Source organism: Coptis chinensis, chromosome 2 (genome assembly GCF_015680905.1).
Source record: "Coptis chinensis isolate HL-2020 chromosome 2, ASM1568090v1, whole genome shotgun sequence".
NCBI classification, from domain to species: domain Eukaryota; kingdom Viridiplantae; phylum Streptophyta; class Magnoliopsida; order Ranunculales; family Ranunculaceae; genus Coptis; species Coptis chinensis.
In genome coordinates, this window is record NC_141457.1 from 7220463 (window position 1) to 7288956 (window position 68494).

Here is a 68494-nt window from a genome sequence, read left to right on the forward strand (position 1 = left end):
TTTTGCCTCTTGACCGGTGTGGCCACACCGTTTGGACTTAGTCCCAAATGGTGTTGTCATGTCGTTTGGGAATTGAACTTGGAAAAAACTTAGTTCTGTTTTTTTGCCTCTTGACCGGTGTGGCCACACCGTTTGGACTTAGTCTCAAACGGTGTGGTCATATCGTTTGGGATTTGAACTTCGAAAAAACTTAGTTATGTTTTTTTGCCTCTTGACCGGTGTGGCCACACCGTTTGTACTAAGTTCCAAATGACATAGCCCCACACCGTTTGGACTAAGTCCCAAACAGTGTGGCCATGTCGTTTGGAACTTAATCCAAACAGTGTGGCCAAGTCGTTTGGGATTTGAACTTGGAAAAACATTGAGTTCTGTTTTTTGGCCTCTTGACTGGTGTGGCCACACTGTTTGGATTAAGTCCCAAACGACTTAACCACATCGGTCAAGAGGCCAAAAAATAGAACTTTATATTTTTTCCAAGTTCAAATTCCAAAACTCCAAACCATCCAAATCAAACAAACATACATCCATACATCAAATTCGACCAAAGAATACCATCAAATTTAAGAAAATTGTATCAAAAACCAAATTATAATTCCAACCACATGAACATTAATTACATAGACTTATTCCTAGTCAACATCTATTATTGGTATTTCAGACCCATCATTAGTGTGCTCGTCTTCCAATACTAAATTGGGAATGTTCAATACCGTAAATTGCGCTTGTCTTGCTTGTAATGCAGTATCCCAACTATCTGCAATTAAGTGTCGAGCTCTATGCCATCTTCGCATCGGTTTTGGAACCGGACAATCACCAACAAGTTCAACATGGACAAAATGACATCTCTGTACGTAAGCGGTACCCAACACTTTCTTTACTCTCTCATGATTTGCTTGGGTTCTTAGTGGCAAGATAAGATGGCAGTACATACTTCCTAAATGTACGAGGACGACATTAAATATCGAAGCAAATTGATATCCAACAAAGGGTATGGCCATCCACTTATTATAGGGTGCCTAACCACATGCATGAGAAATTGTAGGTTTCACAAAACTAACCTCACTGTGAGTGTACAATGTACAGTATAGGGGGAGGTTGTCATTAAGTTCATGTAACAACTCATTTCTCATCCACGGCCACTCTTCCTGACTTCTTCCCAAAGATAATGCACATTGCTTTCTATACCCAAGAATTACCATCACCCACAGGGTCATCCACTTTAACAATATATTTGTGCAGTTCTTCTGGAATATCCAAACCGTAATGTTTCGGCCCCCTCAGGATGCCAATGTATAACTTTTTAGGTGATTTTTTAGAAGAGTTATTTCGTGGTGTGGTTGTTTTAGGTGGTAAAGATGATTTTTGAGAAGAGTTCTTCCGTGGTGTGGTTTTTTTTTGTTGCAAAGGTGGTTTCGGAGAAGACTTCTCTGCAGGTGGGTTTGGAGTAGCGTATTTTGATGGTGTGGGTGTTTTATGAGAAGGCTTGGAATTTGGCGTACATTCCGATTGTTGCGACAAGACCCACTCTTCATGCTCACATTGGGAATGTTCAAAACCAGATTACCACAACCACATTACATTGTTTTCCCCGAGCAGTTGCCCAACCAATTACGTCATTACGTGTATGAAATACCTAAAGATATGAAAGAAAACAACAATCAATAAACTAATATAATTTCATTTAGAAAATAAAAACAAGTGAAAACAATGATTACTATGTACCTCTTCCGTAGTAAATATTTCTGTTGTATCCATTGAAAGCGGTTGAACATCATCCACGTCATTCGAGTTTCCAGAGTTCTCGAAACACACCGAAGGATCCTAAATGAAGAACAGTTGTTAATTGATGTTTGGCTTAAGTACCAAATCCACAAACACACCGTTTACCACTGTTTGTGTTTTTCTATGTTTAAATCATAAAACATAACTTCATATCCTAAACGACATGGCCACACCGTTTGGACTGAGTCCTAAACGGTGTGGCCATATCGTTTGGGACTTAGTCCAAATGGTGTGGCCACACCGGTCAAGAGGCCAAAAAACAGAACTTCATATTTTTTCAAAGTTCAAATCCTAAACGACATGACCACACCGTTTGGACTAATTCCTAAATGGTGTGGCCATGTTGTTTGGGACTTAGTCCAAACGGTGTGGCCACACCGGTCAAGAAGCCAAAAAACAGCACTTCATATTTTTTCAAAGTTCAAATCCTAAACGACATGGCCATACCGTTTGGACTGAGTCCTAAACGGTATGGCCATGTCGTTTGGGACTTAGTCCAAACGGTGTGGCCACACCGGTCAAGAGGCCAAAAAACAGATCTTCATATTTTTCAAAGTTCAAATCCCAAACGACATGACCACACCGTTTGGACTGAGTCCCAAACGGTGTGGCCAAGTCGTTTGGGACTTAGTCCAAACGGTGTGGCCACACCGGTAAGTTTTTTTTTTCAAAGTCCAATCCCAAACGACATGGCCACATCGTTTGGGACTTAGTCCAAACGGTGTGGCCACACCGTTTTGTTTGGTAATACAAACGAACCTAGCGGGTCGTTTTAAGCCAATTTTTTTTCTATACATCACTGTACACATGAATAATTACTACATGTATAATTACTACATGCATACTTACGTTTAATTTAGATTTATCTTATTCTTATTAAATGCATCATCATCCATTCCTCTATTTTCTTCACTTTGAACTTGTTCTACATTTTCTTCTTGAATGGGGTCACTTGGAACTTGTTATACATTTTCTTCTTGAATGAGGTCATGATGCATTACATTTTCTTCTTCATCTTCATGTTCTAAAATAGGGTTGGGCTCTTCCATTAGTGTTCAGTGTTAGTGTTAATTTTCTTTAAGGTTTAAGGGTTTAAGGTTTTTGATGGTGGAAGAGAAGAGAATATAAGAGAATGGCTGAAAAGGTTGCAACAAGTCAAATTCACTTTGGTTTGGGAGGTGCCCAACACAAAACAACTTTTGGGGCCAATGACACATTTGTAATAATTGTTATTTTTTGGGGTCTGCCCAACACAATATGAGGTCCGGCAGTAACAAACACCTTACTTTTTTTTGTGTCGGGTAGTATTTATTTTTTTGATTTTGTTTTGGGTGTAGGGATAAATTTGTAATTATCACATAATTATAAGGGCAAAATAGTTGCAAAAAAATATATAAGGGCAAAACAGTCACAAAAAAAAGTGACCAAGAGTCATACATTTTTTAATATTAAATCACTATTGTAGCATTGTAAGTGGGGGCAGGATTTTTAAAATAGTAAAAGATAGTTAGTGGTGACTGGTGAAGACATTGGCAACCGTTAGTCAAATTTTATATTTTATTTTAATAAAATAATAATAATAATAATAATAATAATAATAATAATAATAATAATTTCTCATGATGAAATGCCGAATATGCCCTCAATGACCATCAAATACATTAATTAAAATTTTAAACATAGTTGAGTGCGTTCATCGGTTCATGCTTATTAAATAGTGTAATATAAATACTTTATTTTAAATAGCAAATTATATACGAAATAGAAATCACTAAGAGCATCTTCGACATTTTATCATAAGAGTTTTAGATTATTATTATTATTATTATATTATTGGAAGAAAATAGAAAACATATACTAACGGTCAATGGAAGTCAAATCTAGTTGACCAGTTAAAGTGGGACATGTCTAAAGAAAATTAGAGTGGGTTATGTCTAGGGGGGCCAATGGGTACCCGATTATTTGGAACCGAAACTGAATGTTCCGGTTCTAGGTCTTAAAAAGTTAGATCTATTTAAAACGGGACATTAAGAACTGAATCGATAAATAACCAAAATCGTAGAACTGAATAGTAAAAAACCCATGGGTACCCGAATCGAAACCGGAACCAATTATTATGATTTTGATATATAAAATATAGTATTATATTACATTTAAGATAATCAAACTCATACATTATAATATAAAATATGTTTTTTACGTGTAAAAGTTTATTAAATATATATCTAACATAATAGTGAATGTGTGTTGTTAAATGTATATTTTATAACAATGCGTTAAACAAGTGTATCATAAATGTTAATAATAATGCTAACATGTATATTATGAATTAACTAATACATTTTATATTTATTAACTTATGCACGTGTATATTTAAATATGATACACATGCTTAATATATTGTGATACACACATTTATTATAAACCAATATGTAGTGTTCATGCCGATCAAAAAAATATGTAGTGTTCATATGTTAAAAATTAGTGATGATCGATGTAATTGTAAGATGCATGAACTTGCATGTTCGATTAAAAATGTGAGTTAATACACTGTACAAATATATGTGTATGCACGTAAAATATACTAAGGTAACAAATATATGTGATTACACATTTACATGTGTATACGATCGAGTTAATACAAATAAACAAATATATGTGTATGCAAGTAAAAAAAAATCAAATTTGTGGGGATAGATATTTGATTGTTTTAATTTCTATATCAAAGCTCGAAATTATCATATGAATGGTAAATGTTTTAACGTGTATGATTGATATATGTTCATAGATTGGTGTAAATATGATTGTTGATACATCACTAATTATACATAAAATATTATCATGTAAGAAATTAAAGAAAAAAAGAAAAATCAAAACAAGTTTTAGTGTTTAAATGATTGAAATTGTTTAATAATCATAATAAATAATAAAGACCCGAATTAGAACCGAAACCGATAAAAAAACCGTGGGTTTTGATGGTTTTAGGTTGGATTATGTAAGTCTGATACTAAAACCATTGAGAACCAAAACCGATAGAACTTCAAATAGTAAAACCCAAACCAAAACCGCTAAAATCCGACCCAAAACCAAACCGTTGGCACCCGCTAGTTATGTACTTTTGTCTAATTCCAAATTTAGGTAATAAATAAATACCAAATCTACAATGCGCAGGGCTTCAAATGCAACTCAATGCGCAGTGATTTGGAGCGTAGATTGTCCATCTGTCGAAAGAAAATGAAAAAATGGGTAAAGGCTAAAACCGAAATAAACCCGACATAAATATTTTTATTGTATTCTGACCTTTCTCTATACGGCTCAACTCCTCCTCAAATAAACATCTTCCCAAATTTTCAATAACAAAACCAACATCCCTTCTCAATTAAAAATCTAACTTCCGATAAATCCTTATTATTTAATACTCTTATTTGCTGAATCTAGATTAAGTCAAGGGATTACTGCCTTGCAAAGGTGTCACAGCCCGAATTTCTAAACAATAACAAAGTGAATATTTAAAATATAAATATCTCAAACATCACTATGTTCACTTGTTTAAAAACCCAGACTTATGACGAGGTTGATACAACACATACAAAACCCTAACACCCATATCATAAAAGAATCAACTAAAACTGCACAATCCCCATAATTTTTCCACCATCACTTTATTAAACTATCTTCCATCCAAATAAAACATCAAACAAACTCTCTGAATAAAATTCCTCACTACAATGTTCTCATGTCATGCTAAAAAGTAAACTACATTATTACATCTTTTTAATAAGAATCAGACCTAATAAAAGAACTAACGGACTGCTCCAAGCAAGAATCCAAATCACACGCCGCGGTTCCACTGCCTTCCACCTATGTTCCCAAGAACACACCCACGTTGCCAAAACAAAGCAAACATGGGTCAGCAAAATGGAATTTGCTGGTATGAGTAGACTAACCACATATAAACATTATCAATCTTTACTTATCCAACTAACACTTTAAATATATCATAATATAATCATTCTCAGCTTGAAAGACAGGTAGTTCCGTCATTTCAACTAGCATAGTTTCTTCCCAAGCAAGACTCCCATTTTATTAACTCGTTATAATAACTTGTTTTAATAACTAAGTAATTGAACTAAAACTTACCGATATCCACTGCTGTATTAGGGTAGGACCGCGTCCCTGCACAAAATATTATTAAGTCCTACCCTCCTGCAAAAGAAAGTTAGAAATTTTATATAACATATGTAGATATTCTATAGGTATTCAAATGTAAGCCCAATCACACTTGCATAATCAAATCAATTTCGCTTATCAATTAATCAATTACTTTTCTTATACACCCACCCTTTAGTATCTACTCCACGATTTGCACTCCACACATTTGCCAAATCACACATTTCTGTGTGCCTCTCTCCCACCGAATACCACAATAGCATAGCCATCTCTGGGTTTTCATACACATATTTCACAACCTCTTCGGGCACAAAAACTCAGGTCATTCACATTCAATGAATACCTTAGGTCATTCCCGCCACATTCAAGGAATACCTATCATATCACTAACAGGCCATTCATGGCACATTCAATGAATGCCCTGGGTCATTTTCGCCACATTCAAGAAATACCCAACCTTACATTCCCGTACACTCAAGGAATACAACTAACCCTCAAGGCAAATACCTTAGTTCCTCTCTTGGGCAGTCCAAACAATCGGGTCATTCATGGCACATTCAATAAATACCCATTTATAACGCTAACGGGCCATTTATGGCACATTCAATAAATGCCCACCTAACATATGACATCATCAGTCATAAAACTTATTTCCAAAACTTGAGGCATGGAGAGTTCTAAAAGGGTGCAGTAAATTTGTTTACACATTTTTTAATTTTATTGTATATATTATTTCAGAGAACGAAGGAGTATCTTGTTTCTTGTATTTTTGGTTTACGCATTATTAATTACAAGGATGTCTAAGTGTCATAGCGTCGTATATAAAACTGAAATATCATATAGTAGCTAATACACGTACACACGTATTGACGTATATATAAAGGTCTTAGCCAAGCATGCTAATAACCCTAGACCTATCCTAATAGACCGAATCATAATCCAAGTTAAAAGTCAAACTGTGTCAACTGGTCAAAGTCAACCCTAGTCAATGATAACCCGTAAAAACAGTAAAATACTAAATATTAATGTTAACAACACTAATACGAAATCCTACCATTCTTACGTTTAAATCAATTCTTCTTACTCTCAAAACATAATCATGCAATATAATGAGTAAGGATTCGTTCCACTCTTAACTCTCAAGACTTAAACAAATTCAATTAATCAAACCCAAAAGAACAATGGTGAGAGTAATGATTTGATGTGAAATTTCTATACTACCATTCCCAACACAAGAACAATAATAAGAACATGTCATTATAGAATAAGTAATTAACTTTATAAATCTAATAGAACAATAAGAACAATGATTCAATACTCAAGAAATAAACTAATTAATTAATGTAAAACTAAATAATGTAAAACTAGATCTGGATCTAAAAACTAATCTCTAATGGCTACTTTCTTATCCTAACCTAATTTATTTTCTAACCTAACTATCTACCATTAACAAAGAGCTAAGCTTTTGTTTTTATATGCTTCAGATCCAAAAATCATGCATGGGCTTGGAGCCATGTTTTGGGCCAGAGAATCAGGCCCAAAACCCAATTCTTTCAGTCCAAAAAGGACTCTTCAGCTGTAGTTGGCTTCGACAGACTTTTCGTCCACTTTTGCTCCTTCGATTGGGCCAAGGCTTAGACCATTGGAAAGCTCTTTCCGAGCCGGTAGTTTTGACATAAGGTAGACCCAATTCCGAGGTCTGAGTCCAAAGATACGGCCTTCGGAAGTTCTACTGACTTGTGCACTGTTTCTGCCCGTGTTAACTTTTTAGCTTTTGACCGGGCTTTACAAAGGCTTTGTCTCCTTGAATCTTGGCCTTTATTCACAGAACTCCTTAGCAACCGACCTTTGCTCCTTTATCTCGCTAAAGTGGCATATTTCTGCACATAATGGACTTTGAAGCCTGAAATACATAAAAACACGTAATCAGTATTAACTCTTAATTATTACTCACATAATTGGTCTAAAAGTATGATGGTTAAGGGGTTAAAACTACAATTTTGGGCTCTTATCAAACCACCCCCAAACAGCATTTTGTTTGTCCTCAAGCAAATATGAGAAATTAGAATAAGTGACCAAAATGGAGTTCTATCTACTCGTTTATTTGAGCGATTGCATTGACCATATGCAACAAGGCCTTAAACCACTAGGAATTCCCTAGTGGACGAGTTATAGCCTCGTGAGAGTTTTCCAGTGAAGGTACTCATAAACTTCATCTATACTACAACGACTAAGAAATAAAACTATTGTTTCTTTATTTATGTCTCAATTATCTATACATCTCACTAGCAATGAATATAGAATAATCATGCTCTAAAACCTAAGCTAATATATGCATAATAATCAATCATCTACTTAATAAACATATATACAATGAGTAATGCTATGAAATGCAAGAATGAGGTTCGTTTTCTCAAACTTTGGAATAAGCGTCCTTAAGTAGGTTCTCACATAAAAGTCAAGACAAAAATCACTCGATTTTTCCACTCAAGTTTTGCTACTCCGATTAATGCGGTGTGGGCATACTTTACCTTACAATCTCAATGACACACAAGGAAGCCAAAGTTAATCAAACACATCTGCCACTTACTATCCCACTAACCTATTCCTAATTGAGCTAGAGGTCTTTATTAGGTGTTGCGGGGATTAGGAGATGGTTTAAGAATGAAGGAAACGGATATTCAAAAAGACAAGTCTGTGATAATAGGGTCTTCATATTACGTAACTAGAGAAAACCTTGTTCTTTTGCTTCTACACTTTGTTTCCATCCTTAGCCTTTTTCTTTTGGCTTTTCGACTCCTTTTATTCTATTTTTGGAGTTTTTATTTTATTTCTATTTTTCTTTTTCTTTTCTTTGGATGGAAACTTCATTTCTTTTTCCTTTCTGAAGCAACTAACTAATTTCTGTTTACACATGTTTTTCTCTTCTCTTTTCTTCACTCATCCGATTCTCAAACTTATTCTAAAATGGGTAGGTTGATTTTTTTTATTTTTTTTAATATTTTGTTTTGTTGTTGTAACAGGGTAAAGGAATTGTGGTTTATGGAAGGGCTAATGAAAGGCTCAGTGGGGCGACTAGCAGAAAATATACTTAGGTCAGAATTTCTAGCTATATCGATCCAAAAAGGGCCTAAATTCTCTCTTAGGACATGGTATAGTGGTCAAGCAAGTGGACGTGTGATTTCTCTATTCGGAATATTACTTCTCCCTTGTGTCATTTCTCAAATGTTTCACTCATATAAGGCTTTAGGCTATATTCTCACAGGATTTGTAGAATAAGTACTCTAGCCTAGATTTAAACTTCTTGCCAAACAATCATAGATACTTATGTAATATATTTATAGATAGATGCAAAGATTATTACCTACATATTAACCTAAGTTTCTAAAACTATTCTAATGTAAAAGCTACACGGAGACTTCTAGATTATTAAGAGCATAGAGAAAGAAACAATACCAATATTCCTAAGTGTATAGCATAAACTTTTTATTTTTATTTTTATTATTTTTAAGACAAATAATACGTAATATACAACCTAATATGTGCTTAACATTTACATCGTGTTTCTATATCACCCCCAAACAATTTGGGAGAAGGGGGTTCATGAAACAATTCAATAGCACAATTAAATTATGTAACTAACTAATTTTTATAATTTTTAACATTTTATAAATAAAAGTGCGTAATTTACATCCTAAAAGTGTCTAATTTTTGTAATGTTTCTATCCCACCCCCAAACAATCGAACGCTTTGTCCTCAAAGTGTAAAGAGATAAGGAAAGAATTTACCATAGAAACGTGGCAAAAATTGGCAGTACCTGTAACAGAAATATTGTAAAGATGATATGATAATATAAAGCACAATTAAACTGGTACGTACTAACTAACACAAACTCTACTGGAGTAAACATGACAGGCTTAGGGTGGCAACATGATTTGAAATGAATACCAAAATACGCCACCCTCAAACAAAATTGGAAAACTCTTTTTAAGTTTGAAAATTTTGTTTGGTCTAAACTCCAGAAAGTTGGTATTATACAAAAACTTAGGTATTTTAAAGTCAGATTTCCTAGACTTTATCTAATATATATGTATTAAAATGCAGTTTACCATATATCAACAATCGAAAAAGTTGTGGGTCTTTCCACAAATAATTAACATGGAATGCACCATCAAACAGAATTAAGCACCAAGATTTCCTATGACGTAGCTTAATGGAATGAGAGCAAAGCCTTATAGATCTAAAAACCTAATCGAAAGCATACAGTTTCTTCTTGTCCTCCTACGAAGGGATGCCAAGTAAATGAACGCGGAGAAAATTGATGGTTGTGGAAGATCGTAGGATGTGGATAATTTTGAGAAAGAAAAAATGGAAAAAATGAAAAAGTGTCAGGTGGCTTGTCCTTGGGTGTTACTTCTTCACCAGTTGGTTTTAGATAGTTATGAAGCATAGGAGAAACGCCAAGGTCAAGTACAAACTCAATGGTTCTTTGAAAAGGTAGAAGGCGAGGAACATTCGTGATAGAAGGTGAATGAGTGATATGAGGATGTGAGGTGGGTGAATGGTGTTCAACTAGTGTTCTTAGTTCTATATCATCAGAGGCCTTGAGATATGCAAGACATTCCTTAATAGGTGGGTAAGAAGAATCACTGGGTTAGAGGGCGAAAAATTCTTCTTCCGGCCATGGCGTCAAGAGATGAATGGATGTCAATAGGAGAGAACTCGCGAGGCGGCAAAGAAGGGTTGCAAAAGAGTCGAAGGTAATCCTCCTTGATGTTATCTATGTCTAGGGAGTAGAAATTGTGATCCTTGTCTTCTTCTATAAGAGGGGTATCTACTAGTGTGGGGACTAAAGTGTCACCGCGACTAATGTGAGGTACAAAACTCAATGGATGGACTTCACTTCCCTTCTACAGGCAAACCTAGTTGTCCCTGTTTTTGTCTAAACATATTAACTTCTACAGAAAGATTTCCAAAAGAAAGAGTCATTGAGCCATCCCGACAATTGATTTGGGCATTGGTGGTTGCCAAGAAAGGATGCCCTAAGATGATGGGAATGGAATCATGAGCAACTTCGTGTCAAGAATAACAAAGCCTATTTGGATAGTAAAAATCCCGAACTTTAACGAGAATATTTTCAACTACACCCTTGGGATACTTAATAGAACGATCGGCTAACCGCAAAGTCATATTGGTTGGTTGAAGTTTTGTTAGACCTAGTTGTTTATATAAATAAAAGGGAGTAAGTTAACACTTCGCCCCGTGTCTAATAAAGCAGTTGTTATGAAGGTATCACCTAAGGTGCATTGTATAGTAGGACGACCAGGGTCCTTGTACTTAACAATTCCGTTATGTTTAGATAAAGAGGGATATTGTTCAGTTAAGAATGCTTCGTGGGGTATGTTGGTTTTCCTCTTCTTGGTGCACAACTCTTTTAGAAACTTAGCGTGTCCAGGTAGACTTTTTATAGCTTCTAGAAAAGGTATTTTTAGCAGAAGGGATAAAAGTATTATTAGTCTTTGCTTTATCTCTATCCGTTTTCCATCTAGGTGTCCATATTGGAACCTCTATAGGTGTAGGGTCTTCACTTTCTATTATTGGGTCTTGTAATGTTTTCCCTTTTGGTTGTGGTTTAACTGGTACTTCTACAGTTGTAGGGTCTTCAGTTTCTATATTTGGTATGGTATCATTTTTAGTTTGCGGGTAATCTTTAGGCATAGTCACTTGGTTATCAACTACTCGCCCTGAACGAAAGGTAGTGATTGCCTGTAGGTCCCCTTGGTTTATATTACCATTACAGTAAATACTGTTTATTTCAAAGGCGGTGTTTGTTGACTTAGGATTAGGCACTGCTTGACTTGGAAACACGCCGGTTTGGTTATTATTTTGGTTAGAAGACATGTCAATAACCTTTTGGCACAAAGACTGCATCATTTGCATCGTTTGTTTCATCATATTAGAGTTTTGATCATACTGATCTTTCATCAAGTTGGAGTTTTGTTGCATAATTTGATTTTGTTTCTCCAACAAGGTCACTACTACTTTGTCTGTAGATGGTTGTATTGGAATTAAAGCTTGTTGAGCTTTCATGTCTTGATGTTGATAGTTCTAGGTTATGGGTACTAAACCTCTATTCTGGTCACCTAAGTTCCATTGTCCTTGATGTTGAGTTAACTGGGTGAAGTGTGATGGTTGTGGTGGTGTTTGTGCATAGACAAGAGGACAATAGAAGTCGGAATGCTCAAGACTACAAAAGACATTACAACGAAAGTAGAGTTAATGTTCATTTGGAGTGGGTTGTTGTTGAGCAGAGATGGCATCTACCTTTTTAGTGAGGGCATCGATAAGAGTTTTAAGCTTCGGGATCATATTTAACCTCAAGAGAAGAAGGAGAGGGCGGGAGGAATCGTTACCTCCCCAATTGTTGTTCTTCTTAGATTGATCTTCTAAGAATTTATAAGCCTCCAAGGCTCCTTTACTAAGAAAACTACCCCGGTCATGATATCTAGAACCTCCTTATGATAATGTGAAAGCCCTTGAAGAAAGCACGAACAAAGCGTGTCTTTCGCAAGATTATGATCGCGGGCATTCAATGAGAAGATCGGTGAAACGATTCCGGGCCTCGAAAAGGATTCATGAGGATTCGGGTGAAGAAATGAATCTTGTGAAGCATTTCATCCATGTCTTGATGGTGGGTAAAACCGTTTACATGAACAATTGAACAAGTTGAGCCCATGAGTCCACATAGTTTGGCGTTTGGGCAGTTAACCAAGACGCCGCCTTATCGGCTAAGGTGAAAGGGAATACCCTCAGTTTAATTTGTTCCGCACCAACCGTGGGATGGTGGAATGTTGTTAGGACTTGTTCAATCCTACGCATGTGTTGATAAGGTTTTTCATGGTCTAAACCATGAAAAACGGGTAACAAATTAAAAATATTTGGGGGGATTTGGAAATCCCCCACTGGGTCTGCTAGAACGATGCAAGATTTGGGGCTATCGCTCAAGGCATTGTAGAAGTCAGAAAGAGGAGTCTCTCTTTCTTCAGCCATTATATCAGGTGGTGTGTGTGGAATAGTAGCTAGATGTGTAATAGGTGGTATACTAGATAGACGTGTTTGTCGACGTTGCCGTGTAATTACGTTAGTTGTTTTTCTTCGACCATACCTTAATCTCATGCAAGACTAAGTCGAACTTAACTAAACATGCAACACTCAAAACAATTCTGATATACTAGTAGAAACCTCTAACTGGAGATGCGAGGTGTGGAAGAAAGGAATACCTGATTGCGTCCTTGCTCCGCTTATGAATAGCGTCTTGTTTACGCGTGTTCAGTGTATATAACAAGTTAGAACACTGAAAAACTTGAAAAATCGAAGTTCGAAACAAAAATATGGAAATCCGACAAAAATTAGCTTAGGGCGGTGCGCGCTTCACTTGAAAGAAAAGCTCAAAGGTCAAATTCGAATGTCGGTGTTTGAGCGTGGTCGCGCTTCGGTTTTAGGCGCAGGTCGCGCTTCAGGGTTTTCAAGTTTTAGACCTTTTATCGTACTTCAAAAAATTTGAAATTTTTATAGTAATTTTCTAAGACGTCTATCAAGTAGCCTGTAAAATTTCAGATCAATCGGAGCTATGAAAGTCTCTCTACTGCCCTGCAAAGTTTGCAAAACAGTTTTCGGACACAATACAAACAACCGAATGGTTAACCCATCAAAACAAAGCCAAAAATTTCCAAATTTTTACTGAAGACTCCTGACAGATCCTACTCATTCCTGTAAAACTTTTAGAGCAATTGGAGTTCTACAACCTCTCCTTATTGGCTGGTGTTCCAGATATTAAGTGTTTGCAACAATGCATAAACACACTGGAAACACTCTACTATTTAGGAGGTCAAAACAAATAACAAACTCGTCAAATTTTTACTACAACCTCCTGACTTAGGATAGATACTCCCGTAAAAATTATAGAATTTTTAGAACTCCCTAAGTAACCTTACTCGTTTGTTTTTCAAGAACATACGGTGTGAAAACTGAAATGCAGCACTATAAAGATTGTATTTTTTTCACAAGGTAAACCAACTTTGAAAAATCTGAAAATATTCCAGTAAATCAACAACACATTAAATATTATGTATGAAAATTTTCAGAATTTTCGAAAATTTAGAAATACCTTCACCGCAGTGTTTTTCTCTGTGAATCCGCAGCCCCTATGCCTGAAATAATGAACAGTTCCGAAAATTCAAGAAATAAGAATGAAAAATTAAAATGGTGGGTAGGTAGAGAATGGGGATTGCCCATTGGATTCAAGCAATTGAAATCTTGTCTTGAACGAGATTAAGATGGCAGCGGCGCCATTTGATAACCGTAAAAATAGCAGAATCCTAAATATTAATGTTAACAACACTAATATGTAATCCTACCGTTCTTACGTTTAAATCAATTCTTCTTACTCTCAAAACATAATCATGCAATATAATGAGTAAGGATTCGTTCCACTCTTAACTCTCAAGACTTAAACAAATTCAATTAATCAAACCCAAAAGAACAATAGTGAGAGTAATGATTTGATGTGAAATTTCTATACTACCATTCCCAACACAATAACAATAATACGAACATGTCATTATGGAATAAGTAATTAACTTTATAAATCTAATAGAACAATAAGAACAATGATTCAATACTCAAGAAATAAACTAATTAATTAATGTAAAACTAGATCTGGATCTAAAAACTAATCTCTAATGGCTACTTTCTTATCCTAACCTAATTTATTTTCTAACCTAACTATCTACCATTAACAAAGAGCTAAGCTTTTGTTTTTATATTCTTCAGATCCAAAAATCGTGCATGGGCTTGGAGCCATGTTTTGGGCCAGAGAATCAGGCCCAAAACCCAATTCTTTCAGTCCAAAAAGGACTCTTCAGCTGCAGTTGGCTTCGACAGACTTTTTGTCCACTTTTGCTCCTCTGATTGGGCCAAGGCTTAGACCATTGGAAAGCTCTTTCCGAGACGGTCATTTTGACATAAGGTAGACCCAATTCCGAGGTCTGAGTCCAAAGATACGGCCTTCGAAAGTTCTGCTGACTTGTGTACTGTTTCTGCCCGTGTTGATTTTTCAGCTTTTGACCGGGCTTTACAAAGGCTTTGTCTCCTTGAATCTTGGCCTTTATTCACAGAACTCCTTAGCAACCGACCTTTACTCCTTTATCTCGCTAAAGTGACACATTTCTGCACATAATAGACTTTGAAGCCTGAAATGCATAAAAACACGTAATCAGTATTAACTCTTAATTATTACTCACATAATTGGTCTAAAAGTATGATGGTTAAGGGGTTAAAACTACAATTTTGGGCTCTTATCAGTCAACAGCCAAAGTCAACCTGCCCATGGTCAACAACATTCAACCATAAACTCCTTTAACCCAAAAGCCCAAAGCCTAAGGCCCAAAGTCTAAACTTAAGTCCAAAATGAAAATCTAAAATTTAAAAAAAACACATTAGCCCACCCACGATTTGGCGCAAGCCCAAATCGAAATTCACTGTTCACCTTCTTCTTCCTCCAACACCTCTCCTCCACCTCCAGCCACCACCGGCCATTCAACAAGATGAGGTGGCTCTACCCAAACCACAATAGGAATGGTTCGGCCCAAGCCCAACATAAAAAGAAATCGCTGGTCATCTTCTTCCCCTCACAGCGCCTCCACCACCAGAGCCACCACCGGCCATCACTCGCCACCCATATTGAACCCAATGGTTCGGTTCCTTGAGAAAACCCCTAAACATCTATACCAACAATTCGTGATTCCATTATACTGTGAAAAACTCGAATGGATGCCATTAATGCTTCTGTAAAAGCTTCCCCCCACATTCTCCAGCACCCAATCAAACCAAACACCACTTCAAAACCCAACACTTCACCACACAACCAAACATCACCAATTATGACCACAACAGTTCAACATCACCACAAATCAAATAAAACATAATTCAAACATAACAAATAATAGGATGGTTTGGTGCTGATGGCGACGCCATTAACAACCGGTGTTAAGACTTCGACAGTTCAATGCTCACATTCATCATAGTTTTATTTACTGTAGTAGTTCAAAATGGTATCTAACAGTCGGCACCATAAACATAGTTTACAAGAAAATAAAAAAAATGAAACCAGTATTACGGATATGATTAGCAGAAAACAAATATTTTAAAACATCGTCCGACTACTCCTTTGTTTACAAAGTGAATAAAGACTTCGAAAGCGAAAAACCCGAAGTCCGGCGCCGTCGTCGTGAAAAAGACTATCTTCCTCGTTCAACCTTTCTAGTAAAACTCCATTTTTTTTCTAAAACTCTCGCTGTGTTTTTCCCTCAAAAACTCTACGTGAGAAAATTCCTTTTTTTTATTAGTTTAAAAAAAAACTCACCGAAAAACAAGGACAACACTTATCTATTACTTACGAGACTTTTATCCCTAAGCTGATAGTTATCATATATTATTTCTATCTATTATTATTATTATTATTATTATTATTATTATAGGAAAAACAAATAAAAAAGACGGGGTGTTATAAAAGGAGTTCGCAATTATAGTAATACGACTTTTGGTAGGGTTCTTTGGATTCATCAAATGGGGAAGTTCCATTCTGGCATTTCTGGACAATTGGAAGAAGATGGATAGAACAGTGGAACCACATACCGTGGTGCAATAGCTACTGCCAAAGACACTATGTGAAATAGCCTCGTATGCACATTCTCAACGTTGGCCACTTGTAACGCCTATATTTAAAATACGTATTTATTTATTAATTAATTAATTAATTTATTTATTTAAAATTTGTTGGACTGGATTTGGGATATGTAGGCCTGATTTATGGGCCCGAGTCTGTGTTAGGCTTAGGTTTCAAACCCAAATATATATTCATATTTTTCTAGAGAATAGGGTTTTTGGGATTAAAATAAAATAAAATGGAGACGGCTCGATTGCTAGAGAGTTGGAGCACAACGATTCAGACTATAAGGGATTGTGTGAACTAGCTTGGGATTGGTTATCGCGTAGTTTTCTTCTATATTTCTTTTTCGCGATACAGGTGAGTAGTTACATTTTTTGTTTTCATAAAAAAAAAAGGAAGTTATATATGTTTTTGATCTGTTTTCTTCCGTTCAGTTTTTGTACTGTTTTTCTAGGCTGTTTTTCTCTCATCCCGTTAAATGGTTAACTCGTTAAACGTTAGGTGTTGTTTTGTTTAATTACTAAAACTTTGGGAGTATGATTCGTTGGAACTGTTGGACTGCTCGAACTCCGGAGGTCGTTAATGGTGGCTAAAACTAAAATAAAGAAGTCGTCCTGCATGTTTTGTTTGAACTCTTATTTGTATGGTTTGTATTGTTGGTTGTTAGTCGATTGAATGGGGCTATGAAAGCTTGAAGGAGCGTTAATGGGGGCACGAGTGTGATACTGTGATATTGTGGTGGTGTCGATACGTAGTTTGAAGTTGTTATTTTGTGTTATGTGTTGGTTAATTTAGGTTTGGTGGTAGTAGGGTGATGGCGTGTTGGAGATTGGGCGGATTGAAGCTTTGAATCCGGCGTTAATGGCGGCACGAATTCGAGATCTAGTTTTGATGAAGAATATATATTGAATGATTTGTGGATTTTGCTTTTATTAAAGTTGTTTGGTTTTTTATGAGGAGGGAAACCGCTGGGTTGAGATAGGAGGACGAGTGGTGGCTGGTGTGGTGGAGGGGATGACTGCGACTTGGATCCAGTGCTCCCCAGCTCACCAGTGCAAGTCTATTTCGATTGGGCCTTGGGCCAAAATCTGTTTGGTTTGGGCCGGTTTTAGTTTTTGGGCTTTGGGCCAAAGTCTTTAGTTTTGTTGGTTGGGCCAGGTTCTATTTATTGTTGTTGGGCCAGCTCACATTAGTTTTCTTTGGACCGGTTTTTTCTATTTTTGTTTTGGGCTTGGTCCATATGTTTTAAAGTGGGTCAGGTTGTTCACTAAGCCAGTTTAGACTTTGGGGCCGGGTTCTAAGGTTTAAGCTTGGCTAGTTGGGTCCGAACCATTTCCTTAGTCATGAGCCCATGAGCCATGCACCTTGACCTTAGCCATGAACCATGCTTATGACTCTGAACCTGTTGAATATGGAAATGACAGGTTGACTTTGACATTGACCGTTGACTGTGGAATGTTGACTTTTTTTAGATTTTCACATATTTAATTTTATGGACCAATGTAATAATAAAATGTTGTCGAAAATGGTATAACCTTGTTTGTCATTATCTAACTAAGATTTGACGTGAGTGGTTTGTAAAGCATATAAATATTGGCACGTAACAAGAGGAGAATTCTTATAAGATTTAGATATATACGTTTTTACGATAATTAAACTACATACGGACTTAGATTCATGGACTTTAGTTTTGGGCTTTTGACAGTTGATCAGTTTGATTTGACTTGTGATTTGGATTCGAATAATTATGCATGATATTTGGACTTGAGTTGTTATTTCTTTTTAAAGTCGTTTCATTTTGACATTGGTAGAATGAACATATAATTTGATTATTTATTTACTATTTATATTGTGCACAAATAGAAATAATGCGTGCCTTTGATGGGGAATTGAGTTCACATAAATATATCGAATGAATACGTTATATAATTGATTACTATTATGAGTTGCTACTTAAATGAATTATAGTATTTATGAAGACTTGAGATATTCCATATGGTGTAGTGCAATATATGATTGGCACGTGAAATAATAAGTTTTGAGAGTTGATATAGAGATGCTTGGATATCATGCAATGAATAGTATTGGCATGTGATAATGTGGATTTTTATTATAACGATAAACGTTGAGCTTCAGTACAATTAAGTATACTGGCATGAGATAGAACAAGAATTCTTATTGAGATTTTCCAAATATGGTGGTTTAATGCAATAATTTATTTGGCACGTGATAGAGTGAAATGGTTATGAGATACTAAGGTATGACACCTGAATAAATTACGTAATGAAAATCCTAGAACCTAGCTACCACAACGCATATGATTTGGCCCTAGTGATGGGCGTATGTGATATGATTGGCCCTTCTGGTATTTCAGTGAATCTGAATGGCCCTTCTGGCGTAAGTAATTTGATTGGCCCTTCTGGCATTTCAGTGAATCTGAATGGCACTTCTGGCGTAGCCGAATAGTGGTTTGATTATTCCGTTCGCAAAATTAGAACGAGACGCGCGATATTTTATGCCAAATATTGGCAGTACTTACATAATGGATTTCATGTGAGGGTTACCTGGTGTGCGGCATCCCACTCAGGGTAATTGCGCATGGAGTGGTCCGCTATGTGAGGGGAGGCATGTGGATGTACATGTTCGGCGTTGGGTAGCGATTGTGGTAGCCAGGGAAACTAGGTAAGACATAGATACGACGTGATTTTAGGGACACACAAAGAAAGTTTTAAATAATATAATTATGGTAATATGTTGGTTAATAATATGTCTTTAAATATATGATTGTATATGGTTTTGCATAAAGGTGGGTCAAACTAATTACTTGTGCAGAGACGACCCACTCTGTAATTGAGCAGAAAATACGGTAAGTATAAAATATGCTTGGCTGGTTATTAGTTTAGTTAGAACCTAAGGTGCCTCAGTGGAGGAACTAAATGTTTTTTTATTATGCGTATGGTTTGTTGTATGGTTAGTGGGAAGTTAAGGCGTCTCAGTGGAGGAACTAACTGCCTTACATGTTGTATGCACATATCGATATGATTATTTTTATTATTGGAAGCTAAGGCGCCTCAGTGGATGAACTACATGCCTTAATTATGGTACTTAAGGATGTTGTATTATTCGTTGGAGGTTAAGGCGCCTCGGTGGAGGAACTAACTGCCTTATTTACTGTGTAAATATATGTATAAGTATATGTTGTATTTTAGGGCTACTCACACCAGCATTGTTTATAATGCTGACTCGATTTGCATGTTTGCTTATCGGGTGTGTTCATTAAATGAACATAGTTGATAAGTCTTGACAGGTTTAGTGTTGACGAAGGTTGGTTGCTGCTTGTGGTTTGTATTAGCATCGCATTCATGATATGTTTTGTTTTCCCTTAAGGTGGAATAGATTTTAGTTGAGACAAATGTTGTTTTGTATTTTCAGTTGTAATTATAATTAAATAGTTATTGAAATGAGATTTTTAACCTAATCTTATTTGTGAATTTTTGTAATGAAGAGGACTTTTGTTTAATTTGAAATTTTTATTGCTTTTTAATTATCCGCATATTTTAACTGTTTATGGGTTTTTGGAAGTTGAGAGTGCATTACACCTCGAAAATCGAAGAGTTGGGAACAAATATTGTTTTTCCGAATTCTGTCGAAATTTGGGGTGTGACACCACTAATATGAACACACTGTAGTTACCATAAATTATGACTTGGGTATCACTACCTGGCTCAATTCAATGGTAATATTGGTAAGTTATTTTGGACACTTTATAAATCTGAGCTTCGACTTTGTTATGTGTATAATGATTAATGGTGTTCATGGCCATTCATTATGTATTTTATTTCTTAGTAGTTAGTACTAAATGTCATTCTATGATTATACAAAGTCTTAGTCAAATATGGTTTTACTTGTACCTTGTAGGTGAGTGCGCACTTTCGATAGCATTTGTTTTTTCAGCAGATGGATTCCTTCGGTAATGTCTGGTCATCCTATGAAAAAAAATGGAATATTGAAAATTTCTTGCGAAGTAATTTTTTTTAGCAATATACATAGATGAGATCTTATTGGAAGTAATTAGAGGCAATTCAAGATAGGTGCACTAATGGAAATCTACATAATAGTTTGTCATATACAGAGTATGTTAGAAGCTATTATGGGCATTTATTAGCATTTTTTAGTAAATATATTATTTTCATTAAGATACAGCTCTTCAATTTAGTGTTTGTATCGATAGCATGTTGTTTGTCTCTGATATGCTAACACTTACTGCCTTGTATATACTCGTTTTTCATATAAAAACAGGTAGTCGAAATATTGATGATGCACTGATATGCTAACATACTGCTTTGAACATCTATAACTCGTAATATGGTCGTCTTTTATATAAAAACAAGTACTCAAAATTTTGATGCATCTTTTGCGTAAGCTATGTGGTGATGATGATGATGATGCATTAGTGCATTAAATCTTTAACGTGAAATGATCTCCAAGTTTTGTACACTTCATCCATTCTCTGAATTGTGAGGGATCTTACATGTGATCCCAAGGGTTATTAGAAATAGCCTATGATACATCCCCTTGGTTTCCCTGATATAGCTTGGTAAAATATTTCTCTATAATATTATTATTCTATTAATTCCATTGTTTTGTTTCGGCATACTTTTGAGTTGAGCTGGTTCTTGTTGGTTACTGGTGTAGCTTGTATAACAGTTGACGTTAAGGTTTACCTAGAGAGCATAGAGGGGGCCACGGATTCACTTATTAACCATCAAGCTTCTTGTGTCGTCATGCTTCGATTTTGATAGAATGTCGGATTTGTGCTTATTAGCATTCAGTTCGAAGATATCAGTTTGTCGGATAAAAGAAATAATGAAGGTTACTACACCTTTTTATCATAAAAGTTTATGTTAGATTAGCATATAGTCGTGGGAATTTCCATTATTAGAGGATTGGTTCCAATTATACTCTTAGGAAGAATTGTAAACTAGAGAATAATTTTGATGAAAGTATTACAAAGTCAATTCATTACTTTTTGTTATTGATCACCCTCCATCGAAAGCTTTGATCTTGCTCTGTGTATTATACTATTATGTACTGCGTGCCACTGGATGACCTTGTCTATTATCTGGTGTAGTGTGTTTTTCTTAGACTTCACTTCAACCTCACTGCTTTGTTCCTTGATTAGAGTACTTCCATACGTGGTGCATATGCTACAGTATTCCTTACACCTGCTTGTTAGTTCTTCTTCCTTAACCGTCAACCACCAACAGATAAACCTGGAAATTAGGAAAATTGAAGAACAGACCTCTCTCATAGCAATTTCAGATTGCTCAGTGGATTTGTGAGGCTACATTTGGCCTGTGGTGTCTACTACAACACGAGATGCTCATCTTGATTTGGGTGTATCTTAGTATGTAGTTTGAATTACTTATAAGAAGATCTGGAGTGTTTCTGTTGGTTTGCCACTGGAGCTATATAAGATTTCTAAATAAGTTGCTATTTGAATAGGCTTTAAAAGAAATGGATAGTATAGTAGATTGAAGTGGGTGTATTACTTGTATTACTTAGAGTTGAATGCTAGTTGGGAAAACAGGTAACATCACCCATGCATCTTCTAACTGGTACAGAGTGCAATGCCTAACTAACATCTTATTTTTGTTAGAGGGATTCCTTTGAGCCCAGAAGTATGGAACATGACTACAGAGCGCTACATGGGATGGGATGTGGTGTTGGGATAGGATGTGGTGTCCATAAATCTTTTGCTTAATCCTGTTCTACAATTTGGAACGGATGCAGTATGTGATAAAGTTGTGTTGGGACCCTTTACAACAGTTTCAAATAAAAATTGGGGAACACATTAAATCTATTCCAAATGAAAAATTCAGAACGCTCCACATCTGTTCCAAATCAGTTACTAGAATGAAAAAAAAATATTGATGCTCTTTCAATTGCACCCTAAAAAGTGAAAACTTGTGTTTCCAAATCTATAAGCATAAGACATTGACCACTTACAAGACCCACATCAACGCATAAAACCCAACCATATTGAATTGATTTTATTCCAAGTATATAACAAGTTAACAACATAAAATCTGGTACCAAAATCAAAATGATTCAATATTGTGAGTAATATGCAACACGTCAACAATACAAAATGCCTGCCATTCACTTTTTAGCTTTCAATTCCCATACGCATTTGGCTACAAGGATTACACTGATGTGGTATGACCTGATCACACTCCTTCAAATTGGTTTCCCTTTCAATGATACCTGCACCCTATCGAGGGTTGTAGATGCCTCAACAGCTCAATGTTCTAAGCTCACCTCCTTTCCATAGCCGTCTGCTTATTCAAAGGATAAGACATCAGGCAAATAACAGACTAAAATATTTGAAAAATTATGAAAACAATGGTAGAGATTTGACCATTTTGGTAGCATTGTGTGCTGCACGTTCTTTTTCTGCTCTACGATCTGCAGAACCCAGCTCTTCCCGGAGAGCCTAACAATTTAATGGGGTTTCCAGGGTAAGAACTACCCAGTATAGGTGAAAAATACAAAGAAACCGCTATACTCCAAAAAAGAGATCTTTTTTTAATTTTGACTAAGCTAACCGAGATACCTGCATCATCCAGGTTTTTGTCAATTCCCAATTTCTCAACTTACCACTGAATAGATTGAAATCATTCTCATTAGTTTGTTCACTTCTTGCATCTGCTTCGTTTGAGTGTCCTTCAAAATCTTCAATTTCACTAACGCTATGGTCATCTGATTCATTTTCGTCTTCCAAACTCACATTGGTTGAACCTTCCACAACATTTATTTCAGTGTCTGAAGAGTCACTTTCCTCATACGGACATGCGTCATTACACATATTTGTAGCCCAATCTCCGTCTTCATTAGAGATATCCATCATCACTTGATCACTATAATATAAATATGCATTTATTACTTCTTACACTATAAATGGAAAATAAAATAAACAACAAATAAAGAGCATACACGTGAAACAACATTAATTTGAAGTTAAAATTTCATTTTAAAATAAAAAATAAAATAGACAATAACATTTTAGGTTCACAAATAAACAATTAAAATATTCACCTTTGTGTCATGAAGGGACAAAATGTGAAGGTGAGTAATGCATAACGATAATTTAAGCAACGGAAGCAAGTCAAAAGAAACTAGCAGTAAAATTAAACTCCCCTTATTATGTGACATAAGAAGATAAGCAAGTTCAATATGTGATTAAACTCCCTTTATGGAGCTCAATATTTACATGTCTTGAATCCTAGTATTGAAAATTTGATCAATTTCAATTTTTAAGGAGTAGAATACCTACATAATTGGCAATTCGGCCAGGCCAGGAATCTACTTATAAACTATTAGTACTTTTCTCGTTATTACGTTGTATAGTACTATAGTTCTTTCAAGATGTGATTCCAGAACTAGAAAGGAGGAGGTAATACTGTTCCAACATCATTTTTTTTTTTACATTTATGCCAGAAAAAACTGACAATTCAATTTCTTTGGTCTCAAGGATTGTTTCTGCTCTTGCATGTGTCATGTGTGCCACTAAAATTATAGGATCGACTAACAATGTTAGCAATGATATCAGGATGAAAGTAAATTAGTTTAACTGCTTAACTAGTACACTTTTAGGTGAAGACTGTGTTGTGTACGTGATCTCCATATAACTAGTGCATCTAGTACAATCCCTATGCAAAAACATTATGCTCTTAAAAAGTTTGGCACTTCTGAAGGCAGTTAAGTTGGTTGTTTCAAGAATAAAAGGTAAAAATCTCTTGAGAAAAACAATTTTTGTATTTTCATTCCAATGGACAAAGCTAATGTTACAAAGTAGATTAAATATAACTAACCGTCCTTACAATAGAAGGATTCAATTGCCTCTTATACATATTATCCAAAAAGGACCATTTCGAATCATCAAGTTATGAAACTATCCTTTGTTGATTGCACTATTGCAACACTTCAGCCATGAAAATAAAGTTGTACGTGATTACAGTCTACATTCTCAATTGTTTATACGTGTTTTTAGAGTTTGAATTGAACCTACTTTAGTCTAAGAGTTTGTACTAATATTATAGATGGATGCACAAAACTTGAGAGGGAAAAACTGCTCTTGAAAAACTGAGGAACTAAGATAAGGAGACAGAGAAGCGAGCCTCTGAGCGATCATTGCTCTTAGCCTTAGTAGATAGTACTACTCTCGCCTAGCACATTTAATTGCGGATTCTGATGGCATCGGTGCATTTATATAGAGGAAACCATGATATATGTGTGAAAGTCATAAACAAGCAAGATAAGTAAACCATTGAACCAAAATATACATGTAAAAAACTTGTGTTTGCCATTGAAGACCAAACACCACCATATGTAAATAACATATATTTTGAAACTAGATACTAATTCACTAATCAATCCATAGAAAAATTTCATGAACTAAGCCTAAATTACTAAATATTCATATCCAAACTTGAAGGAGTATTGAAGGAGTATTTGAGAGATGCCTAATCCAGAGTTTGAAATGCAGAAAATTTCTCTTGGAAGATAGTGAGAAAAGAAAACAATGGAGATGAACTCGATAGTTTAGTGGAGATGAACCCGAAAAGAGTATGAGAATTTGGTGCTAACTGTTTTTGTTTTTTTTTCGAACCAGCCCGAAATAAATAGTGAAGTATTTATTTCACTTTTTAATTTCCACGATGGTTATTAGGTTGGATTAGTTTTTGGATAAATTTGGTATTTCATGTATTTGTTTTTTTTCCAAATCAGTTTATCTGGTTAACAAGTTTGTATTGGATCATGGATTTCCCAACAAAAATAGATGTGGGGCTGAGATTAGTGCATATTGGAATGCCTGTGCATGGAAGCAAACCTCATAAATAAATGGGTGTAAAAAGGTAAAATTAAGACTTTTGATCGACATATCGAATAACAAACCGTATATACGAGAGCGAAACTTGAAAACCAAATCCTCTAAAGTGAAGCAAATAAGAGAAGAAAAGAGATGACGACCCGAATAGCACCGGGAGTAGGAGCCAATTTATTAGGTCAACACTCTGCCGAAAGAAACCAAGATGCCACTGCTTACGTTGGTAATCTAGATCCTCAGGTACTAATAACCATACTACTTTCTTTCTTTTAGCCTTTTCTTCAAACACTTAGCTTTCACTTTCTAATTGTTTTCTCAAACAGGTCTCTGAAGAGTTGCTTTGGGAGTTATTTGTTCAAGCCGGCCCCGTTGGTCAGTCCCATTCTATCTCTCTCTCTCTCATTCACTTATGAATTTGACTAGGATAGAAGGCTGGTTTAACTATTGTTTAGTAATAATTGTTTTTCAGTAAATGTATATGTACCTAAAGATAGAGTGACAAATCTCCATCAAGGATATGGATTTGTCGAGTTTCGCAGTGAAGAAGATGCTGACTATGTAAGTTTTAGTTGTTGTTTCCTTGCCGACTTGTTTTTTTTTTTTTGCGTTTGGTTTAGTAATGTAGACGTGTTTTGGACGCAGGCGATTAAGGTTCTTAACATGATTAAACTCTATGGGAAGCCAATACGAGTAAATAAGGTACTGTTCTCCTAACGAGCTTATTGTTCATGTATATTGGGTAGTCTGATGAAATATTGGTTTGTACCTGTTCAAATGCACGTATTTCATATTACGATGTCTCACTTATTACATTTTTAAAACCCTTTTCTCTTGCTGTCCTCTTACTCTTTCATAATATCATCTGGAAATGAAAAATGTCTTCTATAGTTTGTTATTTGATATATACTTATATATATTTATTTTTTAATTGTATTATTTTTTAATTTTCAAATAGATTACAACGCTATAAAGGGTTTTCATTTATAAAGTACCTCTGCTGTTTAGCTGGACACTTGAAAAGAAAGTTTCTATGCTTCCCATCAAGGCTTGAGTCACAAATAATAATCTTCTGAACATGTTTGATCTCTTTTTAGTATTCAGGACCTGTGCTACATTCGATGCCTAACTTTGGATATGTGGAACATCTGATCAACCTCAATATACGATGTGGTGTTTAGAATTAGCTTTGTGATAAGTACAGAAGATACCCAATGTTGGCATTTGTGGAACGTCAATAGCCAACCCTTTTCATATTTAACAACGTCTAATTGGAAATTTGGTTTAGCAATCAGCAACTATGATAACCTTGAGATATGTGTTGGCCTCTTAGCCTCTTAGGCCGAACTTATATGCATACGCTTAACTTAGTAGCATTCCCATTTTTTGATTTGCTGACAAGTTTCTGACTCGCCATCTTGATTTTGTGCCATGATGCAACCAATTTGTTTGAAATTTGTCAAGTCCATGGTGTTTATGGGTATTAGTTTTCCAACTATGGTTATTTCTTCTCGACATTTTGTGACACCACTGCATTTCTAAGTATCGTTTTTCTTTTCTTGCAGGCTTCCCAAGACAAAAAAAGCTTGGATGTTGGAGCCAACCTTTTTGTTGGAAATCTTGATCCTGTAAGATGCTAGTGTATTAATTTCTTTTCCTACAGTTTTTTTACATCTGAAACTTACTTTGTTTTCTATTGCAGGATGTTGATGAAAAGCTTCTGTATGACACTTTCAATGCATTTGGAGTCATTGTCACAAATCCCAAGGTTCTCTTGCTATTACTGTATCTGATCTTATAATAAGTGTAACTAGTAGTTCTTTCTAAGTATCTTTTGGTTAAGGCTCTAGCCAAAACAAAGAGAGGGTTTTATAGGATCATCTCCTAATCTCTTAGTTTAACTTTCTTTTTGTTTCTTGTATTTGTAGGATATCTCATCTTTTGTGTAATAGTTTTTCTTTATTAATATAAATTCTCATTTTACCGATCAAAAGAAAAAAAAAACCCTTAACATTGTTAGCAGCTGAGCTTAAACCCAGTATCTACGTGCTTTACAAGTTTAATAAAGTACTATTTAATAACTTAAAACACACGTTACAGAGATTTGAATTGCAAATGCTACTCCTGCACATGCATATTTTATATTTCTCAATGTAATTGTTGTGGTAAAAGAGATTTGGGCATCATAGCACAACTTCCTTGAGTGTAGGCACTAGGAAATGCCTGTAGTACGGTAGTACCCATGAAGTTAGATCTTGCATTTTTCATTTTTGCCACCGTCGCTTATCAAGTTGCCATCTTATTAATTAGGATTATCCTGTGAGTGTCTGGTTTTAGTCCTGGAGATCTTCTAGGCTGCCAATTAAATGGCGTGTTCACTTTATTTGGCGCTTTTTGCACATATGAGCATCATTCTACTGTTCAACTGTCATTGTTTTTTTGTAATGAATTGATGTTTGAGGAGATCAGGTGTCTCTGCACTCTGTAATATCCTCTTCTTCTTCTTTATATGTTTCTATTTTTGATATCTTTGTTCTCCTTAATTCAGATTATGAGAGATCCTGAGAGTGGCAATTCCCGTGGTTTTGGCTTTATTAGTTATGATTCCTTTGAGACATCTGACGCAGCTATTGAGGTAGATTCCTTGCTTTATAGGTGGCCTTGTAATTTCTGTGTGTATTTCTTTTTTGTGTTTAGGTTCCATGTGACACTGAATTGCATGAGTGGGACTTGAGAGCAAGCTGATAAGCAATTGGGTTTAGATCACCTCTCTTTTTAAAACTATTTCTTTTTCGTTTAAGCTTTTTTTATTTATTTTTTCTCTGAACAAAAAAAGAAGAAACTTTTTGCTAAAGTTTACCCATACCAAGTCTTCTTTGATGTATTGTAACTGGAGACCACGAGACACTTGCTTGACTCAACCATAATCTTGTTGCTTTTGGTGAAAAAGGATTTGCTCACTGACTTCTGAGATATTTCTGTCTCTGCAGGCCATGAATGGTCAATATCTTTGCAACCGTCAAATAACTGTGTCCTATGCATATAAGAAAGATACCAAAGGGGAGCGTCACGGTACTCCAGCAGGTATGTGGATTTTGCTGCAAAAATCTGTGGTTAGCCACAGTCTTTATCTTTTTAGCTGGCAATTTTTTGCTTTTACAAGTGTCTATGGGCAGCCTGGCTTTGGTGACCTCTCTGATTCGGTGAACAACATTTCTCATATATATGATTTATGAATTGCAGAGAGGGTCTTGGCTGCAAGCAATCCTGTACAGAAGAACAGGCCTCACACTTTATTTGCAAGTGGACCACCTACACTTGCTCCTGGTCCTCAGTCCAATGGTACAATTGGTGCACCTATACCTCCACGCCCCTTTTCAACCAGTTCTATTCCACTGGGCCAGATTCCACCCCCTCGTCTACCAGTCCCGCAAAGTGGAGCTTTTCCACCTCCTATGCAGATGGGAGGGCCACCTTCTTGGCCAGGTCATCCGCAGGGTCAAATGAATGCACCACATGGAATGGCACTTCCACCACCTCAGCAATACAGGCCGCCTCCGCCTAATATGCAACCACCTCCACCTCCACAGGTAACAATGAATTACTCAAGGCCCCTGCCACCACCAATGGGGATGGGTGTACCACCACCTACTTGGCGGCCACCCCCACCCCCACAGCAACTGGCTGGAAGGCCCCTCCCTCCACCTCAGATGTCCATGCCACCACCTCCACCCCCCAATTCTATGCCGCCACCACCTCCGTCATCAGCCAGTTGAGAAGGGTGATGTTTTGAAAGCTAAGGCCTATGTTAGGAAAGGCAGAGAGCAGAGATGGGTTGGGTTACTTCTATAGTTCTATAATCTTTTACTGCCCACTCTGTTTCTATAGCTAATAGGAATTCGTCAGTGAAGTGTTTTTAAAGAACCAAGAAATTCTTGTAGAATAGAAACACTGATGATCTTATAATCAAGGAAAGGATCCCTGTAGTTTTACTGGATATGTTAAAGTGACATCTATCGTCAGCCAGAAGTGAAACTCATGCTGGCCCCAGCTGGTCCTTTGGATGATTATTATCACTAAAATGGCGTTAAATTGTTTCGGAGGCATCTGGGCAAAAATTGTCATATTATATCACTGTTATAAGTTTTCCTAATTTCTGATACACTATTACTTTAGGTTGGTGGCGAAGAACACAGTACCATGAAAGAGAAAACCATGTTGTATAATTGTATCACAAATCACAAGCAATTTTGAACTTTAAAAGGTAGTTAGAGATTCTCCCCATTCGATCCTATATTTTGTTTACCGATTTAACTCTAGTCTGGTGCTTATTTTTTTTATCTCGGTGCAAATAACGATTCTCCTATTAAAGTCAGAAACGATTACAAAATGACCAGAATGCAGTCTTTTGCGGCAGTTGAAGATACACAGTATATGTTTTAGCGAGTCAGGTATGTATAAGAAAGGATACCTCTTGGTGGTTCCGTTTGAAGAGTTGAATAATGATTATTCTAGTTACTCGAAACTAGAAGTAGATGGTTTCGAAACGAAGTAGTATTAACATCACTGAAATATCTTAGTGGGTAGAATCATGAAGTTCAACGTTCAAGGGATTCGCAAAGAAAAATAGAATTTTACGATATTTGGACTAAATGCAATCATTTTCAGTTTTCACAAAGCTTTCTTGAGCTAAAAAATGGATTGTGATTCGTAGTTAATTGGAAAGTGGAAACCACAGATTAGTACTCATATTAGGTGTACTGAAATGCACTTGTTTCGGTATGGCATACTTGGTTAACCTTTGATTTAGGAAAAGCTATGTTAGGAGATACCTGCTTTTAGTTGGATATGAGTGATTATGGATATCAATAATTTGATACAGCAAATAAAAATCTCGTCTCTTTTTTAAAAAGTATATGAAAAAAATTCTGGGAAAATCTAACCTTGTTTTTATGTAAACATATTATGTTTCGAGGAAAGTTAATGGAAATTGCAGCTGTATTAGGTTCGGTTTGAAAACAACAGCTGAATTCCTAATACCAGAATGGCTGGACCTCATTTGGTAATATCAGTAAAGACTGCATGTGCATGTCTGTATCAGATCAGTCTCTGAGTTAATTAGAACCTAATAAGACCTTTAACAGTATTATTTCACCAAGTATACTTACAACTATATTGATGAACCAGCAAATCTAGCTTCTCTATAATGCTTACATTGGTTTTGTACAGAGTGCTACAGTGAAAAGATAATTAACACACTGTTGTGATGTTGTCACCTTCCATGGATTGTGTGTACATTCTTCCACCTTCTGAAGATTTAGATCTTGTTTACATGTAAGATCAGCATTTGATAAAACTATCTTAGTATACTAGTGAATAGCTCTGGATATCCGAAACTAAAAGGATGCACTCCCCAAAAGATTGGATACGAATACGTGCATGAGTGCATGACGTACGTGCTTTAAGTATCTACATATCGGTTTCTTTTGAAAATAATTGCAACAACATATCTTAAGCGTATCATTTGGTTACCTCTTTCTGCATTGTCATTATTACAATATACTTTTCAAAATGCAATATGCTCAGATCATTGCAATCCTTGCACCAAGTTATATGTCTCAATGGGCAGCCTCATTGATACTGTTGCCTTTTCCCTGCAAACCTAACTGCTGAATTATGGATTATAACTAGCTGGTGCCTAAGTCTTATTTCCTCTATTTGTGCTTTTGAATCACAGCCTCATCGCCAACCCACATGAAATACATGAAGTATTGGCTATGTACGTGGCACTCGATCAATCTCTCTGTTGTTGAGCTTGGAAGCTTCTCTTCTTGTTGATATGGACTACTCACTGTATATCTCACCATGGAAAAAGCACTTAATTAATCAAGTACGAGTTTGCTGTAAGATGTCGTCCTTGAAGGTCGTAGATATCATTCTCTCCTTTTGTCCTCATCATTTAAAGCAATATCTAAGGGTAGGGGGTTACCTAAATAAGCGATTGCACCCCACCACCCAAAAGTTGCTCAAATAAGAGGGGGAACCGCATAATTATCATACGATTATTTTGATGTGATAGTTTTGGCAACTTAATCTACTTAACACATATTGCCCCTTGTTATATCAATACCTGCATAACGTCTGCGATTTCCATACTCTTAAGGGGAATACAGACACATGCATTTGCATACATAGAAAATTATTTGAGGTGAAGATTCAAACACCGCGAGACAGGAACACCATAACATATCTATAGTTTGCGACATTTACCTTGATCCTATCATTTATAGAATGAGAGACCTAACTTGCCTACTCTAACAGGCTGGGGATGGGAGGCGAGTAAGTTTTCAAATAAATGTGGCAGAATCTTCAGGTATAAGATTTCTAGTAGTCTCTGTACACACCAAGTGAAAGATTTAGATATAAATCTCTTTTCTAGATTCATCCCCTTTTTCTGTTTTTTACTAAGAGGGTCCACTTCCTGTTGGAAAATGTATCAATCATAAAATCTTTCTCTTGATTTACTCTTCAGTCTTCACCTTTGACGAATGCAAACAAGTTCAAACTCTTTAACTTCTACTATATATACATGGTATGAATATAAGGTGAGAGAGAAAACTACTTGTCTAAGCCTAGTTCCTAGCAACAATACTCCTTATTTAATTTTCCTGTTCTTGATACTGTCAGTTGAAATTATACTTGGAAAAGACAGTTTTAGTTGCACTGATACAGAATTTCAGCTTTACTCTTGAACAAGAATAGCTATTTTCGGCTTTTATTACCTCAAATACAAGTTTCAGTTATCTCACTGGAATTCTGGAAACATAATAACCAGCTTGAGTTGCAGTCTTGCAGTGATAGAGGAAAGTCAGACCTATTGCTATTTTTTATCCGTTGGACATTAAATCCAGAGTATCTCTGTTTACTCTTCTTTTCTTTTGCTTTCTCTTAGTACACTTGAAGATAGGAAAAAATACTGTGTCTGGAAAGTTACATTTGAACAGAAAGCCTGTTGTAACTAGCTCACTTGGACGTTCTTTAACTCAACAGAATGAGTGAAGAATTGAAGCGTGTTTGGGTTGCAGGACCACTGATTATAGGTGCTGGACCTTCTGGGCTGGCCGCTGCAGTGTGCCTTCAACAAAAAGGAGTGCCCTCATTAGTCATCGAAAGAGAAAAATGTATAGCATCCCTGTGGAAACTGAGAACATATGACCGTCTCACGCTTCACCTACCTAAGCAATTTTGCGAACTACCTTATATGGAGTTCCCTCAGGAGTTTCCTACATACCCGACAAAGAAACAGTTTTCAAGCTACTTAGAGGAATATGAAAACCACTTCTCCATCAGGCCCATGTTTGAGGAAGAGGTTAGATTGGCCGAGTATGATTCAACCATAGGATTCTGGCTGGTTCGAACAAACAAATCCGAGTTTGTTTGCCGATGGCTCATTGTTGCAACAGGTGAGAATTCAGAGCCTGTGACACCAGAGATAGCTCAAATTTCAAATTTCCAAGGCCGTGTCTTGCATACTAGTATGTACAAAGCTGGATCTGATTTTGAAGGAGAAAAAGTTTTGGTTGTTGGTAATGGTAATTCAGGCATGGAGATTAGCTTGGACCTATGTAATAATGGTGCCCAAGCTTCCGTATCAGTGAGAGATACGGTAATATGTTTTCTTCTTGTCATTCTTAACTTTATGTATAAATGACACAGACGGTTTGTACAATTCTTATTATTTTGTTTCCTAACTCCTTTATGTGAATGTTTGATTGTTTGCAGGTGCATATATTGCCTAGGGAAATGCTTGGTTTATCCACTTTTGGTCTTTCCATACGGTTGCTTAGATGGCTTCCTCTACCATTAGTCGATAGATTTCTCCTCCTCTGCTCATGGTTGATTTTTGGAGATACAAGACAACTGGGGTTCAAAAGACCTAAGATTGGTCCGTTTGAGATGAAGAACACTGCGGGGAAAACTCCAGTCCTAGATGTTGGTACTCTAGCTAAAATAAGGAGTGGGCATATTAAGGTCTTTACAAAAACTCTAACAATTCATTTTTACTCGAATTGTTCTGTATTCATGCTATGTTCCTAACTTAGTTGGTGCTATGTATTCCCACAAAAAATTTCAACTTAATCTACAATCTTTTTCAAAACTGAGTTGCTGCATGGATATATGAGTTTATCCACTAATATATATCCAAATAAATCAAATAGTGCCTTGTTTCCTTTTGTTGAGAACTACGTTTTCGCTAATCCGAGGGTGTGTAAATATATAAGAATATTGAAGGCACTGAAAGTACAGTGTATAGCTTTTCTAGGAAAAATATTTATCCATCATAAATCTGTATCCATAAACTTGTGTACGTCTTTGCTAATTAAGTATCTCTTCTGAATGGTTTCCACAGGTAGTTCCTGGATTAAAAAGATTTACAAATAAAGGTGCAGAGTTTGTTGATGGAAGAGTGGAGGAGTTTGATTCAATAATTCTAGCAACGGGTTACAGAAGCAATGTACCTTCATGGCTCAAGGTAGCAAATATGCTGCAACTCTATATATGAGTCCTGTGTTATAGCTTGCGAAAAATGAGGGAGCTAGCAAGAAGTTGGAATTATAGTTCCTTGTTCCTATACTTGCACTACAGCCTCATATTAGTCAAGTCTGCTCTTTACAGATTTCTCTTTTCTAAAGGATATGGTTCAAAAACATTACACATCAGAAGATCTAAAATATGTGTCTAAAACAGTGGATTTTGATAATTCACAGAAGCATATATGTGCGATTGTGCTTGTTTTCTAATTCCTTTTTGGTTCTTCTCGACAGGAGGAAGAACTCTTCAGCCAAAAAGATGGTTATCCGATAAAACCATTCCCGAACAGTTGGAAAGGAAACAATGGACTCTACAGTGTAGGCTTCACCAAGCGAGGGTTGTTGGGAGCTTCCTTGGATTCACGAAAAGTTGCAGAAGACATTGCTCAGCAGTGGAACGTAGACACAAAGCACTTGGACTCAGCATGCTGATTGATAGTTGTAGACCGGCCAAACCATATTTGTAAGTACTGAAATAGATCACAGAATGACAGCTAAACTCTGTTTTTGGTTTAATTTTCCTCGTTTGAAGCGAGCTAACTTTAGTGGCATTTCTGAAGAAAAAGGTGGATAGACATCTTTGGAGTGTTTAACACATTATGTGGTGAACAACTAATAGGGTTGCGATTCGATACATTTGAATTCATTAATCGATAATTTATTTTTGTAATCACATGTAGTTAATCTTTTAAAAGTACCTAATAAGTTGATGAGATCTGTATGTACAAAGCTCAAAATTTCTACCCTTGTACGAGTCCATATATAGAGGGTGAACTTTGTCCTTGGCATTTGGCATGTCATCAACTTGTGTCCAATGTCAGAATGAACAAACATCAATGTCTGTATGTAATTCCACATTGTAAAACAAAGTTCTTATTCCACTCGACCTCAACCAGGTTATGACAATATGCTTGACTAGTCGACTACCTCATGCTCTATCGTGTAATTGTGTCCACAACTCCACATACACACTTCACGTTAGAGCAGCCAACTAACAGTGATCTCCAATTTACGTTTCTTCATAACTTAATTCAGATTCAGCTATTCTTTTAGTTTATTTTCTTATCTAACTCACTAGTCTATATCGGGATTATTGTCTTTAATGCTGTGGCAACTCCTATATCGTCCAAGAATTGATTTGATACAAGTACAAAAAGTATAACAGACGTGAAAATTAATGAATGTTAAGTGATGAGCTGAGATCCCAGCAACCAGCAGTTTGGGCCCCTTCCACCTTAATAGACAAAGGAAAGTGAAACAAGGAGAATGTACAATATCTTTTGGTGTATTTAAGCTCCAATTAAGTCAATCAGTTGTCCAAGTAATTGCAGGACCCAGCAGTACGTGCGTGCCAGAAAGAAATTGAGGTTCTCTTCTAAATTAAACACCCTTTGTATGTTTTCGATCAGATTAATAAATATTACGATGAGTTGTCTCATATAAATTTTAACCTGTTTATTTTACTGTTGAATCATCAAAGAAAACAAGCAGACTCATTCAACTATAGTAACATCACAAGAGTGAAGAGCTGGAAGTTGCTTTTTCTCAAGGGCTGTTGCTAATTCAACTCCTGTTGTTTATTTGAACTTTTAATTATTTGGCTTAGATAAAGCAATTTTTCCTCAAAAACCAAGACCTGGCTTTTCCTAGTATAGTCATTTGAAAAGAAGTGCTGCGGATAAAATGGTGCCCATAAGAAAGCTACAAGCAAGGAGAGCCATGTAAGCAAGAAAACACCCAACACCTCTCCTTTCCTGGTCCAAACACATAGTCCAACAAAGTAGTCCAAAGATATCGGAGAGAAACTAAGGTGGGAGGCAGGTAGCCTTTTGTGTAAAAAAAGGTCCCTCTCTCTCTCTTTCCCTCTTCCTTTTTCCATGAGGAAACTTTGTCCAAATTTTGATAGAGAAGATGGATTGGAAACTGTTCTTGAAGTACCTATCCCCGACCAAGTTTTTGCTAGCATGGGGACTAATACAGCAAATCAATCCCTAAACATGCACCAATGGATTAAAAATCAGTCAATGGCTAAGTTAACCGCACCAGAAGCAAACGCAGGACGTAATGCGGAGTTACATCTTCTTCTCAATGTTGTAGGATCTCCTCTTATTCCTATCCAAGTACAATTGGATCATCCTGTTAGTTATACTTTCAAAGACTGTTCCATTGTAAGTATACCCTTTCATACGCGTATATCTATTTACCTTGAACATTAAATTCAACCTGGTTATAGCTAGACCACGACGACATTGTGAGACCAATGAATACATGTGTATAATTTTTCGATGATCATTTTGCAATGTAGGAGGCCATATTCGCTGTACTGGATTGTTTCTTCATGCATTGATATTTTATACGTACATGTTGTAACGATGATTGTGGACAGGAAGCTTCCACGGCGAAATATATTGTTCAACAATACATAGCCGCAATTGGAGGCCAACAAGCTTTGAGTGCAGTACACAGCATGTATATCATGGGAGAGGTTAAAATGACTGCATCAGAATTTCGACCAGGTGACGAGAGTGTGAGGTTGAAGGGCAATGGTGAGATTGGAGGATTTGTATTATGGCAAAAGAACCCAAATCTATGGTACCTAGAGCTTGTAGTTTCAGGTTGCAAGGTTAGCGCTGGGAGCGATGGTAAGGTGACATGGAGGCAATTAGCCACGCAACAATCACACGCGACGAAGGGTCCGCCTAGACCCTTACGCCGATTCTTACAGGTACCTCTGTTATAAATGCTTTAACATTATAAGAATGAATCTCTTTCAGCATTGCAGTGTAATTTATGGTGCATTAGACAGATCACTTGTAACATCTTTTCTGGTAATTCAGACACACCAAACTAGCCATTACAGTTGGTAGTACTGTAGAATTACATTTCATTTATGTCCTTCAACACTAAGAATGATTGCTACACTTTGTAGGGCTTAGACCCGAGATCCACAGCCAATTTATTTTCGGACGCTCTATGCATTGGTGAAAAGACTATCAAGAATGAAGACTGCTTCATACTCAAGCTCGAAGTGAGCCCAACAACTCTGAAGGCACGGAGTAGTACTAGTTTTGAGATCATTCACCATACTATATGGGGCTACTTCAGCCAAAGATCGGGTCTCTTGATCCAATTTGAGGACTCACATTTAGTTAGGATGAGTGCTAGAGGAGACGATATTTTCTGGGAAACAAGCATGGAATCCATAATTGAGGATTATAGATATATAGACGGTATTAACGTTGCTCACGGCGGCACGACAATGGTCACTCTATTTAGATATGGTACGGGCTCGGCGTCTAATCATAAAAGAAGGATGGAGGAAACATGGAGAATCGAGGAAGTTGATTTTAACTTATGGGGGTTGTCCATGGACTGCTTTCTACCTCCTTCTGACCTAAAGAGGGAGCATGATCATGGTGAAGACCATGAATAATGATCCGAAGATATAAATGGAAAAGAGGGGGCAATGTATATACTTCATTGTAATTTTAATTGAGAACTGCAGAGAATATTGAAAACCACGAGCATTTTTGAATCTTCGAAGCATGAATTTCTTTTTGTTGAATGATGTAGAAGCTAGTACAGATCATTGTCCGACCAAACTTATATTTATAGGCAGAAATCCATCACATTTTCAATGGGGAAATTCTTTTTTTTCCCACACTAATGGTATCATCACTCAAAGATTTTACCGACTCGTTAACCAATTAACCCTTTTTACCTTCGACTTTCTAAATCAATGTACCATAGAAGCATACAACATACAAGGTGTTGGGCATCCTGCGTCCAAACCAAGCGCGAACGTTATAAAATGGTGAAAAGCAACAATGACTCGATTTGTGTAATAATTTACCGTGCAATGAACAATTTTCTACCAAATGCCCAAACTATTTCCTAATTTTATATACCACGCAATGGTCCTACTGTCATAGTAGGGTTTAAATAATTGCAAGAATGAAAACACTTCCACAGGACGCTAGTCTGTTTTCACAGCCTCTTACAGCTGCGCCAATTAAAAATAAAGATGGGGTAATGGGGATGTATAACCTATATAATGGTGAAAATTTTCAATGCAATCCTAATTATCGAATTTTTAGCTACATTTAACAAATTATCTTTATAACATAATAATTCTCAAAATATTTAATCTTGACAAATATGTAACATTGTTACGTTAAATAGTACTAACGTCAACTTACAAACATGGTTGGGCATTTGGTCTAGTGGTATGATTCTTGCTTTGGGTGCAAGAGGTCCCGAGTTCGATTCTCGGAATGCCCCCATATATCGATTATATTGACGATATTCTCAACAGATATGAAAATATTAGTATTTTGGTACTGATAATTTCATATTATGGAAAGGTCGAGAGGTTGACAAATCAGGGATCTCTTGGAGGCATTGATGCACTACTTGGTTGCCCATTATGCCTTCCTTCCCCTAAGGTTAGTTATGGTACACATCTATTAAGCACTTTTTGAAAAACTTAATTTTTTTGACTCTCATGTGCTAACTCTATACAATTAGGCAAGTGAGTTGGTAACAATATATACTCCTTATAATCACGGAACAGAAGTATGGTTCACAAGATATAGTGTTAAACTGAAGATTGTGTATTGTATGTTATGTTGTGATAAAAAATTATAATCTGTTAAGAAAGAACTGGCAAGAGTAGTGTATTCATGTGGTGTGAAATATCTCAAGTCATTGGATATGTGATGTATTCTAAGAAGTTCTTGGTTTGTGCAAGGTCAGTATTTTGTTGGAACTGTTTGGTCGTCACTAAGTGGGAAGCAGAAACAGTCCATGTGCCTATCTCTTTATTATTCATGTAACTGGATCAGAGAATTGGTTGGTTTTACAACTTAGAAAATTCTTTCATTAAAGAAGTTTGTTTGTTTTTGTTTTCTGTACTTCGCTTATGCATTACTTGCAATTATACCTGTAGCTGAATGCCTTCTGCACACAAGTTACTGGAAGAGTCGATTGCACAAGTCAGACAGCAAGAGATGAAATAATCACTCAGTTATTGAAGCGCTTGAGGAATTTGGTGTGAGTGTTCTAGTACTCAGTCCGTATGACAATAGTGCATTGTAGAATTATATTTTTGTTGTTTTTCCAAGTGAGATTAATGTTGAACTAAACTGAAAGGTAGTGGGGAGTAAGAAATGACTCTGAACCTGGAAGACTTATCCATTGTTCAATGACTTGATTAGGTATTGAAAGGTGGTTAAAATTCCAAGAGGTGCCTCGTTCCTTAGCTTGTTATGAACTTCAGCTATTATTGATATCTGTTGGATGGGGTTTTGCAAACTAAGTCACAAGTCGAGTCAATCAATAAACTTAGAATACGTGGTATCATTCCAGTTGATCTAAAACTCCGTTCTTCGTTTTTCTTTTCTTTCTTTGTTTCATTCCCTACTTTACTTCTTTTTGTTATTTTTGGCGTCAAAAGTTCGTGATTTCTCTGCATGTATTATCGAAGCCAAAATGGTTGGTTTGAGTTGTAGCTGAGTTTACAATTTGGGAATGTCATCTAAAGCTCAATTAGCACACAGAAGTTTCAGATTGCGATCTCTTTTTTTTTTTTGTTTTTCTATGTACTGAAGTGGGAACTTGTCTTATATAGATTTTTGGAGAGCTTACTAAACACCTACCTCAAGATGCATCCTTTATACCTTCCTGAGCTTCGCCTCTTTGTGGAGCAGTCTAAATCTTTTAACTTGAGCAAGCCAAATTTGTCAGGGCACATTGAGAAGAAGAATGAGAAAAGCATTATATCACAAAGCACTTCATCAGACAAAAAGTTGAAACGTAAGAGTTCAAACACATCGGACGATGGGAACCTCAAGCAGCCTACAATATTGGAAGTTCTGAGAAGAGCTGGAGCTGTGAGCCAGGAAGTGCCAAATGAGGGATTTTCAGATCAGTCATGCAAGCGGACCGAATCTCAGCATTCAGATTGTCATGCTGATTCTAATGGTCCACCCTCTGTTGAAATCTCTGCAGTTACCAAGATTTTAGATGGGCAGAGATTCAAATTTAGAGAATTATCAATTGACTGTTTGTCCATTCTAACCTTTTCAAGGGTATGTATATTTGCTCACAACAGTTTACTATTGAGAATAGTTAGTATATATTTGTATTTTGATTTTTAAACCATGTTCTAAGTCTTCTCTTCTTAGTAAATGTTTTCCACCATGGTTGCCTAAATTTATTTTTTTAGATTTACAGAAACTTTTTGGAGTACTTTGAATGATTTGAGCCCACAATTACTGATGCGGTTGAATATATCCTTTTATATTGCAGACTCAAGATAACTGTTGTTCATATCCTGCAGCCGAGGTAATCCTGTTAGCTTTAGGTGGATGTGGATTTTGTGTTTGCAAATATGTAGTAACCAAATTTCTTTGCCTTAACATCTAATTTCTGTACTAGTTACCCCTGCATCTTTACCTTCTGCGTGAGCTTTGCCACAATCTGGACTGTTTGACCCGTCAGACCAAACAAAATTCAGTTGGATGCTTAAGGGTTCCATTCAGTAGCAACAAAGTGATATCCGATGAATTCGTGAACAAAATCAGGAAGTTATTTCCAAGCTTGAAGAAACATTTCGACTGCGCAGTTTGTGTTCTCAGTGAAGGTAAGCTGCAACCAATATATATGCTAACAATTTGGGGAAAACCACAGATCAATGCTTCAATTCGCATTTCATAATTTTATGGTGTTGTAGGTGATGAAATTTGTCAAGAGCATTGGAAATTCCAATCTGCCTCTGCTGGAAACCCAGATATACCCGGCTTGGTGGTTTTTAAATCTTCAGTAGCTGGTTCAGTTTTTAAAGAAGTTCTTAGGTGCTTAAGCAAGGTGCAGTAGCTTCCAGATTTTGTGCTTCTTTCCCAAGGGAAATAGCCAAAAGATTTGATTTAGAAAATCACTGAGGAAATAAGTTCTGAATGCAGATGTTAAATCTTCCTGATATCAAGATGAATACTCCAGTACTATTAGATCTGCTTAATGCCTTCCAGCCCGTCAGAATCCCAGATAGTCTTTTTTCTGGCATCCAACCAATCCCGTCGCCTGGAAACATAGATTACATGTATTGTGGCATTTTTTCATTTCTGGAAGGTGTCTTGGACTCAGGTTGTAAAGCTGTATCTGTTTCTTATGGTGTTTTGTGAAGTTAATGGATAGCGTCGGGACCTCTCTTTTGGTTTTGACTAAAACTGCTCTTTGCAGCCTGTTCGTATTCCGTTTTGCTGGCATCTGAGGTACTAGTTACTCTAGAGTCTATTGTAAGTTCTGCTCAATCGTTCCTTGACAAGTTGCTTGAAGGGAGTGGGAAAAGTACGCCCTAGGATTTGTCCAGAAAGTCATTCCTTTAATGCAAAAGAGACTTGGAACTTATGCGCACCAATTGTTAACACATAACTGGGACTCGGAAAATTTTGAGAATGGTTCGAAGAGTAAAGTGAGTGTTTATTCAGACCGTATTTTCTTTTCCTTATATTTTAAAAATGTGATTGTAATTAGATCTAGGAGAAGAATGTTGACACGCTTTTCTGACACCTTATTGTATTACACTTACTCTGCAGGGAGAGATCATACAGAGGATATTGCACATCTACTTTGAAAACAGTGAATCTACTGCTGATTTGCTTGAGGAATTTGCTTGTTCTATCTTGCCTCAGGTGACTTACTTTCAATAAGAACTTTTATAATAGTGTTTTTCAAAAACAATTTCCACTCCTCAAATCATTTACATCTTTCTGATGCAATAGTTATTCAGAAGCTTATTTAACACATTCCAAAATCTCTCTACCTGATATGTCAAGAATTAATTTTCCTGTTTCAGGCTCCCTCATGCAATACTAGATCGTCAGAGGAAGCTCCTCATGGTTTCCCAACATTATGCTACAACATTTGTAATTTGGTATCGGTATCGGTAAGTGGTCCTGTCAATATTAAATTGTCATGTATACCTAATTTATATATCAGAAAGTGTTTACACATGGAGCTATCCTGTGCAGTCTGAAGAGAATCACACAATTCTGAACAAGTTGGTAGGCACCTGAATCTTATTATACTTTTAGCACCAATTCTACAACCACACAGATTTTTGGAGGTTTTATTGTTTTTTCTGGCATCTGTGTAGGTTAAAGAAGTAACTTTGCTAGAAAAATCCAGGGCAAACATTCAAGTCGAATCTGTGAAAGGAGTACTAAGTAAACTACACCAGTCTGTGAATGTGGTTGTATCTTTGGTTAATATGTGCAAGGCTCATGATAAGGTTGGTACTTTAGGAAAGAAATCAGAGATATCTATTTGTAAGGTCGGAATTTCAAATTTAAGAAGTAGGACAATTATCTTATCTTTGAGCATTGACCTCTTGATTGGATTTCGATAAGAGTTTCCACAAGAGTTTTGGGAGAGATTGATTGTTTATCTGTGATGGTGATACTCAAATCTGTTTGCATGAAACACTTTTACTTCATCGATTTGCGACTTCCAGTCTTCCACTGGACTCAATTCTTTTCCAGTGCGTGATAAACGTATTGAGAAAAACATATTGATTTATTTTAGCTTCTATACAGGTAGCTGTGCATGCATTGGCAGTGAAATATGGTGGGAAGTTTGTCGATTCTTTTCTGAAAGGTAGATACATTTATTATTATGTTAAATTGCTTTACACAATGCGCAACTACAAAAACTTTCATTTGCGTGATGAAATTTCAACTGCTTTTTCAGTTTTTGACTTCCTACAAGCTCATTTCCAGGTGCACGGTGAAATAATTATACAACTGGTAAGACTTGAAGTACAATTTACCTAGGTGGAGGTACATTCTGTTCAAAATGTTGGTCCAAACTCCAAACCTTACATAAACTCTCTCATTTGACATAGCTCAAAGAGCTTCAGAAGGCGACAAGAACAATACAGACTCTCTGTTCTGAAGCCAAGGTTAAGTATTGCATACTCGAACCTGTTGTGATTTTTAAGTTCTGTACTTGGGGTTGATCCCATACCTTTTAATGGTTGACAAATTATTTTGCAACCATCAGTTATTTCGTACTAGTAAAATATATTTAACGGGGTAGAAAGAAGAAAGAACGGGATCTCCATTTGGACTAAAGTTCTACAGTACATTTTTTTGTTTTGGTAGGGCTCTAAACGAACAATGATAACTACTAAAATTCCTGCTGCAAAGCGGTCCATGGAGCGCTTCTTGTTCCGTGTCAAGGCTCTCCTCCATAATACGTCAAATGGATGCACATTTTGGATGGGTATACCTTTTCTTCAAGTGGTTTTCCCATTGGTTGCAGTGTCTCACAAAGTCTACATAAATTGAATGAATTTACAATGTGGGATAACTTGGATGGTAAGATAACAATTGATATTGATACAGGCAACTTGAAACACAAGGATTTGTTCGGTCAGGTGGTGAGCTCCCAGTTGTATGCCGATGAAAATAATGATATTGATGAAGATGCACATGTTGACATGGATCTGGATGTTGCTGAACAACCCCTCAGCAACTGCAGTCTACATGATGGAGAAGATGGACCAGTTGATTAACTCCATTAGATATAAGTGATAGATAAAGCTTGTTTGCCTTACTAAACAGGAAATGAATTGGTTTTTACAGCACTTGTGATACAACTGATAAAGTGATATGTACATAATAGAGCAGTGGAGCACAATCACACGCTTAGAAGGCAGTTGTCAAAGCATATTCAACATAAATTAGCGAGATGTAAATTGATAGAAAGAGTTTATGACATTTAGTACCAAGTATTTTCATTTTTTTTTTCTAAATAGTATCCATACTTTTTTTCTTGTCTATTAGTACCTCAGTCTTTTTTCCGTCTAAATTTGCTAACAGGGAGCTCACGTGTTTCTCTAATTAGCTAACGGTGAGCTTGGTTTCTATATTAGCGAGGCTAAACAACCCATTTAGGTATGTGGACACAAATTACAAACGCATGGAAAGGCAATGGACTCAAAATTAGACGGAAAGTACGTGGTACTAAATAGTACTAAATAGTCGTAAACATCAAATTGTCTAAACTACAGTGGCTATATACGGTCGCTAATTGGCTATCCTGTATAGGTGGCTTGAAGTGCCATAATCTACCAGTCTCAAGCCTTGAGAAATGCAGCAAAACATGAGTAAAAAAAGAGAACCAGTGTAATTAATTGTAAGAAAATAAAACGGCCTGCCAGTTCTGATAGTTCATTTGCAGCCCACTCAACTCTCGTTTTTGTTGGTTAAAATCTCAAGTTCCTACATATTCATTTTCATGACGATTGGAAATCATCCTATTCTGGCAAACGTTGCTTTCCCTTAAACTAATTGTTGACCATCGTTGGTGAAAGTGAAATTTTTCTTTGAAGCCTCACGGCCACCATATTGTGAAAGAAAGCTGTGTATCTTCCTTTGAAGTGTGGATGCTACCATTAATCACGTTACAGATACTTAGAGCTTCAGAAGAACACCACACATGATCAAGTGTTGTGGTTCCTTCACACATTTCGAATCTATTACGAGCTGAATATTGAAATGCTGAAAGCATTTTGTGGATTGATTTATTTCAACATGAGTCCTTTCAACTTATCCATCGAATTTTTCAAAGCAGTTTCTCACTCTCACCCTCACCAAGCCTGCATTTTGGTTCTCAATTGTCTCATCCATAAGTCAATAACAAAATTTGCGTTGTCACTCTCAGAATTCTCATTTGTTCCTTGGTTTTTCTCTGTGGGACTAGCTATCGATCTTTACTAAATGCCTGAACAGTTTTTTGGATGTAGTTTTGCACAAATTTGGAAGTTTCTAACAACCATTTCTAAGATGTAGCCGATCGTCGTCCGTAAACGCATAAAAGATTAGGACATCAAATCCTTTTCGGAAACAAAAACGCGGATAGTGTTTACCTATAAATATTGGGTGCGTACATCGGTACATGCAATACCAAAGTGTTGCATTATTGGCTTTCTTCTCTCTTGTTGTCAACTTAAATTTTGATAAGTTTCCTTACGAAGAAGCTACTTGAAAGTGATCATGGAAGAAGTACCACTTGAGTTACCACGTGGGTTTAAATTTGCTCCAACAGATGAAGAGCTTATCAGGTATTTTCTTGCCAAGATATTCGCCAGGGAACCTCTGCCGGAGTTGTTTAATAACATCATTATGCCATGCGAGCTTTATGGAAGCGAAGCATTTGAACCGTGGCAACTTTTGAAGGGAGGGAGACGGAGAACGAAGTTTATGTGTTTACCTCGATTAAAAAGAGAAATGGCGATGGTGGCAAGAAGATCGGAAGAACGGTTGGAAGTGAAGGGTGGGCATGGAGGATCTCACACAGCTCCGACGTCTTAGATCAAGAGGGAAATAAAATTGGATGCAAGAAGTTTATGAATTATTCGAAGAACAACGGGAAGGTTAAGAGTCCTTGGATGATGTATGAGTTTACAATGAAGGATCACGAAGAGTACGGTCTATGCAGAGTCTTTAGGAAGAACAAAAAAGACGATAACGCTAGTACCAGTGCATCTTCATCCAAGAGGCCAGAGGAGACTGATGATGATCCGTCATATCGCGCCAACAATAAACGTTCCAAGACATCTAATTACTCATCGACATCAACAAAGCACCAATGACAAGCCCGGCCCGGTGAGGCGGTGGTCCCGCGGAAGAATGCCGATCAAGATTTGGATCATCATCACAACCCGATGCATTAGCGTCAACTTCATATGGAGTACAGGAGAAACAAACGGATGTATATGGTAATGAAGTACTGTCATATGAGATGCAAACTGAAGGGTACTTCATTGCTGAATCTGATCAGTTACACCCTAATCAATATAGTGAAGCTTCGTGTTTTAGCAACTATGCATATCCAGACACACCGTTGCCTCCCATGCAAGGACCAGCAGATGACATACCACAGGAAAACGGAACAGGATCAACATCATATGTGTTGTCATCGACTTTAACTGATGAGGTATGCAATTGGGAATCAACAAGTTATTTGGATGTGCCTCCTGAAGGGTCCTACTACGATTATCAGGCTGAAAACGAACCAACACTCTAAACGTAACCGGCGGGGGTCATTGTCAACACCGATTGGCTCATTACCTTACAATCAAATATGATATATTGTACTAGCTATAGAACTAATGTATTTAAATATGGTAATGCAGTAGTGTAATTTCATGTTGCTCAATCAATGAAATATCCTTTTACATTCGTTAGTTAATTGTATTGTTCTTCTTTCTTTTATTATTTTGTGGATTTGTACATACAGTCCGGATGCTTGGCTAGTGGTAAAAGAATGTGCAACATATATGTGTATATGTAACCAGTGGTGGAGACATGAATTTATTCCAGGGTGGGCAAAATACAAAACGAATTACATAAAACATTGTAAATTCCAAATGTCTTATAAGCACGTCTTGGCACTAAAAGACAAAATTATATATAGAGGACAATCAAGATCGAATCTAGAACCATCAAACGGCTACTGTGCTCTTATTTTCCCCGAGATACGTGTTGGCAGCTATTAACTAAATGTGTCGCTCTAACATCATTTTGTGTTTTGTTTTGATTGCTATGGGAGTGAATCGAACTCGGGAACCAATTCCCAAAGGCTAGCAGTCAAACCATTTGTTAGATATTCCAAAGGTCATTAGGAATAAGAAAGTGGTCAAATCTGCTTTGGAGATTTGTATCTGTTTGGCTAACCATTCTCAGTGTTCTACTGTGTTATGTGTCCTTTTTTAAAAGCAATTTGTTTTTTTTTTTTTTTTTTTCATGTTTTGTTATGTTTTGTTATGCGGAGAGTCGCTTTCGATATGTCTAAGAATTACGATCTCCTGGCGGAAAGAAAAATTGAGGCACAGGAGACTATTGGTATAACTATGACGGGTTCTTATATTTTACTACATTTTGGTCTACTATTTTGACATCTAAGTTGTTTCGTTTTAGGTGATGAAGAAGACGGCTGAGGAGATCCTCGCTCTTGCTCACGTCCGAGCGAAAAAGTATATCAGAAAAGAACTAACTCCGGGGAAGAAGATGAAGAGGGAGAAGAAGTTGTTAGTAGTGACGGTGAGTTCAAAAAAGTGCATACCATAAAAGGTTGTCAAAGTAGAAGCTATGAGGAAGAAACAACCTACCCCTGTTAAAGAGAAACAAGCTGTTATTGTTATAAAAAAAACACCACGACCTCCCTAACTTCCGAAGATGAAAGAATGTACTACAGACAGTGCCTGGTACCGGACCCGTTAGAAGGCCAACACAATCATCGGCCCGCCTTGGAGTAAGTGCGGCGCTCCCCTCAACTTCTAGAAGGAAGAAAAAAGTTGTGTCTGAACAACTCCAGGCTTTGTCAAACTATACCGTGTCCGACACCTTGCCTCTTTCAAAGTACCCCAAATCACCACAAACGTAGCACTAAATCCCAGGCTGGAGAAACTGGAGTTATTACCTAGCGTGTTAGGGGGAATGAACAGTACCCTATTGAATATGCAGAAGGGCCGCTTAACCTGGCAAAACTGATCAACAATCAACAATTGGAGGAGGAGCCTGCTGCAAACAAGAGAATGTCATCATCAACATGTGTGGTGAATCGAGTGCGAGTGGGTGCAATGAAAACAAGAGATCGTTTTTTGGGTTTATTTGCACCTACCTTAGATACCTCGGTGGCTGAGTATGAAAAAATAACCTTCCCACTTTGTGGATTTGATCTAAATCAAGATTTGTATAACATTTCAAATGAGTCTGAAGCGGTTCCTAGCACCGACAACCAAGTACCTACTAAACTTGTATGTATGTCTTCATTTGTTACGGCAACAATTATTGCAAAATTGTAAGGATACAAATTCGTAACTCTAACTCCCTCTCCCTCTCGTGTTGTATTGTGCAGGTAGTTCAAGAGACTCACAACCCCAGTGTTATTGAGCCCCACCTATTTGTTGTGGAGACTGCGCAATATATTAACCATATCCCCCCCTAAACAAATGGATGGGTTGTTTGACAAGTATCTAAGCATGCACTTGTCTGGGAGTCAGTCTGATGTTATTTGATAAGAGCTCAAAACTGTAGTTTTAACCCCTTTAACAATATCGCTTTTGACCAATTATGTGATTAATAAGTAAGAGTTAGTACTGTTATCGTGTTCTTATGTATTTCAGGCATTGGAGTCAAATATGTACATAAATTCGCCCCTTTTGTGAGATAAAGGAGCAAGGGTTGGTTGCTAAGAAGTTCTATGATAAAAGGCCAAGATTCAAGTAGAAAAACATTTTTAAATCCCGGTCAAAGTTGAAAAGTTAAAGTTAACACGGGCAGAAATAGCGCACAAAAGTCAGTAGAACTTCCGAAGGCCGTATCTTTAGACTCAGACCTCAGAATTAGGCCTACCTTATGTCAAAACGACTGGCTTGGAAAGAGCATTCCAATGGTCCAAGCTTTGAACCAACCAGAGGAGCAAAAGTGGACGAAAAGGGCTGTTGAAGTCATTTCCAACTGAAAAGCCTTTTGTGGACTGAAGTACTGAGGTTTTGGAATCGATTTTCCGGCCCAAAACATGGCTCCAAGCCCATGTACGAAATTGTGGATCTGGTCTCTTATATATCAACAAACAAAAGTTTAGCTCTTAATATATTCAAAGCACACTGACATTTTAGAAATATGCCAAACAATTATTTACCACAAACAAAAAGGGTATGCCATAAATCAAAAATTTCCAGTAGCGTACATGCACTGTAGTTGCCAAATCTAAATGAAAAAAAGAACACTGAGATACCCTCGTAACCCTCGTTACTGCTTTCACTCTTCTCTACACTTGTATCCACTCACAAATTAAAGAGTTGCTCACAACAAACTCAGGTTATTTTATCGACTATAGTTTCATAAAATTACATAAAGTCATTTTAACTTTTATTTCCTCAAAAATTAACTAAAATTGAAATAATTTATTGTAAACAATTTATTCAACGAATGATAAAATGACAAAGACAACAATGAGAAATTTTCTAAAGATAGAAGAAAAAAAAATCATTTTTAGTTGTAAATTTAACATGAAGGAGATAAAGCAAACAAAACGTACTTGCTCAAACTTCAATTACATATTCAAAACACAGAGATATCGAATAAAAAGTAATGAAAAGAGAAAAAATCACTTTCGATCGTCTAGCTTTCTCAAGCTCGATATATCATAAATCTCTTGCTCAATAACTTCCAATGGAGAATTCAATTGCTTCGGCTACCTGAATCGTTTGCAGAGATGAATGCATAGGAAATAAATTTGATCAATTCAACAAATAATTAATACATAGATAAATCAATCATCCTATTATTGGAGATTTTAAAGAGAGAGAAGAGGAGCGAGAATATTTGAGAACCGTAGAGATAATACCTTCATATAGTGAAAAGACCAAAATACCCCCAAAATAGATAGAGAAATTACCAAACTGCCCTTGTGTCGTACGTGAAAATACTATTCATCATACCCTATATTTTTCTATATAGTAAGATATTGTTGGCCAGTAGGAAAGAAGTGGGCGGGGAATTGGGTGGGTCGGATCTAATTCATGTCCACAACCTCTTTGCCTTGAATTGCCGAATGCCTAATTGGATCACAAAGATTTTGCGATGGGAATTCTCTAAATCAACAAAATTCTCTCTCAACATAAAAGAGATATATTACATGTTCTTTTAACAACTCAATGTCATTTGTTCTACCAGTCTCATCTCTTATTTATATTAGTGACAAATCCTAGTGGGCTCACTCTTATATAAATGTCAGGTCCAGATACACATAAAAGCGAAGTAAACACAGAATACTAAAAATACCCTCTTACAGGGTTGATTGATGAAGAGCTTCTTTATCTGTTTTTTTCTTTTCTAGTTTTTTTTTTTATTTGTTTGATCTGTGTAAACTTTTCTTACATTGGCCCATATTGACAATGCATAACATTGAAACACAGAAAAACTTTCCAGCAATTAACATTGAAATTGCATAACTTTTGCCATATATATAATTGCTAGTTGAACTTATTGTTTTTTTCTTATTTCTTTAGGAAATACAACAATCATCAGTGACGACTCACCTCAATCTACAACTTGTCATTTGAAGAGTTACATGACAAAAATTGTGGTTGCACTTGGAGAAGTTTTCACCTATTTACTGACACTTCCAAGTTCGTATAATGTACAAATCGATGAGATACTTTATGATTTTGTACCGTTGTATAAAGGAGATGGAAGACTTGGAGATATCGTGCTCGGTGCGAGACATCATTACTTGGCCAAAGAATTACGTGGTTTTTCATTGATGGAGATAGATATGATATGAATCCACAAGAATGCATCTTTCTTTGGCGTGCCTTGTAAATCTAAGTACATGGTATATTATTTTGGTTTTTGGATAGTGTTTACTTAGTGTTGAATGTTTGTCTTGTAACAAGAGTTCAAATGTTTTGGTATTGTGTCAGACTTGAAGGGTTATTATTGTATATATATGGTATACTTCCATGTATACAATTTTTGGAATGATATATAGATTGTAGTTCAGTTTTCTTATGGTTTCATAATTGTAGTGCAGTTTAAATTTTAGTTATTTTGGTACCCAATCATATTGAAGTTGTTGGTGGATCTATTTGCTACTAGTATGAACCTTCTGAAATGAGAAATCGAAACACTTTTGATAGAGCAGAACACAACACTAGACACCTTTGAGCTGTTGTTTTAATCACTAAATGGCTGCCTTTAACCGTCCACAAAACACATTTATCGAAGACTTCACGTTGTCCATTTAATTTAAAGGGTTATTTAGTGTTATGTTGTATTATTCTAATGTAATTTAAGTTATTATAAGCATTATTGCTTCATTATCTAAAGTTTATGCCAAGGGTTTGAAAGAGGTGAGATGATGTGATACTTATCTCTACCTTGAGATCTAATTGAAATGGTTTCGTAGGTCTGTTTTGGAAATTTTATACCTGATTTCATCAATTTTTTATGGATTGACTGACTTCTTCTTCTTCTTATTTAGTTTGATTAGTTGAATATTTAGAGCAAATGTTCGGGTTTAAGTTTTGATTGAGATTTAGGTGTTTATGTGTTGAAAACGGAGATGAATTACACGTTTTTATTCAAAATCTGAACAAATTTTCATCTTAGATAAAGCCAATGTGATAGAGGTTGATCCATTATCATTACTAGCAAAATGCATGTGCTCTTCACATGAATGACAAATAAATCTTATTGGAGAGTATGTGAATATGAACACACATACAGTTGTAATAGATATACACTCATCCAAAAAAAGGGAAAATTAACATGTATGACAAATAATTCTTATTCCGATTATAATTGATAGTTGGGCATAACTTTTCAAACCTCTTTTGTTTGAAAATGTTGTTAATAACGAATCTTACAAAGTCGTATAATTGCTACATATTAATTTCATATGTGAGTTTGACACTAAAATAGTTGTTACATAATCCAAAAAGAAAAGAGAATTTTACAAACAAAACATTACACGGAGTATGACATCCAATTCAAAGCTCATATAAGCAATTCAGTAGAACATGAGACTATTGTGCTCCAACGTTCTTGATGGAGTGTAGGTTCTTCATCAGATTACCAACTTATACACCAGGCGTACAATGATCGTACGGATATCCATGGATTCAAAATGAAGAAATGGTATACAAATCTATATTGTTGGTGTAGCTCATCTGAATATAGCAATGAGAAATACCATTGTTCAAGAATTCAGTCTAGACTATAAAGTAGAACAGGTGTTACACATGTTGATCTTTCTCAAACATCAACGACGTGTCAATTTCAGTGACCTGAGCTCGCTCCATGATTAATCGAGTTGATGCTGCCATTAGGTATGAGCACCTCTGACCTGAAGTAGAAAAATTCCAGCTCAGAATGTACTAATAAAATTTATTAAACCAATAATTAAATTTCAAAACAATGCACATACCTTTCTACTATATACTTCCCCTCTTTGTTTATCCAAGTTGCAGAAACTCAAACTGCAATGCAAATTGTGTAAGTTTTTAAGTCGGAAACATACAATGCATGTGAATGACAGGACGATGCAATTGTATAGTACACAGGCTAGTTAGAAACTACTATTATGCGGCAATAATTTCATTAATTGTATTCATTCATGATATATTTTGTCTATGTAAATACCGGCAGTGCATGTACGCCTATAATTATTTTGAATAGATGTGTCTGGGTTCAACATTTTTTTCAAATTTATTTCTTGCAGAGTTGGTGTGAAATTGCCTACAGTGGAAGTGAGGTATGAGAATGTTTGAGTGGATGCAAAGTGTAAAGTAGTCCATGGAAAGCCCCTACTTACATTATGGAACTCTCTCAAAAGCAAGGCCCAAAATATCGCCGAGATATCCGAGATATCGCCAATATATCTTGTTTTTTTTGTAGATGAAAATATCCGATATATCTCAACCGAATATTGAATCTATTTTTGTCCGATATATTTTGCAATTTCTGATATAACGATATATATCGACTGATATATACAATATAACCGATATAAATTATTGACTTTGACCGATAATATTGACTTTGACTGAATATTGTTGACTTTGACCAGTATATTGACTATATTTCTAATATAATCGACAATATTTCCGATATATCGACGTACAAAACAAAATTTTGACTGGTTAACAAAAAAAAAATATATTTCCGATATATCCGATATATCTTGGTTTTTGGGTACATCGAAATATTTGTAGAATTTGATATTTTGGGCTTTGCTCAAAAGCAATTTCTCGGTGAGATCCATCTATTTCTTGCTTCTGGGCCTTGTTGGACTACGGGCTGGGCCAGATGCCCATTATCACCACTGTATATGTGACACTTTTTATTCTCTTTTTCTAACTCAGTTCATAGTACCAACTACCAACTGATTTCTATGAATGCCTTTCAAATCTTGCACTTTGTAAAAATTTCACTGGTAATGGAGGTCGTTGCAATGCGTAAAGTAGTTTCTATCTGGTTTCAAGTCAGAAGAAGGCAAGATAAGCATTCTCAAAGATGTCAGTGGTAACATCAAGCCTTCAAGGTATCTATGTGACTATGTACATTGTACACGTTGAACTATGGTCGATCTATAGCATAGTGTACTTATTTCTAAAAAATAATATTCTTGATGTTTGTTTAATTTACTCAAAGAAGGAGAAGCAAGCTGGAATTGTCCCAGAATCTGATGTAGACACTTACATGAAGGTAATATACATAAATGATCTAAGCTATTATCGTAATAAAATTCCCCTGCATAAGCCTGAGATACATAAAACAAAGCTGAAAACTAAGCGCCAAGATGTTTAACTCCTCCGAACATGTTTTCGCACATCAGTTCTATTCGTATTTTCATTTTATTCTCATGTTGGCAATAGTTGAGAAACTCAATTTGTAATAACAGGCAATTGCAATTGAAGGATTAAAAGGAGCCTCCAAACAGACTACATTTTAGTTGCTCTTACTTTGTGCTCATTCTTCTATTGTGTAAATGGATGTTAAGATCTTAGGACTTGACATTTGTGCGGATGCAGTCGTTGGAAATGTCATGAGAAGAGGAATCTCGAGAGGTCAGAAGGAAAGATTGACAACTGGTAATGTAGAAACCATAAATCCTGACTAAAGGCTTACATTCATGGCCTACTGCAAAATTGCAAAGATGAACCCCAAGAAACAAAAAATGCAGAAATTGGTCATAAAGTTCGCCTATGTGAGCAAAGTGTCAATGTAACAACTACCGGACAATATCCGGTTAAGCATAAATCACAAGATGGGTGAATAATGAATAATTTTAAGCAAAGTAGCTGGCTGAAAGTTAAAGGAAACAAATGGTGAACATACACTTTGGCACCAACTCTATCGCTTCGGTTTCTCAGACGCGCTTTTTTCTTTGCTTCATATTTTATTCTTGAAATAAGACTTTCATGTTCGATATAGAAAGAGGAGCACCATTTTCGAAATGATTTCTTTTGCAACGTCATCCTGCATTATATGTTGCTTCAAACGCCGTTCTGTACACAACTTAACTTTAGAAGTATATCTTAGAGTGCTGAATTTTCCACAAAGTAGTGTTTACCTTATCTCTTGCAGCAAGAACTTTTAGTTTTGCTTCCTTTCCTCTTTTTACCAATCTTTCTTTTTGTTTGTCAATCCAACCTCTGAAGTCTCTGAAAGAGAGTCGCATCACTAATAAGTTCACAAAACATACTTTGACTACATATGAGAGAGAGAGAGAGAGAAAAGGGGGGGGGGGGGGGGTCGTCGCAAATGCAAATTAACAGCTCTTTCACCTGCGTAGTGCAAATAACTTTGTCACACAGAAAATTCAATAGTCTCAGGCTTTTTGAGGAATCTAATTTATCATATCCATCACTACCATGATTAAAACAATCCAAAGAAAATTCTTTAAAAGCACACTGAGACACGGAAATGCATTTCCCAAGTGCTTGGAACCAGGAACTTCAACTGCTCGTTTGACTCAAGGGATATCTACAAGTAAAAGGGTAACAGTTTAAACAATCAATTGCCGAAATGGTAACATTTCATTTTAAACGCACATGAAAAGGAACTTACTCTTCTCCCATGTCCTTTTGTATTAAAGATATCAGATGGATATTAAACTGGGCAATTGAGGAATATTGACTTCGACGCCGACTGCAGCCTGTTGTCAATTCTCTAAGAACAGATTCGGGTTCGTCTTCCTTTAGTTTGAGAATCTAAGCAGTAAAAGAAGATATCTTCGAGACAATGCATCTAAGAATATATTGAAATAGTAGAAGAAGAAGTTTGCGTGATCATCCCAAAGATGCTTTTACACAAAAGCGAAAAACACAGCCAACAGATGACAGACCAAGTGAAAGAACAGAAAGTAGAAGGAATATACATGCATTTGAGACCAAGCCAAGAAAGCACCTTCCTTGCTTTCTCATTCTTCAGTAGCAACAGTTCCCTTATGACTCACATAGATACCATAAGTGATAATGGTGGTTGCGTTAGCCAACTTAACATTATAAGTACCAGATTTTTGGAATAAAAGAACTGAAAAGAAAAAGGAAAAAACCAGGGACATGCAAGTGAGTAGGTATATAGATACAGAGAAATAAAATAACACTCTCATAATACTTATAACAAATGCTAGGTTGTACAATAGTTAGAACAGTGATTATCAAAGAAAGGAAGATATCCACACGGCCCACACTCAATATATGTAGTATATTTCACACAACCTCTTGACCAAGAAACCATGGCACTTCTTAGATAAGTGATTGATTGTTCAATATATCAGGTATGTCATACATGTTGGACAAAACCGACATATATGAAATCCATTCTGGTTTTCATAATGTTATTTGATCCCGGTAACTGAGATATCCAAAACAGGTGAAATTCTAATTAGTTTTAAGACTCAATGAATTAAAAGTTATGATGAAGGCATAAGCATGCACAATAATTAACCAACAACCACCAGTTCTCAAAAATGTAAACTAAAAGATTTATAATTAACTCACCTGTAAGAGCTTTAAACCAAACTTCTAAGTTCATGATTTCTAAAACTCAATATAAAAGAGAGACACAAGTTTGTAGTCTAGTTACCTTCCCCACCTAATCAGTATGCCCTAATTGAGATTTAAACGGTTTTCTGAGGTTGTTCTTCCATCTCCACCCAAGTTAAGTTTGAAAATGGCATTGAATATTACCAATCAAATAAAGCACAACACACATCAGAAAATAAATGACAAAAGAAGAAGAAGATATAACATTATGTAAAGTAGAAGATGTAGATCAGTAGGAGTGCAGCAAACATTCACCACAAAGGGTAATGGAGCCAGGGAAAAAGCAAAAGTGAATTAAAAAAATTTCATTAAAATGATTAGAGCATCCAATCAATGCTTCAATGAATTCATAGTCAAAGTGAGAATAACAAATAGCTGAAGCATTAGAGTAGCATTCAAAGTTGCAAAAGTGAACAACAATTTTGTTGCAAAGACATCAAAAATCACAAAATAAATTAGGGTGCTGTAAGAACTCTATATACTACCCCCAACCTTCAATGTCCTCCTCTCTCACCTCCTCGTCTTTTCTTTCTTTTTCCTCCTCCTTTTTTTCCTCTCTACACTGTTTCTTTTTATACTACCCCTCTCCTTTTCCTACCCGTTGATCTCTTCTCATCCTTCGGTCCATCTTAGCGCATCTGTCTCTTAGGGTTCCGCGGCCTAGCTGTCATGCCACCTGTTCTTCCTCTGTTAAGTTGTCTCCTATTGGACTTTGACCGCTCTGTCCCCACATGCTTCAGTACGGCCTGCCCACTTTTGCAGAGCTGCGGCCTACATCCGGTGCTTCACGCCTTCCCTTTCTTACGCTACCTCGAGCCTGATCCTGTACACTCGACTCCGCCGCTTGTCCTACTTCGGCCCCCTTATTCCCATCTATCCTCTACTCCCTCATCCCGTCATGGCCGCGTGCATCGGTTCGTCGTCCAGCAATCTTCGTAGTCATGAATCCTACCACTACAGATGCCCCTTCTCGGCTTCGCGGCCTCTGAGGTTGGCCCGAGGCCGAGAACCTTACACCCCTTGTCGTTAGTTAGATCTGTTTGGTCCTCCCTCGGGGTTTGCACGCGCCGCATGTCACTCATTGCGTGCGCCGCTCCTGCGTCTCCTCGTGTACTGCGCTCCACGTGTCAAGCTCCTAACGGTTCCCCTGTAGTCCCTTCGGTTTCCGCACCTTGGCAGTTACCATTTTACCCTCGCCCTATTTAAACTCCCGCTTTCATTCTTTCTCCCATTTTTTGCCTTTGGTCTTCCTTGTCTTGCGTTTCCCTTCCCTTTTCTATCTTCCTTGTGCTTTCCCACCTGACTTGACTCGTTTTGGCTTGGTTCCGGCCGGATTTTGGCGTTGCTGGACTTCGTTTTAGGTTGGTCTTTTATGGTTCTTGTTATTCTTATCGTTTTGTCCTCTTTGTTTGCTTCTATCCCTTCTCGTTATACTTCCCCTACCACTGTTAACATCGTTTCTCTTTTCTAATCTGTTCATCTTCCTTTTGATGGCGGCGACGGCCTCCGAGTCCCCCTCCTCCTCTCCCTCCGCCGACTCTTCGCCCTCTAGATCTACCGAGGTGGCTTCTCCACCTCCAGTGGCCGCCACGGCGGCCCCCTCTACCTCTGGCCATTTCCTTGCACCTTTATTGCCGCCTTCTAGATATCGTAGGCCTGACTTAAGTGCGATTAGGGCTGCCTACGGTATTCCGGCCGGCATTTCGATAGAACACGTGCCGTCCGTCACCCACTACCCCCACTTAGTGCCTCCGCGGCCCGGGTGTCTAGTTGTGACAGTAGGTCAGATTGTCGCCGGGCTGCGGCTCCCCCTCACCGTACTGGATGTGGAAGTGTGCAATCATTTCAACATCCCTCCCTGCCAAGGCATCGGCAACTTCTGGAGAATAATGTATGCCGCGAACTACTACAACAGGACAGGCGACCCCCAGATAACTTGCCGTGACCTTGTCTCCCAATATTTTCTAAAGAAAAGTACCAAGGATGTGGGTATAGGATACCAATCATTCGCGGTCGCCCAAAAGAAAACGTTCTTACTCCGTGTCACCACCTCGGACAAACAGTGGCACCACTACCCACTGTACGTTTCCGGTAACTTCCTGCCTTCAGACCTCCCGGCAGGAGTAACACTCAACCACCTCGTTTTCCAATCTAGTGGTGAGTTTCATCCTCGTCCTTTTTTCTTTCGGCCTTTGGTCCGCTGACTAACCTTAGACTCTTGTTTGTGTTTCTTCGCAGGTTGGCGATCTGATTCCAAATCCCGCGTATACTCTGGCTACCTCTGTCCCATCTTCGACAGGCTCCGCGACCTTGGTATTGCTCAAGCTGAACGCCTGAACGTTAACCCCTCTACTGGTACCCCTTTGTTGGAGGTTCCTCAACTCCGTGACTTCCTGGGCTTTTCTGCCCCTTTTTATCGTCCGCCTCCTCCGAAGGAACGTAGACCCAGAGCCTCGCCACCCCACAAAAACCGTTCTCGGTCTCACCATCGCAGCCGCCGACCTATTCGAAGCTCACGTTCCACATCCACCGCCCCGTCATCTCTTGCTCCCCTCGGGCCCGGACTCGGACCGGGCTTCCCTCCTACCGTGCCATCTCTACTTGGGAAGATCAATTCACCCTCCACAGTCCCCTCCGCGAACATGGATCTCTCACGGATGAAGTTGTTTGATAGTGATGAGGACGGAAGTAACGAAGTCTCTCCCCTATCGCTGCGGCCATTCTGGCGATGGGCCGCGACCAAGCGTCAGAGGACGGTAGGGTCCGAAGATCCCGTTCCCGCCGCCCGTGTGACCGAAGAAGACGCTCCCCCTCCTATCCCCCAGCGGCCAGGGAAAGAGGTTGCCCCTCCTGCCGACTTTGTCCCGGTTTTCAAGGTACGCCACCGCAGAGTCAATGTTGAGGATTCGGCTCTTGAGAACCCCGCTGTGGCGTCCTCCATCTTTTTTTACGGCTCCCCACCGCCAAAGGACCGGGCTTTACGCTGATGCGGTACCTTTGAACACCATCGCACTTCTTCTCAGATATCTTAACGGGAGAAGGTACTTCCCACTCTTCCCCACTATATATATATATTTTTTTTTTTTTTTTTTTTGACACCCTTGTCTCGTCTGTGCTTAGGTGAGCCTAAACATGTCGTATATGATCCGCGGCTTGTTCAGTGCCCGGTCTAAGGTAGATTCCTTGGAGAGAGAGATCGGTGGTCCTGACGGTCTGCGCGCTACTTGTGCACGACTCCAACAACAGCTAGACGCCGCCGACCTGGCAAAATCTCGAGCTCAGGATGAATTGAGAATCGCTGAGAACAACCATCAGAATTATATGGACTCAGTCAATGACCGCCTGAGCCAGCAACGCGCCTCTCTCCTCCAGCAGCACCAACGAGATACTGCGGCTCTTAAAGATCAGCACCAGGCAGATATGACTTCCCTCCAGGTCCATTACCGGTCCTTGGCGGACAAGAGAGTGGCCCGAAAGATCCGAGAGGAGCATTCAAGGCTTCTCCAGGAAGGCCGCCTCCTACCGAGGCCGTCGATCCGATGATGATGAAGATATGGGCCCCGTGGGGGAGATGGGTACCGCGGTGGAAACCAGACCGGAAGGGTCGGCTGGCGCTGGGGACGTTGTTGAAGATTTAGAAGAAAGCCGAGAGGCTGTTGATGAACCCCCTGCGGAGGCCGCTGCCTCTCCCGCTGATGATGCCGCTGATGTCTCCACTGAAGAGTCCCCTGTTGGCGAATTTAGGCGATACCACCTTGGATGCACATTTAACTACTCCGTGAACTCGAACTTGCTTTACTTGTGTTTGTATCTGTTTCTGTATGTTTCAGTCGTGGCATCCTTGATGTTTTTGAATACTGTTTAATTCCCTCCTTATGCAAGGAGTTTTGCTTAAAATTGTAACTTTGTTGACATTGTGGCCTCCTACTGGTGGTGCCCTATTTTCACATGTCATGTTTAACTCAAATGTTTGCCATCTCTATCATTGTGTGTATTTGATTCTAACTCTCCCCCCGCTCTCTCCACGGCCGGTGGGCCAGCTAGGGCATTGCCTTGCCCCTATGTTTGATTCGGAACTCATGTCCGCGAAGGGCTCTCCCCCCGCTCTCTGTGACCGGCAGGCCGGCTGGGGCATTGCCTTGCCCCTAATTTTGATTCGGACCTCATGTCCGCGAAGGGCTCTCCCCGCTCTCTGTGACCGGCAGGCCGGCTGGGGCATTGCCTTGCCCCTAATTTTGATTCGGACCTCATGTCCGCGAAGGGCTCTCCCCCCCCGCTCTCTGTGCCCGGCAGGCCGGCTGGGGCATGGCCTTGCCCCTAAGTTTGATTCGGACCTCATGTCCGCGAAGGGCTCTCCCCCCGCTCTCGGTGACCGGCAGGCCGGCTGGGGCATTGCCTTGCCCCTAAGTTGACTCGGTCATTTGTTAGCTTCTCAAAAGTGCCGTTGTCTTATATATGTACAAACAGCCTACGTCCCTTGTCTGGACCAGTTTTACATTCAGATATGAAATTTTTTCAACATTCTTACATTCCAAGGCCTCTCTATCTGTTTTCCATCCTCAGTCTGCAGTCGGTATGTTCCGGCTCCTCCAACACCCACCACCAAGTACGGCCCTTCCCAATTGGGTCCCAACTTTCCTTCGTTCGCCTTTTTAGTGCTTGCAGTGACTCGTCGGAGAACCCAATCGCCGGTTTGGAACCTGCGGATCCGCAGTCGCTTGCCATACTGTCTCCGCAGATGACGGTGATATTCCTCCAGCCTAATGCGTGCTGTGTCTCGTCTCTCCTCCGCTAAGTTCAGGTCGCGAGCCAATATGCCCCAGTTCATCCCACTGTCCACTGCCTTTGTGCGTGTAGTGGTTGCCATCATTTCTGAAGGGATCACGGCCTCGATACCATATGCCAATGAGAACGGCGCGCTCTCCTTTGTGGTCGTCCGTGGTGTAGTGCGGTATGCCCATAGCACCTTACTTAGTTCATCAGCCCATGCCCCCTTGCGACCTTCCAACTTTCTTTTAAGGTTGTTCATGATCGTCTTGTTCGATGATTCGGCCTGGCCATTCCCCTCCGGGTTGTATGGGGCCGAGAATCCCTGTTTCACATTATACGTCTGCAAGAAGTCCCTCACTTTTGACCCCGTGAACTGCGTTCCGTTGTCTGCGACGATGGTGTGTGGCAACCCAAATCTACAGATAATGTTTTCCCACAAAAATTTGATCACCTGCTCCTCCTTGACTTGCTGCAAGGCTACGGCCTCCACCCACTTTGTGAAATAATCCGTCGCCGCCAGCATGAACCTTCTTTTCCCCTTCGCCATTGGCAACGGACCCACTATATCCATGGCCCACATGGCAAATGGCCACGGACTGGACACGTTATGCAACGGTTCTGCTGGCGCAAATATTAGCTGAGCAAACCGCTGACACTTCCCACATTTCTTGGCAAATTCAACCGCATCTCTCTTCATATGAGGCCAGAAGTACCCCTGCGTCAATAATCGGTGTGCCGTTGTCCTGCCCGCCGAATGGCTCCCACAGTCCCCGGCATGAAGCTCTGCCAGGACTTCTTGTGCTAAACTTGGTCCCAGGCATCTTAGCAGCGGTCCATCGAAGTTCTTTCGATACATTTCTCCCTCTACCAGAACATATCTGCCCGCCGTTTGCTCTAACCTCCTTCTTTCCTTCTCGTCTACCACCTCTCCTCCCTCCAAGAAATGTTTGATAGGGCTCATCCATCCCCTTTCCCCCTCCGCAGCTTGACATACGCCGACCTTTTTTCAATCTTTGGACCTCTCTAATTTCTTGATTCTTAAGGTTCTTTCCTCTGCTCCGGGCATTGCGGCGCGACATAGGCAAGGGCATCAAGATGCCGATTCTCCCCGCTGCCCAAATGTATGAATCTGATTTTTTTCGAACTTCGCCGCTTTCTGCGATGCACCACTTCTAAATACTCTGCCATCCGAGCACACCTAGCAACGAATCCACCGTTCACTTGACATACTACTAGGTTGGAATCCGAATAGACAGTTAACTCGCCGACTCCTAATTCCCTGGCCATTTCCAACCCTGCGATCACGGCTTCATACTCCGACTCATTATTAGTAGCTGCGAACCCAAGCCTCATGGACAACTCGATTCGGTCATTGTCAGGGGTGACCAACACCACGCCAATTCCGCTGCCCGCGTCTGTTGCTGACCCGTCCGCGAACACTCTCCATCCGTTCCTTTTATCCCAGGGATCCATCCCATCTGGTTCTCCTTCTAGTTCGGGCTCCATGAGCATCTCTTCCCCCCACGTGGGGTCTTCTGCGGGGAAATCTGCTAGAAACTCCGCTACCGCCTGAGCCTTTTCTGCGGTTCTCACTTGATATTGTATTCCATAGGAACTCAACATTACCGCCCATTTGAGCATTCTCCAAGATTTCTCCGCCCTCAGAGCCTGCTTGAGAGGCAGGTTTGTCACTACCACCACGGAATGTGCCTCAAAGTACGGTTTCAACTTCAGCGCTGAGAATATCAGTGCCAAGGCATACTTTTCCACTTTGCTATATCGTGTTTCCGCATCCAGCAGTGTTTTGCTTTGGAAGTACACCGGTCTTTCGACCTTGTCCACCACTCGAACGAGGACTGAGCTTACCGCATATTCGGACACTCCCAGATATAAGTATAACTTCTCCCCGGTTCGCCGGCGCATGAAGAGCAAAGGCGCCTTTCCTGTACCTCTTCAACTCCGAAAACTCTTCGCGACTTTCGGTCGTCCACATAAAGTCTGGCGTCCTTCTCAACAACCTATACAGCGGCCTGCATTTGTCAGACGACTTGGATATGAATCGATTCAAGGCCGCGACCGATCCCCGCCCCTCTGTACTTCCTTAGCTTAACTGGGGTGGCGGCATCTCTATTAGTGCCCGTGATTTGATCGGGATTAGCTTCTATTCCTCGGTGGGTCACAATATAACCCAGAAACTTCCCGGTAGTGACCCCGAATGTGCACTTCTCGGGATTCAGCTTCAAATTATGTGCCCGCAATATGCCAAACGTCTCTTTCAACCCCTCTATATGCTCTTCTTCCGACATGCTTTTCTCTACCATGTCGTCGATGTATACCTCAATACCCTTCCGCATTTTGCTTGCAAACATCTTCTCTCCCAGTCGCTGAAACGTAGCCCCGGCATTCTTCAAACCAAATGGCATTCTTGTGTAGCAATATGTTCCCCCCTTCCACTATAAACGAGGTCTTTTCTTGATCCGGTCCATACATCGCGACTTGGTTGTACCCCATCGAGGCGTCCATAAAAGAGAAAATTTTGAACCCCGCCGTCCGATCTACAAGCTCATCCACCCGCGGCATGGGGTAACTGTCCTTGGGGCACTCAGAGTTGACGTCCGTAAAGTCTACACACATGCGGACTTTCCCATTCTTCTTTGGTACCGCGACTATGTTGGATAGCCAGTCCGAGAACTCAACTTCCCGAATTATGCCTGCTCTTTTTAGCCTCGCGACCTCATCGCGGATCTCCTCTGCGTATCTCGGCCTAACCTTGCGCATCTTCTGTTTCACAGGCCTGGCGTCCTCCCTCATGTGTAATCGGTGACAAGCAAACTCGGGGTCCAACCCTGTGATCTCTTCGATTGTCCAAGCAAAGACGTCCTTATTCTCTGAGAGGAACTGCACCAATTTATCTTTCCCCTCTTTCGACAAATTCGACCCTATCGATGTAACTTTTTCTTCTTCCCCGGCTCCTATATTTACTGACTCGATCTCATCCAGCGTTTTTGTCTCCACCGGTGCCTCAGCCTCCTCTTCTGCGGAGGCACACTGTAATTGCTATGCCTGTCTTTTCTTTGGTTTCGAGGTCTCCCCCTCGTCCCCCCGAATCATCCTTTTCACCGTTCCTTGATGGCTATTCCGCGCTGTCACCTGGTCTCCGCGGACTTCATGCATCCCCGTCGGGGTGGGGAATCTAATTACCTGATAGTAGGTGGATGGTACCGCTTTCATCTGATGGATCCATCGCCTGCCGAGGATGGCGTTGTACTGCGAGTTCGCGTCCACAACCTTGAATCGTGAGAACACCGTCACGGGTCCTGTCGTCACTGGCAATAAAAGTTCTCCCAGTGGTTCGGTCATACTCCCATTGAACCCGTACAAGTTAGTCCGGGATGGCCTCAGTTGTTTCCTGCCTATCTTCATTTCTTCCATCGTTCCCACGAACAACAAATCCACCGCACTGCCGCAATCAATCAAGACCCTTTTCACCATATAATTTCCCATGGCCACCGTGATCACCAGCGCATCTTCATATGGGGCATCCACCCCTTTCAAGTCGGCGTCTGTAAACACGATGCTTCCTTTACTTGCCGCGGGCCATGGTACTGGCCGCGAATACCCTACCTCCTCATTAACTTGTTGGATGCTAGCTGTCCGCCGTATTCGATCCCGATGCGCATTGTGGCTCAAGATTTCCCCACTAAATATGACATTTATTGTCCCCAGAATTCGCCCCGGGCTTGGCAGCCGCTCCGCTTTCTCTTTCCCCTTAGTAAACTCCTTAAGCATCCCTCTCCCAATCATCTTCTGTACCATCCACTTGAGGGCGTAACATTCATTCGTTTCATGGTTCTGTATCTGATGATATGCACAATACGGTTTGCCCGGTATTTCGTTGGGCTTGCTCCGCGGTCCTTCGTAACCTTTCAAATCTTGTATCAACGGCAACAGTTCCTCCAACGGCCTGTCCACGGGTATCGGATCCACTTCTCGATACGGTTTCCGTTCTCTATATTCTCTCCGGCCTTCGACTCCACTCCTTTCTGACCGTGCGATGACACCCCCGCGTCCACCACTCTCCCTACCTGCCGGCTCATACCTTCCGCGGTCCTTGCTTCGCTCTAAAGCCAGCACAGCTTTCCCTGACTTCCTTGTCTCTTTCTGCAATGTGTCTTCATACCGTATATACTTCTCTACCCTCGGGTACAAGTCTTGTAATGACGTGATCTCGTTCTTAGCCACCGATTCGTGCACTCGCTCCCGCCCGCAGCCCCTCTCAAAGGCAATCACCGCAGTCCTCTCGTCCAAGTTCTCCACCTTCAAGGTTTCCGCCTTAAATCTGCACAAGAATTCCCTCACTGACTCCGCGGTCCTCTGTCTTACATTGAACAGGGCCGCTATGTCCACCACCCTCCTTTTTTGGTGTATGAAGTGATCCACGAAGGCTTGCTCCATCTCCAGAAAGTTGTGTATACTCTTCTCCGGCAACCTATAATACCAGTCTGAGGCCCCCCCCTTTAAGCTTGCTGGAAACATCATGCACCGCAATCCGTCCGCACACGGGCTCCTGCGCCACGGCATTTGCTTTGCGAAAGTGGTGGATGTGGTCCATTTGGGTCTCCGGTCCCCATCATTACCTCTCAAACCTATTTTGGTTGAACCTTTGGGACCTCCGCCTTCCAAACTGCGTCCGCCAATGGGTTGCGGTTCAACCCAGCCACTACCTGGTTTGCCGTCCCGGATGTACCTTTTGCTTGCTCCCAGCTTGCTTTCAGATCGTTGGCAATCATCTCCTTCACCTGTTCCCTAGTGAGCCCCGGCACCCCATTCTCCCCTTCATTGGTTCTCCCTTCTTCCTCTCTCACCGTTTCCGACATCTCCTTTTCTGACTCCTCTACGGTTTCCCTCTCTATTCGTAACTCCTCGTTCTCTTCCCTCAACTTCGCTACCTCCTCTCTTAATTGTCTCGTTTCTTCCGAAGACGATGCCTTTGTCTCTTCATACTGTGTTCTCCCCATCATCTCCTACCGATTCAGCCACCTCCTCTCTGACCGGTGCTTTCCTCGGTCGTCCCACACCTCTCTTTGCTTTCATTGCCATATCTTCTACCGTTCAACTCTCTTACAAGTGTCCCCACAGACGGCGCCAAATGTAAGAACTCTATATACTACCCCCAACCTTCAATGTCCTCCTCTCTCACCTCCTCGTCTTTTCTTTCCTTTTTCCTCCTCCTTTTTTCCTCTCTACATTGTTTCTTTTTATACTACCCCTCTCCTTTTCCTACCCGTTGATCTCTTCTCATCCTTCATCCATCTTAGCGATCTGTCTCTTAGGGTTCCGCTGCCTAGCTGTCATGCCACCTGTTCTTCCTCTCGTTAAGTTGTCTCCTATTGGACTTTGACCGCTCTGTCCCCACATGCTTCAAGACGACGGCCTGCCCACTTTTGCAGAGCCGCGCCTACATCCGGTGCTTCACGCCTTCCCTTTCTTACGCTACCTCGAAGGCGATCCGTACACTTTCGACTCCGCCCGCTTGTCCTACTTTTCGCCCCTTATTCCCATCTATCCTCTACTCCCTCATCCCGTCATGGCCGCGTGCATCGGTTCGTCGTCCAGCAATCTTCGTAGTCACGAATCCTACCACTACAGGTGCTAAAAAAAAAAAACCAATAGCAGAACATAGCGACCAAAAAAGACGATAAGAATAGAATATCTTGCCAGTTCCCAAGAAAGAGAAAGAAAGTGGAGAAAGTTTACCTGTTGCATATGCTAGTTCCTTTTAGAAATAGTTTGCAGAAAAAGAATCAGGGAAAAAGAGAGTTAACTAACAATACGTGAAGTAAGAAGCTTGAATAACAATTGTACATTTACAGCTATTAAAAACATTTCTCTGCCAATCAATAGTATGCAACGAATAAAAATGTATGTGCGCTCTAATTGGGAATCCAAGGACAGAAGATATCCTAAGTGGAACAACCTAAAGGTTGGACGTCCCTGCATTTCTTTCACAAAGGCAGACCATGAAGCACCCTTTTTTTTCATTCCTTATTAACCCACCACCACCCCAACCAAACCTAGCCACTTTATTAAACCAAGGAAATAGATGACGTACCTTATACAACATTCCATTCTTTGGGCCAGGGACTGAATGAGGGCTTTGGAAATGATCCTTCTTTTCATCTCTTTCACTACGACGACAATGAAAAGGGTCACCCACATGCCCAACACCATGCTGCAATCACAAAGAAAAAATAAACTCAAAACCTCAGAAGTCTAAATTGATCAGTTAGATTCTTAATAGTTTTAAAATGCAAGATCTATACACACAAAGTAATACATGTTCATCAAGCTTAACTAAAATCGAATTGTTTTTACTATAATAAGGAGAAAGCTTAACTCATAAGCCTCACAAAAGTCAGAAGACAATGAAAGCAAATGAATCAAAATGAAATCATTATACTGACAAATCATCATACTTAAAATAATTCTGTCAAAACACAATCTACAATGAGCTCACACACTAATATTAACAAATAAACATGCTTAATCACCACAAAGTTAAGATCTTGAACAGCCCCAGAGTCAATATCTGAATAGAAACGATAAGATTAGAGTGAGAAAAAGAAGGGGGATGGCAAACGAACTGGAAGCATTGAGTCAAGTGAAAGACACTCAAGTCTGATTTACTAAATGGGAAATGGGAACTTCTTCATACCACCTCGACATGGATTTTGCAGACTCAGGTGTGTTGTCTGTTTGCAAATGAGGGGAACTCGTAAAGTGGAAGAGAGACGGTTGGTTTATCGATTTTAATTTCACAAAAGGTATTTATTTGGACAATCAATGCTGGGTAAGTTGCGAACAATTGAATAGGGGCGTATAGTTGATTTCCCACCTGAATTTACACATACGTCCTTAAGTCACTATATAATTTTAAGGATATAGATAGTAGTAAAATTTGAAATGACTAAGTAGTCCTTCTTAAAGGCATTGAATAATTGATTTTAATATTTTATAAAGGGTATTTCATGGTAGAAAAAAGGTTGGTCCAATTTAAATGTCCATGTTAATTATGGTATACTCTACTAATTGAGATTATGGGGACTGCTTTTCAGAATTACTTTATGGAATTAGTGGGTATGTATAGAAGATGGTCCATTATTACTGTAGGACACATTCATGCGCTTATTCTATTTCAGCTACTTATAAAAAAAATCTATTTTCCCAATAAACAAACAAAAGATATTTCTTATGGTGTAGCTTTGATATAGTTCCCTCTGAGGAACTATTGCATTGGCCCTTTTAATTTATTTATAATATTTTATAAATTTAATTTTTAAATTATTATATACTAAAAAATTTTAACTATAGAATATTATAATAATTTAAATTTTGATAAAAACACAAATTTCTAAAAATATTCAATCTACTACCTTGATAGTTAACCATTTGATAGTCTAAACATTTTGTAAAAACAAACTGACGTCAACTTTAGATTGCCTATGGAACTCCCACATGTAAAAACGAATAGCGTATTCGGCCTAAAAAAATGTATGAACAATTTGAAAATACCAAAGTGTGCAAATTATCGGGCCTATAGTCCATTAATTTGTTGTTCTTTTTAAATTGTTTGGGCCTTATTGTTTATTTTTAAAAAAACCCAAGTAAAGCCCATTAGATAACCCATTAGTTGTCTTATATATGTAAATTTTGTTAGGAGTTTCTCTTCTGGTTTCGTCTATTAGGGTGAAATTCAAGACCTTTTTAAAATTGCGATCCTTGCACTTGTAAGTCCACCTTTTACTTCAACTGCTGTAAGTCTATAATACCTAGCACCTCTTTCAAAAGTTACTCTAGGAACTGAAGCACTCTAGCTAGGTTGCGTATAGATTTTTTAGCAGCCTGGTAAGTCCTATTTCAATTTGCAGGAGGATAAGTCG

General features: G+C 38.5%; 5 protein-coding genes and 1 non-coding gene across 9 annotated transcripts; 5 read left to right on the forward strand and 1 right to left on the reverse strand.

Moving 5' to 3' along the window:
- Positions 1-25613: 25613 nt before the first annotated feature.
- EMB2444 (RNA-binding (RRM/RBD/RNP motifs) family protein) lies at positions 25614-29875 on the forward strand. The gene is made up of 9 exons (XM_086584415.1): positions 25614-25811; positions 25895-25943; positions 26041-26129; positions 26214-26270; positions 27134-27196; positions 27271-27336; positions 28117-28203; positions 28559-28652; positions 28812-29875. Exons 1-9 carry the CDS (start codon positions 25707-25709, stop codon positions 29342-29344), a joined length of 1143 nt encoding a protein of 380 aa, XP_086440541.1. The 5' UTR covers positions 25614-25706; the 3' UTR covers positions 29345-29875.
- Positions 29876-29920: 45 nt separating this feature from the next.
- LOC147514630 (indole-3-pyruvate monooxygenase YUCCA2-like) lies at positions 29921-34671 on the forward strand. 4 transcript variants are annotated; one of them, XM_086584391.1, is made up of 7 exons: positions 29921-30019; positions 31306-31491; positions 31890-31941; positions 32654-33234; positions 33351-33599; positions 33979-34101; positions 34394-34671. In XM_086584391.1, the coding sequence occupies exons 2-7, from the start codon at positions 31408-31410 to the stop codon at positions 34589-34591; spliced, it is 1287 nt and encodes a 428-aa protein (XP_086440517.1). In that variant the 5' UTR covers positions 29921-30019; positions 31306-31407; the 3' UTR covers positions 34592-34671. The 4 variants fall into 4 exon arrangements, with proteins under 4 accessions (XP_086440517.1, XP_086440510.1, XP_086440530.1 ...); XM_086584384.1 differs by having other exon boundaries at positions 30012-30902; XM_086584404.1 differs by having other exon boundaries at positions 30012-31491; positions 32619-33234.
- Positions 34672-34967: 296 nt separating this feature from the next.
- On the forward strand, positions 34968-37761 carry LOC147514631 (uncharacterized). Its single transcript, XM_086584419.1, has 3 exons — positions 34968-36327; positions 36546-36884; positions 37089-37761. The coding sequence occupies exons 1-3, from the start codon at positions 36037-36039 to the stop codon at positions 37590-37592; spliced, it is 1134 nt and encodes a 377-aa protein (XP_086440545.1). The 5' UTR covers positions 34968-36036; the 3' UTR covers positions 37593-37761.
- Positions 37762-38368: 607 nt separating this feature from the next.
- On the forward strand, positions 38369-38440 carry TRNAP-UGG (transfer RNA proline (anticodon UGG)). The gene has a single exon. It is a non-coding gene; the product is annotated as a tRNA-Pro (tRNA).
- Positions 38434-43998, forward strand: LOC147514633 (uncharacterized). The gene is given in 20 exon segments (XM_086584428.1): positions 38434-38604; positions 38915-39010; positions 39108-39211; positions 39789-40248; positions 40469-40504; positions 40598-40802; positions 40893-41026; positions 41122-41302; positions 41399-41509; positions 41512-41630; positions 41755-41850; positions 42015-42073; positions 42075-42104; positions 42177-42222; positions 42315-42449; positions 42754-42814; positions 42908-42963; positions 43062-43118; positions 43321-43441; positions 43564-43998. Coding segments are annotated over 20 exon segments (2448 nt in total). The 3' UTR covers positions 43734-43998.
- Positions 43999-61592: 17594 nt separating this feature from the next.
- Positions 61593-62875, reverse strand: LOC147514634 (uncharacterized). Its single transcript, XM_086592641.1, has 3 exons — positions 62652-62875; positions 62421-62584; positions 61593-62290 (listed from the first exon to the last, which is right to left on the reverse strand). The coding sequence occupies exons 1-3, from the start codon at positions 62873-62875 to the stop codon at positions 61593-61595; spliced, it is 1086 nt and encodes a 361-aa protein (XP_086448767.1).
- Between the last annotated feature and the right edge of the window lie 5619 nt (positions 62876-68494).

Bases quoted from the DNA above. Each gene is read 5' to 3' on its own strand.
- EMB2444 (XM_086584415.1), top strand. From the start codon at position 25,707: ATGACGACCCGAATAGCACCGGGAGTAGGAGCCAATTTATTAGGTCAA. The intron at 27,337-28,116 runs GTTCTCTTGCTA...TCCTTAATTCAG, and splicing joins TCATTGTCACAAATCCCAAG to ATTATGAGAGATCCTGAGAG. The intron at 28,653-28,811 runs GTATGTGGATTT...TATGAATTGCAG, and splicing joins GCGTCACGGTACTCCAGCAG to AGAGGGTCTTGGCTGCAAGC.
- LOC147514630 (XM_086584391.1), top strand. From the start codon at position 31,408: ATGGACTACTCACTGTATATCTCACCATGGAAAAAGCACTTAATTAAT. The intron at 33,600-33,978 runs GTCTTTACAAAA...TGGTTTCCACAG, and splicing joins TAAGGAGTGGGCATATTAAG to GTAGTTCCTGGATTAAAAAG. The intron at 34,102-34,393 runs GTAGCAAATATG...TCTTCTCGACAG, and splicing joins ATGTACCTTCATGGCTCAAG to GAGGAAGAACTCTTCAGCCA.
- LOC147514631 (XM_086584419.1), top strand. From the start codon at position 36,037: ATGAGGAAACTTTGTCCAAATTTTGATAGAGAAGATGGATTGGAAACT. The intron at 36,328-36,545 runs GTAAGTATACCC...GATTGTGGACAG, and splicing joins CTTTCAAAGACTGTTCCATT to GAAGCTTCCACGGCGAAATA. The intron at 36,885-37,088 runs GTACCTCTGTTA...TACACTTTGTAG, and splicing joins CCTTACGCCGATTCTTACAG to GGCTTAGACCCGAGATCCAC.
- LOC147514634 (XM_086592641.1), bottom strand. From the start codon at position 62,875: ATGGTAGAGAAAAGCATGTCGGAAGAAGAGCATATAGAGGGGTTGAAA. The intron at 62,585-62,651 runs GTACAGAGGGGC...TGACAAATGCAG, and splicing joins ACCCCAGTTAAGCTAAGGAA to GCCGCTGTATAGGTTGTTGA. The intron at 62,291-62,420 runs GTAAGCTCAGTC...TGATATTCTCAG, and splicing joins TGGGAGTGTCCGAATATGCG to CGCTGAAGTTGAAACCGTAC.